This window comes from Cibotium barometz, chromosome 48, assembly GCF_041138505.1.
Source record: "Cibotium barometz isolate CiBa-2024 chromosome 48, ASM4113850v1, whole genome shotgun sequence".
Lineage (NCBI taxonomy): Eukaryota > Viridiplantae > Streptophyta > Polypodiopsida > Cyatheales > Cibotiaceae > Cibotium > Cibotium barometz.
In genome coordinates, this window is record NC_141093.1 from 30656153 (window position 1) to 30728241 (window position 72089).

A 72089-nucleotide genomic window follows, 5' to 3' on the forward strand; every position below is an offset into this window, starting at 1 on the left:
ATTATTTATGCATACAAACTAGTCAATTAATTATACTCTCTAGAAATCAAGTATAATCCATATCTTCTCTCTCTATGTAAATGCCAAATTTTGAATGTAGACTTGAAGTACCTTTGTTAAATTGACTTGGGGATATACATGTCTCCTTCCCTCCTCAAAAGCTCACGCCTAGAAAAAGCTCTTCCCAAGGTGCAATAGTACTGATAGTACTTCACAAATGCAAGGAAAAGTGCTTGTCCAAGCCTAGGATTGGCATCAAGGCTTCATGTAAAAGATATGACACCAAAAACAAGGCGGCTTCTTGCTCTAGAAACATGCGTGGAAATTTAGCTCTCCCCCTTTTCTTATTTCACTTGAAAAGTGACAGTTTGAGAACTCATAATAGCCTTTGGTTATAATAATCCACTTCCATCCCTTTTCTCCTTAATTTTTGACCTTTTTTTTACATACACATGCAAACTACTCCTTTAACCATGCTTTTATCCTTTTCTCATATAATCAGCTTGGATGTGCACAACTCCACACATTTTTTTCATATAAACCACTCTTTTTTTTAAAGCCTATTTAACATTCTAATTTTAATGTGCAACTTAGATGTATAGATTCACAATTTAATTAATTCGTGCACTTAAAACACACGTGCTATTATTTTGCACATAACCCCCTATTGTTTTTCACTCCAATTTTATTATTTTATTTGCTATTTATAATTTTCTATTTTTCTAAAGCGGTAAATCTAACTCACTAACCCAACTTTATGAGAGAAAGATGTGCATAGTACATATGTACACTCTGTGGGGATCCTAATAAATTTTCCAAGGTTTCAGATTGCAAATTCTCTTTGAACTTTTAGCATTACATTATTTTTATTTTTCCTAATATATTATTTTTACACTTCCTAATATTTCTAGGCCTTAGCATATTTTCCCTCCCTAGTTCGCACATCTTTTACACTCTCCCTCTACACATTCTCAAAAAATGACCCTTTCATTTATAATTTTGCATTTACATATCAAAAATAATTAGGAGGAATCTTACACCTATACTGCATCTCTTTGGACATCTCTAATTCATCTTTCCTTCCCATAGAGGTTGATTGACATGGCCATTGCATTCTTGTCCACAATAATAGACATTGCAACAACTCAAACAGCTCGCACACCTACTCAATCTCACAATGCCATTGAAAGAGCGTTCTGAGCATATACTGTACTCCTTCCATACATGACCAAAGTTCTATTACATGCCAAATATAGGTGGCCTTTTTATTCTAGGGGTAAGCTTACATGCAATGTGACCATCACATTTCGTGGTTAACTCAAAAACCGAGCAGAATGACATCCTTTGTGTATCTCTATACGTACATGCATTGGCTTCTATAGAGTCAATGCCAAGGGAGTAGAGCAAGGTACCCCTAGTTGCTTACATAGATTGTAGTCTCTTGGAAAGTCATTCTCACCTCCCTTGCAGAAGCATAACACTCAGTAAAGCCACACACCGGTTGTAGGTAATTGAGTCTACATGGAGTTGGTGTGGGATTGACAAGGCTATGCCTAAGTGCTCCACAAGGTCTTGTCCAAGATGCCCAAAAATATTTGGGACTCACCAGTGCTTCTACAACCATACAACAAAAGCATTCAATCACCTATACTGGACCTTAAAAATCCTTTAGTACAAACACATTCACTTTGGCTGCTTGCCAGCAAAGGTCAGTCTTCCCATGATCCCTGAAGCAAAGGAGAACACACAAGCATCGCGACGCCAATGTCATCACTGCTAAAGCCCTTGGCACTGGCATATAAACAATTGGTTACCGAACGCATCTGCAGTGATTAAATAGACGCATTATTCTTGACATTGGGTACAAACATGATTATAACAATCATGGAGGGGTAAGGGTCGTAATATCACGACATGATCCACCTCCATCTGTCTAACCCCAGTGTGTCAGTGATGTGAGAATTATCAATAGTAAGCAATTGCGTATGCAAAGAATTACTTGCACCAACAATTGTTGGAGACAGACTGATTACGGACAAAATCTGCCCAAGCTTCCAGGAGAGCAGATCTTCAGCATTGGATTTCTGGAAGGGGCAGCCAATCTTGACAGACATGAAAGTCACCCCTCTGAAACTTGCTGACTGAACTACCACTCATGCCCGTAAGAGCCTCGCGCATGGGTGGGCCACATCCATACATGCACATGGGTGATGGGCAGGTAAAAACTTTCCAAAGACAAACACACCACCAACATCAGGAAAGCTGGACCCCAGAATATAAACACAATCACTAAAGCCTCTTATCTCTCGTTAACCCAGAAAGGTTGATCTCCCAAAGAGCCCTTGACCAAAGAAAACATTCACAAGAATTGTGACGTTTGAGTTGTCACTCACACCAGCACTCGCAAAGAAAGAAAGAAACAAAGGGGCACAGTTTACACACCCAACAAAGGCAGTCTTTGATTTGATTGCAAACTAGGCTTCACAAATCAACATCCTTTGATGGAGGAGACACATCCAAGCAGGCCTGGTTGTATTTCCTAAAGGCCCGAACACACAAAGCAAACGCGTCCAAGTAGCATAAATGTGTTCCTAATAGCAAGAAAACTATATGAAACTTGCGACAAAAACCTGCTTTGCTCACACCATGAGACCAATGATTGTGAGGTGCCACTAGGGGCATTTAATCCAAACAATGAATCTAGGAAACACTAAGTTCAAGGAAAAGAGGTCAGATTAAAGAGCCATTGTCTTAAGCAAGTACAAAAATAAAATAAAATTAGTGATAAAAGGAGCAAGCAAAGCATGTGCGCATATAGTTGTCTTATACTGCATTGGGGTACGTGTGTGTGTGTGTGTGCGCGCGCGTGCGCGCGCGTGCGACACAGAGAGAGAGAGAGAGAGATGCCATGTTGTAAGAGGCATGCTCTTCCATACATTACTCATTACTCTATGTATCATAAGAATCCCGTTGCAAGGGTTGCCATTCCATCCTCTCCATTGCTCCGAGGAGCACATTACAGTGATAAAAAGAAGCTGAGTCAAGTCAAAATCAGCTTTGAGAATCATCAGTCAAAAAAATAACTTGGGCTAAACCCTCCTCCTGTTGCTTGTTAACAAGCAGACAATAGCCCAAAAACAGAGAAGAGGAAGAATAGAAGAAAAACTACAGAGACATGGCCCTTCTATTTGATGGAGCCATTGATGATGGAAGACACTGTGCAAACACCAGAAGAGGTAGTAAATGCCACGTCCCTGTAACAGGCAACCAGCTTGCTGTCTGTATGTAAATCCAGTTGAACAGTTTCCCATATTTTCTTCTTTGGGTTTAGCACATCATCAGGCTCTCCATCAAACCCATCGAACTGTACCCTCTCACCTACACGGGCACCCTCAGGAGGTGTGATAAGCTCTACCTGAAAAAAAATTTAAAACAAGCTGTGGACACAAATGACAATGGAGGAATATCTTATGACCAAGCAACTTGAAAAGTGGGTGATCAACAATTTACACTAGTATGCTCAGCATTTGAGGCAGCAAGGACCATTGCTTGGGACTTGATTCCTCGCATAGTAGCTGGCTTCAGATTGCAAAGCACACACACTCTTCGATCCTGCACCACAAACAAAGAAGAAAAAGAAATGGCTCTTGATGTTAGTAAAATCTAAAATTAAAGCCACGAAAGTACACAATGGGTCAACATTGTTAGAAAGTTAGCCAGTTGTGATAAACTATGTGTTCATAAGATTGAAATATATCCAAGCTTCAAACTTGAGAGAATAATTGCACTTTTTAACAAACCAACACAAAGCAAAGAAAACACAAGAAAAGAAAAAGAGAGTGATCATGAAGAGTCCTTTTTTTGGGGGGTTGACCTGAGAAGTCGCGTCTGAGAGGCATCTGAGCTGTCAAAATCAAATGAGATTTGCACCCAGCGTCAACCACACAGGTATTGAACGCAGGTCCACGCACAAGGGCCCAACAGTTCTACCAGTTGGACTACACACCCATCAGCAATCATGATGAGTCTTTTAACATCATAGCCAAGCGAACAGATCACATGATATGACAGCACCAATGTGCGGGGACTGTGACTTGAACCCAGGATCTCTCCATTAGGAGCTTGATGTGTAAGCCGCTACATCAGCACTCCATAGAAAGAGAGAGTCTCTTGTGAACATGCATGCAGGTAGTACCAATGAGGGGATAACAGCTGGATTACATTCAAAGCAATAAATTCCAAGCAGATGGGCAAGCAATTTCCAAGTCTGAACCAGTAAGAAAGATTTATACTGCTGCTATACAGGTCCCAACATGTCACTGAAATCCTTGCTAATAAAGTGGACTTTAAAAGGCATTAAAGACATTAGATTCCAAAAATGCCACCATGGCATTATGTGTGTTACACCCTGAAAAGAGTTGTTTGGTTTTCATGCCCTAGCACCCATAAACACAAGTTACAGGGAGGGCTCGTAAAAAGGGTTAGGAAACCTTACATACATATCTATTCTAAATGTAAACGAGTTTTTAGGACGTTCAACAAAAAAGCTAGGTAGAGAAGTCCCACCTGCATCTCTTCCAGTGGAATGTATTTCACCAAACCACTGACCACAGTTCTGGGAGTGGATTCACCCACATCAATCTCTTCCACGTACAGAGAATCGGCATCGGGATGCTTCTGCACTTTCTTTATCACTCCTACACGGATGTCTAACCTTGCTATATCAAGAGGTGAGTCCTTGGACTCCTTTGCATCAGATTTTTTCTTGGAACCTGATGTTGAGCCTTTCCCAGACTTAACTCCATCGGCCCCTGACAGCACCACAGAATTTCAGCATTGTCCATCATGCAAACCTATAAATTGATATATTCTCAGAATCACAAGTTTTCTTTCTCACCAGTAAGGGTAGTCTCTTTGACTTTTGCTGAGAGGCTAGCTGCCTCTGCAGCCGCTCTGTCTGCGCGATCCGCCTGGCTTCCAGCAAACCTTTGTCTGTATTCTGCTACTTCATCATCTTTCTGTTCCAGGAAAAAAAAGATAGTGTAAGATGAAAACATATTACATGTAAACAGTCTAACAAACGAGACACCATCCTCCCAGTTCACAATACGTGTGCGCATCTAAAAAATGAGAGGCATCCTACCAGTTCAAAGAACAAGGGCTCTGGTCTTCCAATCTTGTGACCACTAGGCACTAATTCATACACCTTACTGATCTTCTGAAGGTCCCCAGCTTCTTCACATAACGAAAGGGTTGATGGAGGCAAATTCAGCTGGGCAAGCACCTGACAGCAGCCATCATAAACAGGAAGCTCTCTGTTAAGCATAGTCTATGCATGGTATACAGTGACGGAAATCATGAGCATGCTACAAAGAATGTACCTTGCGAGAGAAGGAGGGCATGAATGGTTCCAGAAGAATCGCTAGCAGAAGTACAAGCCCAGTAGCAGTTTTCAATACTATGGCACAACTTGCTGCATCCTCTTTGTAGAGCTTCCAAAACTTACTATCCTGTTTCCAGTAGTCCATTACAGTGTCAGTAGAAGATACGTATACCAAAGTGATTGGGAATATATAGGATTCAAGATTCGGGATATATAGGATTCAAGATTGTGTCAGTAGAAGATACATACACCATAGAGATTGGGAATATATAGGATTCAAGATTGTGACCTGCAAGTACAGGTTGCCAAGACTGGAAACATTCATGGCAATTTTGAGCCCTTTCTTTAGGGAAACCTGTGGAACAGAAAAGCTTACTATGAGACACTACTAACCACTTGCAAAGCATATTGAAGCTTCTAGGTCAAACACGGTTTTCATTTGACATGTTTGCTCACCTTTTCCATTGCTTCGATATACTGCAGCACATTTTCCTGTACCTTTGACACCAGTTCTGTTGTTAAGGCATGTTCCTCTGCCCCCTTAGCTTCTGGAATCACTCCATCATAACCCTCGCCTACCAGAGAGAGCAGAAATCCAATTCAAAAATCAACGGTTGCAAGACAACCAGCAACCACACACACACATAATTTCCCCCAAAAATGAGATAAGTTGCCTAGAAACGACAGATCTCAAACCCTTGCCTGCAGGCTTAGCGAGAAACGAAAGAGATCTATGCACAAAATTGCCTAGGTTTTTCAAGAGCTCGTTGTTTTGCTTGGCCTGAAGATCAGACCATGTGAACAAAGTATCAGAAACCTGCACCCAAACAGCCAGTAATAAGTTTCAGCTTCGCATACTGCGATCCACACCCCTCCATTACCAGTCAACTTGATAAAGCCTACCCTCTGAAGTGAGACATCCTTGAACCACAATAATGATTTCCACTACAGGCTCGTATGTCTGTATCAGCATAAGAGCCCTCGGTAGAGGTGTAGAAAAAGTACACAAAGAGCTTTGCCCTGAGGCCATACTAGTTTGAAGCTGCTAACAGTACCTCAGGGCGATTAGTTAGCAGATAGTAGCGCCATACTTCAACTGGAATGCTCGTTGTTTTGGCATCATTTCCAAATATGCCTATACCTTTTGTTTTGGAGAACTTCCCTGCACAATAATCAGCAGGTTTGAAGGAATCAGCTTGACAAACCATCAATTTGCGTTTAAAATCGGAACTCTACCAGCGTCACTATGCTTGACTGCACAAATCAACTTCCGACTATCTCTGCAACTTACACTATGCACGGTCAATGCGGAAGAAAACTGGACAAAAAAAGGAACTCTATAAGTGGCCTGCCTTTGTTGGCTAGACGAAGAGAGATGGTGGAGAGAGAGAGAGAGAGAGAGTGAGAAGAGCAAACCACTTTCTTATTTTTTGTTAATTTTTTGAAAGTGGTTCCTCGGCCAAAAGTACTATCTATCACTTGGAACTGCCTTTTGACAGAGGCAGGCCAGAAAACCCAGATTACTGGCTGTAAGCAAGAGAATGGGAGAAACCTGACTCGTAGTTTAGATACTCTGTCACACTTATAGTTCTCATCAGGATCCACGGGTCACCTGTGCCAAGTAGAGTGCATGGGAATATGACCTGATAAAAAACTCTATTAGTACATGGAAAGACCAACCGAACAGAGCAACACAATTCGTTAGAGTAGGGTTATGAAAACCTCACAGTGTGAAAAGGGACATTGTCCTTCCCCATAAATTGTACGAGCTCTACATTTTCTTCCGGTTGCCACCACTTTGCCCAATCAGTTGTATATGTTGCAGTAATAGATATATAACCAATAGGAGCATCAAACCAGACATAGAACACCTGTATAATTGAGTCACAAATAAGCTGTCAAAGAGAAATTTTCACTTGATCCGAATATGATGAGCAGAACCACCCAAAGAATCAATTACCAAAGGAGTTAGTTAAAAGGCTCAAAACCTTATCCTTGTATTTCTCCAAAGGTACAGGCACACCCCACTTTAAGTCCCTAGTAATACATCTTGGCTTCAGTCCATCTCTGATCCAAGCATTTGTTGTTTGGATAGAGTTTGCACTCCAACCACCAGCTGTGGAAGTCTTATTCACATAATCTTCTAACTGATCTTTGAGTTTCGGAAGATCAAGAAACAAATGTTCAGTTTCTTTGATGCTAGGACTATGACTGCAGATCTGCATGATTGAAAGGTCGATAATAAAACCTCTCTCTCTCTCTCTCTCTCTCTCTCTCTCTCTCTCTACGGGCCCCATATTTATGGCCAGCTGCCCAGGCCCGATTGGAGACAGAGTGCTTTCATCAGAAACAAGAGAACTTTCTTACCCCATTCAGTGGGAAGAGAAGCATGAAGAATGATACAAACGTAGGAGGAAGAGAAACGCCAAGCCCAACTCAGGAAAGAAGTCCAACACAAAGGAAAAAATATCAATGCTTGGAGAAGATAATGAGCCAGTTAGTGGCATGGAACGCAGCTAATCTCACAATATTGGCAAGAATCAAAGTGGATACAAACGTAGGAGGAAGAGAAACGCCAAGCCCAACTCAGGAAAGAAGTCCAACACAAAAGAAAGAATATCAATGCTTGGAGAAGATAATGAGCCAGCTAGTGGCATGGAACGCAGCTAATCTCGCAGTATTGGCAAGTATCAAAGTGGAGCACATAGTAGCCAGGAGTTTCATAAAAAAAGGTTTTTGAAACGCGTTAAGACTTTCACCAAACAGCATGTCAACTTGAACTTAGACTTACAAAATTGTAAATAAAAGCAAGATATTGCAATTTGCATATGTCAAAATGAAGTCTGAGACATGTTAAAACTTAACACCCAAGTTTCACCAGCCCACATAGCACAAATTACAAGTAACCAAAAAGATTGTCTAAAGACTCGAGAGTAGCAATCCATAAAATCACAAATGTGACATGGGCCATGGCCATGGCCATTGGCCAAGGCAACTGACAATCTGGCACGTGACAATACATTTAAAAAAACTGACGGCTATGGGCTAATAGCTACAACAATGTCCAATGTCAACATGTGACATGCCCATAAATGAACCTATAAAAAAACTGAGAATGACTAAGTACTAAGTAGATACTAGAGTCTAGACTCTAGAAGCCTAGTCATCCTCCTCTCCATCATCCAACTCCATAGCCTCATCCTCATCCTCAACATCGGACGCCTCAGAAGTCGTAACCCAGTCGAACGATTCATCCCCATCCTCTGCCCCCGCTGCCTCAGCTGCAACACTCGTGCTAGCACCATCTGTGCCAAGTGCAACACTCGTACTAGCACCATGTGTATGTTAGCAATCATCTCTTCTCTGTACGTTATCTCACAGAGGGCCTTTGTTGTGGGTGTGCCCGCCTTGTGGGGGGGGGTGGGGTTGTTGTTCTAGCCAACAGGAGGATTTTTCCCATTCGTGGACTCCTAGTTGCTGTCGGAGTCTTATGACTTAGCTGATTTCATTATTGTTGGAGTTCCAAGGCCGGAGTTGGAGGACGGGGAGCTGTTACCATCTACTCGGAAAGAACGGGAGGCTCAGGCAAAGTTGTGGGATCGTGTCAATGCCCGTGTGCGTTCTTTCATCTTCCTTAATTGCACACCACATGTGATTAATCATATAAAACATATGACGCTGGCCAAAGGGATTTGGCAACATTTGGCTTCTCTGTATAAGAGGGTATCACCCATGAAGCGGATCTCCTTGGAAGCGCAGATACGGGTGATGGATCCTACAAAGTCTTCGATGATGCGAGAACACATCAACAAGTTGCAAGCTCTTCAACAAGAGGTTCTTCAAGCTGGGAAGGAGATATCTTCAGAGGACATGGCCAACACTTTGCTGTTTCATCTGACCTCTCAGTACTCAGCTTTCTACTCCTCTTTGATCACTAGCGGCAGGCTCAGCACCATCACGTGGGAGGAGCTTGTGCCTATGGTCTTGGACCAAGAAGAGCGTTTTACAAACCCTCCACAGGGCGGAGGTTCTGAGGCCTTAACTGGCCAGCGGTCGAAAGGCCGCAGTATGGGCAAAGGGAGGTCTTCGCAGGCGAAGTCTTCTGAGTAGAAGCCCGACATGGATCATGACGCCTTGAAGGCAAAGAGGACCTGGAACAATTGTGGCGAGAAAGGCCACTATCGGAGAAAATGTCCTAAGCGGAGCACCGAACAAGGTGAAGATTCCTCAGCAGTAACCGTGAAGACTCCAGCTTTTGTGTACTTGGAGATTATGGACGTCGGCGTTTCATCTTCTTCGAGCAGGGAGGCGGTTGGACTCACCACTAGGGACACTCGGAACTAGATTCTAGACAGTGGTGCTTCCAAGCACATGACTCCTTCTCAAGAGTTATTACAGGATCTTCAGAGGCACATCCTTCTTGGTGACGAGTCCACCATCCCTATTCACAGTTAGGGAAGGTTAGAGATCATTCCCGATGGCAGAGGGGGGAAGCATTCCTCCCAGGTTCTTTTTGTCCCATCTCTTGGTTTTCATCTGTTGTAAGTTCATGAGGTTTGCAAGACTGGTGTATGGGTGGAGTTTGAGGAGCATTATGTTGCTCTACGGGACAAAGCAACAAGCCAGGTTGTATGGGAAGGCGGAGAGGAGAATGGGATTTACAAACTCTCAAAACTCTCTCGTACAGGTTCTCAATTAGGTTATGTGTAGCAGTTTCGTCATGACCACTTGCATGTGCATACGTTGCAGTGGCATGCTTTCCGAGACCAGATGGTGGATGGCTTGCCAAATGATGGCAGCAGGCAAGAACATTCCAGTTCTTGCGTTCGTCAGTCAGAGGAGCCTTTACAGGTGAACTATGCTTTGATGTCTCGTATCATTTGAGAAAAAGAGCCTCTTGCAGTTGAGGAAGCTCTTTCCCAGGGGACTTGTAGGAAAGCTAAGCAAGTGGCAGATAGTGACTTGCAGGAGGAGGTGTACGTTGAGCAGCCTCCAGGCTTTGAGGTTTCGGGTTCAGAGGGGGTGGTTTACAGGTTCTAGAAGGCCTTGCGTGGTCTTCAACAGGTTCCCAGGACTTGGCATACAAAGTTACAATTGATGATCCTTGTGAGTAAGTTGATGACTCTTTGTATCAGAAGCAGTTTGGATCATTGATTTGGTTGCTGAACACCAGATTGGACTTGATGGGACTGTTGAGCTCATTTATGCAGACGCCTTTGATGACTAATTGGGACGCAGGATTGCGGATCTTGCAGTATCTACGAAGTATCTTGAACTCTTATATGTTACTAGAGAGGGAACGACACATGGAATCACACTCCACGGTTGGAGTGACTCATATTAGGGAGGAGATCGAAACACGAGGAGATTTACATCAAGCTATGGTTTTACCCTCAACTCAGAAGCTGTAACTTGGTTGAACACAATGCTAATCAATACACTTAAATACACTAAGATTTGATGGACAGACACATGCTCAATACAAGAAGTAATTTGCTCAATTGACAAGAGACACACAATGAGCCAGAACAACCGGCCCCTCCCTCAAATAAATTATATTGATCTTGGGAGAATCAAGTACATAGTGTCATGGGCATTTCTAACTAGATTTCCATACCAATGCATATGAATACAGTGTTGCAAACAAGTGGTTGTCGGGTTGACTTGCAACTCACACTACCCTCTTAAGTGCCCATGTTCCCTACCATCTGCTCTCTATTGTTCCACCAACACATGGTAGCAACAATCTACAAGAGAGCACGTAGGTGAAGAGAACACTACGCAAGGTATGTGATTTTGTAATCCGGTTGCTCCCTTCTACTACTTGCTTCCATATTCAAGCATAAAAGCTTACCAATTGCAAGTAGAGTTGATGACAATGGAAGTGCTTGGAGTGTTGAAATCTTCGATCTGTCACAATTCTTCGCAACAAAAGTCTTCAAGAGGATGAAGGGAACCCTCAGAAAGCTTCCCCTATGGTTCAACTTCAGAAAGGAAGGCTGAAATTAAGGTTTTCAACAAAAAAACCAAAAATTATGGCAAGAAAGAGAGCTGTTTTGCTGAATTTCAATCATTGGGAGTGTGTAGAAGAGTGATTAGCACCCGGAAACACTCTTGGAAGCTTGGAAAACATCTTTGCAAGCTTAGATACGGAGTTGGGAAGGAGAAAGTGCAGAAAATACAGCCCAAATGGCCTCATGAAGGCGGCGCCTTCTTCTAGAGAGAGAGGGAAGAGTGAAGCGGCGAGTTGTCCACTCGGCAGGTGCTTTGTGGAGCAAGCTAGAAAGGACACATGGCTGGTTACTCCCTTTGTAAAAAGGGGATAAGGTCTGGGCGGTGGACATCGGGTTTTGTCCACCTCGAGACATCAATGGTGAACACGAGGCTGGTTATTTATAAGTGAGTTTTGGTCGTCCAAAACTTAATGAAGTGTGTACACACTCACTTATAAATTAGTGTTAACTCCTAAGGCTAGGTTTAGGACCAATCCTTACCACCTGTCACATGCCACATAACCATGTCTGTAACATGCAGCGGAAGTCTTCGTATTGGAGAATCCTGTCACACAAATGCTCACACTGTCTTCTGTATCCTGAGTTTCGCGAGTTTAGCAATCCACTTTAATACTTCAAACTTTAGAGAAATATGAGAGAGAGATATGAGAACTATACACCGTATGGGGTCCCGAATTACCCACTGAAGGGCCCCCTATCCCGTTACCGAGATAGTATCTACTTTATTATCTTTAAAGAGACTGACGGTGTGACTGACGATAAGCCAAACGCAAGACCTCTGAAGACAAAGTGTTGGGCTGAACTGTACACTGCTGTAGAAACACCAAAGATGTCCAATCTCGAGCCTATGCACTCTTCCCAATGGTATGAGGGAGGGATGCAAAGCTAGGGCTGAGAGAGGGGCTGTTTGGGACTGTTCTAGACTGTATATGAATGCTGTAAATGAATGAGAATGTTGCGTTTTACCTTCACCAAGTGGCTGGAGCAAAACGATGAATGAATGAATGCTGAAAACTGCATGGACGCAAAAAACGCAAGGTTTACTGATGGTTGAATGCTGTGAACTGATGGCTGAATGCTGTGAACTGATGGCTGAATGCTGATTGATGCATTTGCTGATGGAGGGCTGAATGCCCAAGCGTTGATGCTCCTCTTGCTGAAGGATGATACGCTTCTCCAAAACGCGTGGATCTGAGGTGGATGCAAGACTGAATGGGATCCACCTGAATGCTCCTTGACTAAATTATGAGATGAATGAATAGATGATTATGCAAAGCCTCTATTTATACTAGTGATGTTGCTAGTCGGTTGGCACTAGATGCTGGCCAACTGCTATATAAACATTAAATGCTTAATGATGATGCATAAATGCTGAAAATGATGGAAAAAATACCATAAAAATCCTAGATAAATACTGGATGATATCTGGGGTTCTGCAATGGTCTAGATGCTATGCATGAATGATGTGCAATATGCAGGATGCTTTCTAATGCAAACCCTAAGGTTTCTACTGACTGTATATGCATGAATGCGTCTCTTTAAGTGGGTTAAGGAACTTAGACTGACTGACTGACTATGGCTGAGAATGACCTACGTAGCTCGTGCCTGACTTATCCTGGACTGAGGATATACAATGGGGTCACGGCATACAACAAATATCATCCTGCTGGGTTCTAATAATGTACAGATGTTGCACTGCTAATGATGAGCTAGTTTGTCACCATGCACTACGGTGCAGAGTGCATGTGACAATGTCAGCAGACAGTTTCACACGCACGGTTCGTGAGCGGGCGTCCCCTTACCCGGAACTACACATTGGTCAAGCAAGCATGAAAACAACATGCAATTTCAATTGCAAGCAAGCACGTAAAGATGCCACGCAATGCAGCATTGGTATGGACAATCTCCGTTCATGAGACTATACCAAAATACACGTGCTTGCTTGCAATTTCAATTGCAAGCAAGCACGTAAAGATGCTATGCAATGCAGCATTGGTATGGACAATCTCCGTTCATGAGACTATACCAAAATACACGTGCTCCATGCAAGTACACAAGGTACATACCCAATGGAACACCAATCCACGAGGCATTTCCAGGCATGTACATAGAGGCACAAGTCCCAACGGAAAGCTAAGTCCACAGTATCACATGAGTGGCATCAATCCCCGGCATATACAACTGCCATGGACACCAATCCAATGTACAAACATGATGAGAAAGCACGGGTGAACCAATTGGGTGGACATCTCTCCTGGCTTCTAAACAGTTGTCCGCAATTGAAAAGCATCCAAATATGTCTGAAGCACATGCGGGCAATCTCTGAAGAACTCTTCATCTACCCATTTAGCATCAATGGAAAGATAGTTCTTAAACTTCACAAAGTAACCTCCGACAACTTTACCTGCAACAAGCTTGCATTCCTTGTGTGTGATACACAATCTGCTCTGGCTGCAAAATCTCCTCAAGTTCATCCACTTCTAGTGGATCTTCAATGATCGTGTCACTGGGCTCCGGCCCGCGGTAATACTTCTCCCAAGAAGACTTCTAATCCACGACATAACATTTCAAGAGATCCAACACAGCTGAATTTGCAGCCTCACTTTGCCCATCCGTTTAAGGGTGTTAAGCTGATGAGAAATCCAATTTTGGTGCCTATGTTATCAAATAAGGCCCGCCAAAAGAGACTTGTAGTCTTGGAATCTCTATCCCCCACAATGGACTTCGGCATTCCATGATGCTTGAACACTTGTGCAAGATATGTTTTAACCATATGCTCAACTTTGATAGTCTTTTTGACTGGCAAGAAGTGGCTTAAGCAAACCTAGTGCCTTTTGGCTATCAAATTTTACCTTTTGACAGGTGATACATGCACGTACATGTGTCTCTATGTCCTTCCACATACCTGGCCAAAAGAAATACCGCTCAATCATGTGCGTAGTAGGCATTATGCCTCTATGACCAGCATATGGAGGAGCATGGCACTCATCCAAAACCTTTTGCCTCATGTCAGACACCACACATAGGCAATTATCTTTCATGAGATAACCCTCTTTGATCCTGTCAAATCCCCAAAGGATCACCTCGTAGAATACTCCTATTACAAGACTCGAAACCTGCAAAACAAACCAAGCAACTTGAAGGGGGTGCAGGCCTGACTCACCTCCCAACCTTGACAACCGTGGGCAAGCCCTCAAGTCTTGGCTGTCCCCACCGAGCCACGAGATGAGCTAACTAGTTGGACGTGCCAACCAATCTCTACCTCGTGACATCCCATACCGCCACGAAGCTACCCTCGCAGGCCTCGAGACTGCTCCCGACCTTGGCTGCATAAAGCAGGTGCACGTCTGCACTAGATCTAGGCTCCTAACCATAGAGCTCTCACAAAGACACGCGAGACTCTATGAACTATTGACTAACCTTGGCCACCCTTTTATAGACTCTTGGTCAGTCACCAGACGTCCACACTTGGACGCCCACCCGTCCATATTTGGGTGCCCGCCCGTTAGTCTATCCCTAGCCCAACTCGCCAATCAACCTACCTAGCTCCAAGCTTCCCCAAGTCTCGAAGCTAGTCGTGTGTGCGTGTAGCACACGGTAGATACACACTGTGCATATGACATACTCCCCTTCCTCTAAGAGCTCACTCCTGAGCTCACTAAAAACCCGGGGTCCCTCTGAAGGGTAGTCAATGTCTCCCATGTAGTGTCCTCCTCAACACGATCCTTCCACTTGATCTTGTATTCCATGAGAAGTATATTACGCAATCATCTTTCATGAAATCCAAGGATCTTTTCTAGTTCGTGTGGAACAAATGTCATATTCTATGATTTCTTAAGTTACTAAATGGTCTGTTCCACCTAATACTTCCTTAAGTCTACTAACATGAAATACGGGATGAACTTTCCCATGAGAAGACAAATCCAAGTTCATATGCAACTGAACCAATCCGTCGTGTAATCCGAAATGATCCACAATATCTAGGAGATAATTTCGGAGATCAACCTGTCCGTAAAGTCTCAGAATCTTTCGGAACTCGCAAATACACCATCATTCCTTCAGACCTTCAGAGAACTCTCTGGGTGAACGATGTCTATTAGAATAAAACCTGTCTCTGTCTTGAGCACTTCTAATAGATTCCTTCGTAACTTGTAACATTTCTTGCATATCTTGCAGAAAATTACGTGCTGCATCATGCTAAAGTCCTGAAAATACCACTGTAACAGGTGATCTAGGTTGTAAACCATACATGAGCATAAAAGGACTAAAACCTGTACTCATATGCTTAGTACTATTATATGCAAATTCTAACATAGGAAGATAATCCTCCCATGAACTCTGTGTTTTGGGGACATATGCTTGAAGCATATCCTCCAAAGTTTGATTCACTCTTTCAGTCTGGCCATCAAATTGAAGATGATCTGAGGAACTCAAATTCAAAGTTGTTTCCAACTTCTCAAAAACAAGCCTCCAAAAGTCACTTGTAAAGAGTCTCTATCACTAACTATGTTCTGCGGTAACCCGTACAGTCTAAACAATTGCTCGATAAACTGTCGTGCTAAGTTCAAGAGGATCCATTTGTCAGAGTTTGCAAGGCAGCAGGGGCACAGTGGTGGATGATATGAGTAGGATCTTCTCTTGTCTGATTGCAAGTGACAGGAGATGAGTGCTAACACCTCCTCTCAGCTCTTGGATGTGGAACCAACCCTAGTGAGCTGGAGTGCTGCTGGAGCATAGCCTGAGGTAGAGACTTCGTGAAGAGGTCCGCTGCATTGTCCTCCGTCGAATAAAACTCTAGCAAGATGTCATGAATAAAAATCTTCTCACGAACAAAGTGACTCTGGATGATCGTGGGCTCCGCCAGTGGAAACCCAATCTTGCCACGTAGCCTCTACAACCGCACCACCTTGCAAGTAGCACCACAAGCAGCTCGGTACTCTGCCTCTGTAGACGACATGCAATAGTTGGTTGCCTCTTGTCGCTCCATGAAATAGTCCCTGTCACCATTTAGCCACCCAATTGGTCTACCCGTGCTTTCTCATCATGTATGTACATTGGACTGGTGTCCATGGCAGTTGTATATGCCGGGGATTGATGCCACTCATGTGATACTGTGGACTTGGCTTTTCGTTGGGACTTGTGTCTCTATGTACTTGCCCGGAAACGCCTGGTGGATTGGTGTTCCATTGGGTATGGTACCTCGTGTACTTGCTTGGAGCACGTCTATTTTGGTATAGTCTCATGAACGGGGATTGTTCATACCAATGCTGCATTGCATAGCATCTTTATGTGCTTGCTTGCAATTGAAATTGCATGCTGTTTTTATGCTTGCTTGACCAATGTGTAGTTTTGAGTAAGGGGACGTCTGCCTGCAAATCGTGTGTGAAACTGTTTGTTGACATGGTTATGTGGCATGTGACAGGTGATAAGTATTGGTCATAAACCTAACCTTAGGAGTTAACACTAATTTATAAGTGAGTGTGTACACACTTCATTAAGTTTTGGGCGACCAAAACTCACTTATAAATTATGACCAGCCTAGTGTTCACACACATTGATGTCCCAAGGTGGACAAAACCCAATGTCCACCACCTAGACCTTATCCCCTTTGTACAAAGAAAGTAACCAGCCATGTGTCCTTTCTAGCTTGCTCCACAAAGCACCTGCGTGCCACCTAGAGTGGACAACTCACCACCTCACTCCTCTCTCTCTAGAAGAAGGCGTCTCCATCATGAGGCCATTTGGGTTGTATTTCTGCACTTTCTCCTTCCCAACTCCATATCCAAGCTTGCTAAGGTGTTTCCCAAGCTTCCAAGAGTGTTTCCGGGTGCTAACCACTCTCCTACATACTCCCAATGATTGAAATTCAGCAAAACAATTCTCTTTCTTGTTGTAATTTCTGGTCTTTTTGTTGAAAACTCTAATTTCAGCCTTCCTTTCTCAAGTTGAATCATAGGGGAAGCTTTCCGAGGGGTTCCTTCATCCACTTGGAGACTTTTGTCGGGAAGAATTGCGACAAATCAAGATTTCAATACTCCAGGCAGTTCCATTGTGAAGATTTCCGCTCTCATCGACTCTACTTGCAATTAGTAAGCTTTTATGCTTAAATATGGAAGCAAGTAGTAGGAGGGAGGAACCGGATTACAAGATCATATACCTTGTCTAGTGTTCTCTTGTCCTACGTGCTCTCTCGTGGATTGTTGCTACGATGTGTTGGTGGAACAATAGAGAGCAGATGGTAGGAAACATGGGCACTTGAGAGGGTGGTGTGAGTTGCAAGTCTACACCGACAACCATTTGTTTGCAATACTGTAGTCATTTGCATTTGTATGGAAATCTCGTTAGAAATGCCCATGACACTATGTACTTAATTCTCCCAAGATCAATATAATTTATTTGAGGGATTAGCATTGTGTTCAACCAAGTCACATTGGTATCAGAGTATGCGGTTCTCTTTTACTTCTATCATGAAAGATGATCACCATGAACACTAGCTATCTTTACACTTAGAACACTATGGACAGCCATACAATGAATGTTGGAGATGCTAACACAAGAGATGGGGACAATGAATTGCATGCCTCCAATGCTTTACAGAAAGAGTAAACTCATGTGGTGCATAATAGGGAACATGAATATGTGGGGCAGCCGTCCCATGGCAAAGAGAAGATGCAGGAAGGAGTCCATAGTCTTGAGGGCTGAACTTACTCGTATGCAGGCTCTTCTCCATGCACAATAAGAAGAATTGAATTTCTACTGCCGTGAGGATCCATTGGTACATGACCGTTTGAAAGCCAAGAAAGCTGAATCTTATATGGATCATGCAATGGCAATGATTGCTGAAGAGTTGCACATGCAACTGAGGGATGCAGCACATGCATACTTGGCTCGTATCGAGGATGCCTATGCAGAAAAGGCAATCATCCCACGTCTTGGAATCCCCACAGGTGCCCGAACAACAACTTATGTCCAAGAGGATGAATCTCCATGCTATGGGAGAGGAACCATCGGCGACTTCACGCCATGTAGGAGTACCTTATGTAGCCCGTGAAAGATACAATGTTCATGGCAGAGGTCAAAATGTATGTCAAATGCCATTCCCGGTCGAAAATGTGTATGCACAACACATGCAACACGGGCTGTAATTTTTTGTTGGTGCGGGTATTCCGCGTATCTCTCATGCCACTCATGTCTTGGAGTGTGCGTGTGAGGGAGAAGCTATGGCTGAAAATGCACCAATGCATGTTGAGGGGCAGCCATGCCTCATGCTTACAGGGCACATGTATCTATGCCTTATGCATCACCTTTTGCTCCTAAAATCATGCCAGTCACAAGGGCTTTCCCAATGGACAAACATGGGGAAAAACATGTTGAGATGCAGGCACATGCATCAAACTCTTGTGACTTCAAAGTCAAAGACAAATCTGTGAAGTTTGATGAATATCATGGGAAATATGATGCATCAAAGGCAATTGCTTTTATTGCCTAGTTTGATATTGCTTTCATTGATGAGGATTTCACTCAGAAATCCATGATCCGGCATGTAAGCATGTTCATGAAAGACATTGTTGCCCATTGGTGGCTCACGGAGAAGCTCTCACCGAATCCTGCTAGATTATGGGAAGAGTTCAAGGAGAGGTTTTATGCCCAATTCTTGCCTCCCAATGCATCGAATGAGATAACAATGAAGTGGGATTGGGTGAATCAAAACGAGGGAAAAACAATGAATGCATATGTACAAAAGTTTTAGAAAGTACTTTTGGAGGTGTCTCCATTTATGCATGTCACCGAGGCGGAAAGGAAGAGAAGGTTTCAATTGGATTGCAGCCCGTGTACAAAGTGGGACTACATATGTATCCTGGTCACACCTTACACCAACTAATCACACCCGCCATCGCCGCTGAGCAATTGGAACTCAAATTGAGTCGATCCAACAACAAGGCTAAACACTCATTTCAAGGGAAAGAGAGGGCTATCCAAAACCTGCAAAATAATGGACAGCTATCTAAACAGGACCAAAACCAAGATAAAAATGGTCCAAAGGTTGAAAATAACACTACCAAGAAGCGTCTCTTCAAAGTGAGAGACTATGGTCTCACTTCGGAGCAGAAAAAGCAATATATGAGCGAGGGGAAATGCTTTACTTGTGGTAGCACCGAGCATATTGAAAGTGCATGCCCAAACAAGAAGTGTGATAATGTAAATGCATCAAAGTCCAATGTACATATGGTCCCAGATGTGCAGGGCAACACTTCACATAATGGCAAAGACAGGGTTGTATGTAAAGCTTGGGGACAGCTTAAGGATTTTCGCTTTGTTCATGTTTGATGATTGTCCAATTGAGAAATTCATATCTACACAGATGGTAGTTGCTTTGGATATTGAAGTGGAGGACGTGTGACCGCTTCCTTACAGGAGGCCTACAGATCGAAAGACAATATACACATTAAGAACACTTAATTTAACTGTTATTAAACAATGGAAACAACATCAACAACACAAATACTGGAAATATTGAAAATACAAATGACACCAGCATTGGGGCCGGAAAGGGCTGGCCCCCCCCGCCCCCCCTCCCCCTTAATACTTTTTGTATTTCTTGGAGTATTTAAACTTGTACAAGTGTCACGGGCTTGACAAGCCAGATTTCTCCACAAGGGAGTGAAAACAACCAAATAAAATTGGTTCAAGTCGATGCAGAGGTGTTGGTCGGAGTAGCCCCAAATCACAGGCTCATTCCCACCTTCACTGGGTGGACACCTGCCTTTCATTGGTCTTCTGGGACCGTGCACCAACAGGCACGCCCGTACTAATGCAGGCCAAGGAGTACACCGCGGGAGGGAACGTGGCTTGGTTCTCCCCAATGAGCTTTGCTCCCGAATTCCTTGGTGAGTCTAACCTTCACTGGCTCTGAGAGCGCGGTTAACAACACCACACAGGGAAATATACTAGCCACACCAGGAAGAATTTCCTGAACATGGTTAGCATATACATGCCATGCTCTTGCACTACACAACTTAAAGCATTCTTTGAATTTAAATTAGCAAATTTCAGATTTATACAAATGAGAAAAATATGAGAGCACCTGGTACAATGAGTACAATTTTGGTACAACAGGTACAATTTGTAGCAAGTACAATCAAGCATTTCAGGTACTTCACACGTGTGCAGGTACAACCAGCCAGGTAGTATTCAGATTCTGTACTTGCAGCAGGTACATATGGGCAGCCAGCAGGAACATGTGGGCAGGTACAGTACTTGGGTAGCAGTTGCAGGCGAGTTCAGCAGGTACAGCACACGAGTACAGCAGGCATGGGCAGCAGTCGGGTACAACAGCCAGGTACATGGCAGGTACAGGCGGGTACAACAGGCATGTACAGGGCAGGTACAGCCAGCAGCAAGGAGGCGGGTACAGCCAGCAGCAAGGAGGCGATGGAGAAAGAGGCGATGCAGAGAGAAAATCCACCAACCCACCACTCATGGGGAATTTTCCAATAATGTTCCATGCAGAAGCCTTATCAAAGGTTATAAAACCTTAATACATATAACACTTATGGGCACCATCCAAAAGAAAATGTCCAGCCCCTTTTTAAATGTCTGTGAACACATTAGCTTATAAACATTAAAGTTAACCATAGTTTATGAATTTTACATTTTAAAAGGGCCAAAATGGTAATACTTACCACCTGTTCACACGCCACACCACCATGTCAGCAAATAGCATTCCATGGTACACTGGGGGCATCCCCGTCCAATGTACTGGCACGACATAACAAGCAGACACGCAAAGTCATGCAAAAACAAATTTATGCATGCAGGCATAAATGCATGTGTACAAATAGTGGACGAAATCTCCCTTTCATGAAACTTGTACAGGAGGTTCCTGTCGGGCACAAAACTGGCACGACAAATATAAATAAATATGTTCTGGTCTTCCTATGGAGTGACAGTCCCATAGGTAAGACACCATCCTGACTATACACAGGTGGCACCAGCATGTTCCCGTCCATACAGCACGAAGCAAATCACACACGGGTGACACGAAACTGGTTCCCGTCCATGTGATGCAGCATTGGTCGCACACGGGTGGCATTGATCTGGCTCTCGTCCATGTGACACCATAAAACTGGCCCTTTCACATGGGACACTGGCCTGCCCCCATGTGAACATGGCACAAATTTGGCCACTCCATGGAGTGACAGTCCCATAGAAGTGGCTCGAGAAATGGAGATGGACCAAATGGTGACATCCCTCCGGGCTTCTAAACAGTTGACCTCAATTGAAAAGCCTCAAGATATGCTTGCAGAAGCCGAGGGTAGTCAGCAAAATAATCCTCATCTACCCACTTTGCATCAACTAGTAAATAATTTTTGAATTTCACAAGGTATCTCCTGGAAAGCTTTCCATGTGGTAACTTTCTCTCCTTGTGAAATACAATCTGTTCTGGCTGAAGGATCTCCTCAAGCTCATCAACTTCTGGCGGATCTTATGTGACAGGCTCCTCTGGATCTGGCCCCACATACTCACATGAAAAACATTGTGAATGTTCCAATGGCTGGGTAAAGCAAGCCTGAAGGACACTTCATTGATCTTGTCAATCACTTGAAGGGTCCATTATATCGAGTAGAAAGCTTTGGATATGATCCCGCTCGTCCTGGCCTCTTCCGAAGCCTAGCTTTCTCAAATTTCAGCAATACCCAATCACCTTCCTTGACTTGCATGTCTCTCCTATGCTTGTCAAGACCCCTTTTATGCTTATCTTGTGACCTTGCAATGGCTGTCCGCACCTGAGCAAAGGCTACATCCAGGTCACGCACATACTCATCAGCTGCAAAAATCTCATCCTTTGTACGAAGGATGGGTGGCAAGACCACTCTGCCATAAATAATCTCAAACGGGGCCTTTCCAATGGAGGCATGAACTGTGTTATTGTAGGCAAACTCTACAAGTGGAAGATACTTCTCCCATGCAGTCTTTTGATCTGCCACATAACACTTCAACAAATCCAACACGGCTGAATTTGCAGCTTCACTTTGGTCATCCGTTTGGGGATGATAAGCTGATGAAAGCTCAAGTTTAGTGCCCATGTTATCAAATAAAGCTCTCCAGAAGAGGCTCGTAGTCCTGGGATCTCTATCCCCAACAATGGACTTAGGCATACCATGATGCTTGAACATGTTAGCAAGAAAAAGCTTCACCATATGATCAACTTTAATGGTTTTCTTGACGGGCAAGAAGTGAGCTTGCTTGCTAAACCTGTCCACAATGGTCCAAATAGCATTATTCCCATGCTGGGAGCTAGGCAAGTCCATAATAAAGTCCATAGTAATACTTTCCCATGGCGGCGAGGGAATAGGCAATGGCTAAAGCAAACCTGGAGGCTTTTGCCTGTCAAATTTCACCTTTTGGCAAGTAAGACATGCACGTACATATGCCTCAATGTCTTTACGCATGCTTGGCCGAAAGAAATATCTTTCAATCATGCGTGTAGTAGGCATGATACCTCTATGACCAGCATAAGGTGGAGCGTGACATTTTTCCATAACCTTTGGACGCATATCCTTCACCACACATAAGCAGTTATCCTTCATAAGATAACCCTCTTTGATCACATAAGAGGCATGTGAGTGACCAGCTATCAAATCAGTCCATATATGGCAAAAATCAGCATCCAAATGATACAAATCTCGCATGGCAGATAAGTCCCCATGAGAGACCAGTGAAACTGCAGCCACTTAAGGCCTCCTGGATAATGCATCTGTCACCACATTTTTCTTTCCCGGAGTATGTACAATCTGAAAATGAAACATGAAAAGAAAGTTTGCCATTCTCATCTGCTTCTCCGAAAGCTTTGTTTGAGATAGAAAGTATCTCAAGCTTTGATGATCTGTCTTGACTACAAATTCAGCTCCAAGAAGATAATGTTTCCATATCTTTAAGGCATGAATTACAGCCAAGAGCTCTTTCTCATAGATATCCATATGAAGCTTGGCATCATGCAATCGACGGTCTCATAAGCAACTGCATGACCTTTTTGATTTAGGACAGCTCCTATACAATCGCCACAAGCATCACATTCCACTATAAATGACCTTTGCAAGTCGAGAACAATCAATACGGGTCCACATATGATAGCATTCTTGAGTTGCAAGAAGGCATCTTGCTCCTTTGGGGTCTATTTAAAAGTGGCTTTCTTCTTCGTGAGATTATGTAGAGGGATGGCAATCATAGCAAAATGCCTTATGAAGCGCCTGTAATATTAATATAACCCCAGAAAACTACGTACTTGATGTACATTTTGTAACTCAGGCCAATTCCGAATGGTTTCTATCTTGGCAGGATCCATTCTTACACCATCCTTGGATACAATGTGACCCAAATAGTGTATCTCTGAAAGAAAGAACTCACTTTTCTTGGCATTAATGAAGAGTTTATGCTTCCGCAACTCTTCAAACACTGTGGCCAAATGAGTCCTATGCTCCTGCTCATTCTTGGAGAAAATCAAGATGTCATCAAAGAATACACTTGTGAATTTTCGATGGGGTCGGAATATCCTATCCATCATACGATTGAATGTGGCTGGGGCATTGGTGAGACCAAAAGGCATCACCAAAAATTCATACAATCCAAAAGTTGTCCTGAATGCAGTTTTGTGGACATCCTGTGGCACCACTCGTATCTGGTGATAACTACTCTTCAAATCAATACGGTTGAAACAAGCCGAGCTATCAAGCTTATCCAAAATGTCATCAATACGCGGGATTGGAAATCTATTCTTGATGGTGAGCTTATTTAGAGCTCTATAATCCACACACATGCGGAATGATCCATCTTTCTTTTGAACAAGAAGCACGGGAGAGCAATAAGGTGAGGAACTTGGTTGAACCAAACCTTTCTCCAAAAGCTCATTAACCTGCTTCATGATCTCTTCTTCTTGTGCGGCACTCACACGATATGTAGGTTTGTTAGGTGGAGAACTACCTGGCACAAGATCTATGCGATGATCCTCGGGCCTTTGAGGAGGTAGTTCACCAGGCAATGCATTAGCAAAACAATCTTTATATGCATGAAGAAAATTCAGCCTATCCTGAGTCAAAACATCCACATTTTGATGACTTGGTTTAATGCTATCACGAATAAAAACCAAGTACGCAGAAAGACTCTTTTTCATTGCTTTATTAATCTGGATGTGAGATACAAGTGGGATAGAATCTCCTTCCTTACCAGCATCAATAACATGCATGCGGTCTCTATGCATAAAGGAAATCCTGTTTGTCTTGTACTCTTTGCGGGGCTCAAGCCTATGATGCCATGGCTTGCCAAGCAATACATCGCATCCATTAAGTGGTGCAACCAAGAAATGCTCATGATCAAGGTAACCCTGGATATGTATGCGCAACTTCTCAATAAGTGGGGTAACCTGCACCTCTTTATCAACAAAGGCAGCTTCTGCTTCAATTTGAGGCCCCATGTTCTCAACCTCAATACCCAAGGTGGCTGCCATCTGAATAGAGATGAAGTTATCTGTTGCACAATCATCAAACATAAATAGAGCGGGTTGATCCTTGATTTGATCCCATGCTTTGCATACCATCCTCTCTTTTCCATCATGCTTCGTGTTTCCCTGCACATCGGGAACTACATACACATTTGCCTTGGTTTGCTTGTCCTCATGCTTTGGTTTGGGGTTGGGGCATTGTCTAAACATATGCTCTTTGCTGCCACAAGAAAAGCATTTCCCTTCCTTTGCATATTGCTCCCTTTGCTCGGGGGTCGAGCCAAATTTGTTCTTCTTTGGCCCATGATCCTTGAATGAGGTATTTTCAGCTTTACCTCCCTTCTGGACATCCTGGAAGCTCTTTTTAGGTGGTTGTCCACCTTTTTGCAGGTTTGGGACAGCCTTCTCTTTGCCCTTAGAACCCCCTTGATCTTGCTTAATTTTGAGCACCAATTGCTCCGTAGCAAGAGCAGAGGCTATAAGCTGTTGTAGAGTGTGTTTCAGGTGCAATTCAATGCTCGAACGATAAGCTGGTTGCAGAGCGTGTTTCGGGTGCAATTCAATGCTCGAATGATAAGCTGGTTGTAATCCGGGGTGAAACTTCCTCTTTCTTTCATCCTCGGAGATTTGCATAAAGAGAGTTACCTCAAGCAACACTTTCCAAAACTTATTGACATACTACTGCACACTTTCATTATCTTTTTACTCAAGTCTATCCCACTTTTGGGTGAGAGTTTGCTCCGCATTAGGAGGCAAGAATTGGGCATAAAATCTGTCCTTAATTTCTTTCCAAGTGCAAATGGGGTCTTTGGTGGTCTTTTCAGTGATCCACCAATGGGCAGCTGTCCCCTTCAAGAACATGCTTGCATGACGAATTTTGGACTTCTCAGTGAAGTCCTCATCACTAAAAGCAATATCAAACTGTGCCACAAAAGCTAGCACCTTAGAGGCATCATACTCTCCATGAAAGGCATCAAATTTCACGGACTTGTTCCCTGCCTTGAACTCCTTGAGCTTCTTGGGACGTGGTACATATTCTTCTCTTTTTCTCTTTCCCTTATCAAACGGGGCAACTCTCTCTACATGAGCTTCATGGGCAATGATAGGTGTTCCACTAGCCAAAGTGACATGGGTCTTTGATTCTTGTGGCCCCAATGCATGTGATCTCGCTGATAGAGGCCTTGTCTCGCCACGAGACAACTCAATAGGCAAGGTCTTTTGGCTTGCATGCCGACCACTGTCCCCATGATGTACATACCTAGAATCCAAATGGCCTTGAGCATGCATAAATCTGTTTCCTCCTGTGCCTTGAGGAGTGGATGCATAGCGGGAGGTGACCGAAACTTCTTCTTTATGCAAGTATGATCTAAACCTTTGAGAGGCTGGGTCTCCCTGCTGCAAATGGGGTGGATTCTTGAGCATAAGCTGTCCATCCTCTCCCTCTTTAAGGTCACCCTTGTGGATAAGATAAGAGAGTGCCAGCTCCCTTGGCTTCTTGCCCACTTCTCGAGCCATAGACTCAAAAGTCACGTCCACCATAGCATCAGCTTTCTTGGCTTCTATGACACTTTGTACATGGGGGTCCTCATGCAAGAATTTCAGCTCTTGCTCTTTTGCCTGCAAAAGCCTCTTCATGTGCTCTAACTCAGCCCTCGATGCATTGGGCTCTTCCTCGTGCATGGGTTCTTTACCACGTGATGGTTGTCCCATGTATGCACTGTCATAGACTCTCTCAAGAGGCTTATGCCTTCCATGCAATGCATCGGAATCTCGTGAAGCACTTGATTGGCCCCTCGAATTCGGCACTTCCAATGGGTTGCCTGGCTGTCCATTGAATTAAGTGTTCGTGCTTGCTTCCGATCTCAAAACTCCGTGTCTCCTCTTGAGAAAGAGAGACGATCGGGCTCTGATACTAATGTGACCGCTCCCGACAGGAGGCCTACAGCTCGGAAGACAATATACACATATTTAGAACACTTAATTTAATTGTTATTAAACAATGGAAGCAACATCAGCAACACAAATCCTGGAAATACTAAAAATACAAATGACACCAGCACTGGGGCCGGAAAAGCCCCCCCCCCCCCCCAAATACTTTTTGTATTTCTTGGAGTATTTATATTTGTACAGTGTCACGGGCCTGACAGGCTAGATTTCTCCACAAGGGAGTGAAAACAACCAAATAAAACTGGTTCAAGTTGATGCAGAGGTGTTGGTCGGAGTAGCGCTAAATCACAGGCTCATTTCCACCTTCACTGGGTGGACACCTGGCTTTCACTGGTCTTCTGGGACCGTGCACCAATAGGCACGCCCGTACTAACGCAAGCCAAGGAGCACACTGCGGAGGGATGTGGCTTGGTTCTCCCCAATGAGCTTTGCTCCCAGATTCCCTGGTGAGTCTAACTTTCACTGGCTCTCAGAAGCTCTGAGAGCACGGTTAACAACACCACACAGGGAAATATACTAGCCACACCAGGAAGAATTTCCAGAACATGGTCAGCATAAACATGCCATGCTCCTGCACTACACAACTGAAAGCATTCTCTGAATTTAAATTAGCAAATTTCAGATTTATACAAATGAGAAAAATATGAGAGCACTTGATACAATGAGTACAATTCCAGTACAACAGGTACAATTTGCAGCAAGTACAATCAAGCATTTCAGGTACTTCACACGTGTGCAGGTACAACCAGCCAGGTAGTATTTAGATTCTGTACTTGCAGCAGGTAAAGCAGGTACATATGGGCAGCCAGCAGGTACACGTGGGCAGGTACAATACTTGGGCAGCAGCTGCTGCAGGCGAGTTCAGCAGGTACAGCACACGAGTACAGCAGACGTGGGCAGCAATCGGGTACAGCAGCCAGGTACAGGGCAGGTACAGTCAGGTACAGCAGCCAGGTACAGGTGGGTACTGTCAGAATATGCAGCGGAAATGATAACCAAACTTGGGTAGACAAGAGCAAGTAGACTGCAGAAAATAAACAGCACAAGAAACACAGAGAGAGAGGTGTGTAAACTCTTCTCTATACACAAGATCCCGGAAAAACTGAATGAGAAAGTGGTGGGGGCTGAGGGGCTATATATACATCTCCTAGAGGGCAGTCGGCCAGCAGCAAGAGTGCCCACGACTGGAGAAAATAATCCCATGACTGAATAAATGCAGGCGGCCAGCATTCTGATGCCCACGACTGATCAAAACCAGTCGGCCAGCAGCCCTGAAGCCCACGACTGATGAAGATCCAGTCGGCCAGCAATGGGGTGCTCCTGGCATCATTTGGCAGCCCTCCCACCACTAGGAAAAATGGGAAAAAATAGGAAAAAAATACGGGGAGTGTGGAAAAATGATATACGGGCGGGCACACCCACAACAGAGGCCCTGGTGTATACAAATAGACAGGAGATGACTTCTAACACCCCCTCTCAGCTCCTGGCTGTGAAACCAACCCAAGGGAGCTGGAGTGCCGCCTGAGCGTAGCTTGAGGTAGAGACTTCGTGAAGAGGTCCGTCGCATTGTCCTCCGTCGAACAATAAAGTAGCAAGATGTCACCCGCCAAGATCTTCTCGCGTACAAAGTGATACTGTATCTCTATATGCTTGGTCCGGGCATGGAAAACCAGGTTCCGAGCAATAGCTATACAACTCTGGTTATCGCACTGGATGACTGTGGGCTCCCTCTGTGGAAACCTAATCTCGCCTAGCAGCCTCCGCAGCCATACAACCTCACAAGCAGCACCACAAGCAGCCCGATACTCTGCCTCTGTCGAAGAAAGGGCAATAGTTGGCTGCCTCTTGCTGCTCCAAGAAACTGCTCCTGAGCCGAGGGTAAAAGTGTATCCTGAAGTAGATCTCCTCGTGTCTGGATCTCCTCCCCAATCTGAGTCACTCGAACCTTGGAGCTTGACTCCATTCCCTCCTGTGTGTAAGAGTCCCAGATCCTTCGTACTCTGTAGATACTGCAAGATTCGAAATCCTGCGTCCCAATGAGTCTTCAATGGCGTCTGCATAAAAGAGCTCAACAGTCCCACGGAGAAGCTCAAGTCCAATCTGGTGTTCAGCAACCAGATCAATGAACCAACCAACTTCCGGTACTGCGAGGCATCAACTGGCTCACAAGGATCTGTAACAGTTAACTTTGTGTTCGGGTCCATCGGCGAAGTAATAGGCTTGCAGTTCTCCATCCCAAAGGCCTCAAGCAACTCATGAACATACCGATGCTGAGAGATGAAAAACCCCCTCTGGGTCTGCCAGATCTCCAATCCTAAGAAGAAGTGGAGTAAGCCTAAGTCGGTCATCTCAAACTCCTTTGACAAGGCAGCCTTCGTCACTCCAATGTGCTCCACATGATCGCCGGTGAGAATGAGATCATCCACATAAAGGATGATAAGTGTGACCATGCCGCGTTCCCGAAAGAGAGACAGGTTTGGATCTGCAACCGATCTTTGAAATCCAGTCCGAATAAAGAAGGAATCAATCTTCTGATTCCAAGCCCTGGGAGCCTGCTTAAGACCATACAAGGCCTTACGTAACTTGTAAACCATCCCTTCCGATCTTGGAACAATAAAGCCTGGAGGCTGCTCAACGTACACCTCCTCCTACAAGTCACCATTACGGAACGCAGATTTCACATCCATCTGGTACACGGGCCACCTCTGAGAAGAAGCAAGGGCAAGAACGGTCCGAATCGTGGTCATCCGCGCTGTCGGTGCAAAGGTATTCTCGTAGTCGATGCCTGGCCGCTGAGCATAACCTTTAGCCACAAGCCTGGCTTTGTGTTTGTCCACCGACCCATCAGACGCGTACTTGGTCTTAAAGACCCATTTGACACCAATGACTGACCGCTTCGACGGTCTCGGTACCAACTCCCAAGTGTTGTTCTTCTCGATGCCATCAAGTTCCACCTGCATGGCTTCCCTCCAAGTATCCTGTGAAAGGGCTTCCTTTACGGAAGTGGGCTCTTTGTCCCGCATGATACGAGACATCAAAGCATAGTTCACCTGAAGATGCTCCGCCGTGTTGCTTTTATCTTGGACTCGATGTGATCTTTGAGGGCCGTCCTCTGTGGTCCACTCGGAGGGTAACTCCGTGACACCTGACTCCCGAAGGGTGTCTAACAACCACCTAGGTACTCGAACAGATCGTGGAGCCTCCTGTGATCGCGGGGGCTCAACTCCAGCTGCGGGCCCAACCTCCTGTGATGACTGAGGTGGATCAATTGGAGTGATAGACTGGGAATCATCATCAGACTCCTCTGGATCTCCAAGAAGTGGCGGCTCCTCGACAGTGGATGCTGGAACATGCTCGTCAAAGACCACATCCCGGCTGACAACAATCTCGTTCCTGTCTGGATCATACAACCTGTATCCCTTGGAAAGAGAGTTATACCCCACAAATACCAGCTTGTGGGACTTGGAGTCAAGCTTCCCCCTCTGCTTCTTCGAATATGTACATACGCGTCACTCCCAAAGACATGGAAATGCGAGACATCGGGTTTCCTGCCAAAATATGCCTCAAATGGAGTCATATGGGGTACAGAAGTCGTCGGAGAGCGGTTAATGGTATGGATAGCTGTTGCCACAGCCTCACCCCAAAGTGGACGAGGAAGATCACGATGCTCGAGCATGGTCCTCGCCATCTCCACCACAGTCCTGTTCTTACGTTCAACAACTCCATTCTCCGAAGGCGATCCAGTATTGGCCAATTCCCTCTTGATGCCATGATCTGCACAAAACCGGAAAAATACAGTCGAGGAGAATTCACCTCCTTTGTCAGCCCTGAGAGTCTTGACCTGAAATCCAGACTCTTTCTCCACCATCACGTGCCAATCCTTGAACCGAGCAAAAGCCTGGTCCTTTTGGGAAAGAGAGTAGACCCACGTGAATCTGGTACAGTCATCAACAAGCAGCATGAAGTAGAGAGATCCTCCCAAGGATGGTATTTGCTGTGGTCCACACAAGTCAGTGTGAATCAACTCCAATGGTTTCGAAGCCCGCTTGGAAGCCTGCTTCGGAAAGGATTCCCTGTGCTGCTTACCACGTATTCAAGAACTGCAGCGACCTTGCCTATTACCAACATCTGGCAAGCCAACCACCATCTGGTCCCGGAAGGCGCGCCGCAAAGCATCCACATTTAAGTGGCCAAAACGAAAGTGTCACAAATCTCCGACCTGAGAGCCTGTCAATGAGGAGAGTGCAGAGAGCTTGTAGATGCCATTCTCCGCACCGCCTTCCCAAACAACTTTGCCTGTCTCACGGTCCCTTAGAGCAACTGAATGCTCCTCAAATTCCACCCGAAAGCCAGTCTTGCATACCTCATGCATTGACAGAAGATGAAAACCCAGAGCAGGGACATAAAGAACACGGGAAGCATGCTTGCCCCCCTTGCCGTCGGGAATAATCTCCATCCGGCCCTCACTATGTATCGGAATAGTGGAGTTATTGCCAATAAAGATACGACCTGAGTGCTGTTTCAGATCCAGAAAGAAGTCACGGGATGGAGTCATGTGCCTGGAAGCACCACTGTCGAGAATCCATTCCCGGGTATCCTTCGCGGTGAAGCCAACTGCCTCCTCGCTCGAAGATGATGAAGCATCGGAGTCCACCATCTCTAAGTGCACAAATGCCGGAGTCTTCGCAGCTGAGGCTGAGGAATCAACACTCTTCCCTGTCCGCTTAGGGCACTTCCTCCAGTAGTGGCCTTTCTCGCCACAATCATTACAAGATCTTTCGGCCTTCAGCTTCTCTCGTTTTGGATGAGGCTTCTTCTCAGAAGACTTCTCCGGTGAAGCCTTCCCTTTGCCCTTGTTGGTATTACGGCCTTTCGACCGTTGGCCAGTTAAGGCCTCCGAACCTCCGCCGTGAGGAGGGTTCGTGAAACGTTCCTCTTGGTCCAAGACCATTGGCACAAGCTCCTCCCAAGTAATGGTGTTGAGCCTGCCACTCGTGATCAACGAAGAATAGAAAGCAGAATACTGACCAGGCAAGTGGGAAAGTAACGTGATGGCCATATCTTCGGATGATATCTCTTTCCCAGCTTGAAGTACTTCCTGCTGAAGGGCCTGCAGCTTGTTAATGTGTTCCCGCATCGTCGAAGACTTTGCAGGGTTCATAACCCGCATCTGCACTTCCAAGGATATCCGCTTCATGGGTGACACCCTGTTATACAAAGAAGCCAAGTGCTCCCATATGCCTCTCGCCAGCGTCATGTGCTTCACATGGTTGATCACCTGTGGTGTGCAATTGAGGAAAATAAACGACCGGACCCTGGCGTTGACACGATCCCACATGTGTGCCTGTGCCTCTCGGTCCTTCCTCGGCGATAATAACTCCCCTTCCTCAGCTTCCGGCCGTGGCACCCCTATGATAATAAAATCAGCAAGGTCATATGACTCCAGAACTGACTCCATCATGACCTTCCAGATGCCGTAATTGGACCCGTCCAATTGACGATCCACTGGGAACGTGGGGAGAGTTGGAATCTTCACGTGCTTCTCAGCCATCTCTAGTAAATCTGCCATCGCGGAGAGTAACCTGAAAGGGTGGGTGGGTGGGAAAAAAAATCTGAAAATCTGCAAGTGGCTGTCCAGCACCTTTGCCCGCCTTCCTCTTGCACCTTCTCTTCCCGTTCAGCCTGAAACAGTCCACCAATCAGCAACCTGTTGCTCCCCCTCTTGCTCAGAAAAACGCCCAAGATCTCCTAGAGCCTAGGGCTCTGATACCATGTCAGAATATGCAGCGGAAATGATAACCAAACTTGGGTAGACAACAGCAAGTAGACTGCAGAAAATAAACAGCACAAGAAACACAGAGAGATAGGTGTGTAAACTCTTCTCTATACACAAGATCCCGGAAAAACTGAATGAGAAAGTGGTGGGGGCTGAGGGGCTATATATACATCTCCTAGAGGGCAGTCGGCCAGCAGTAAGAGTGCCCACGACTGGAGAAAATAATCCCACGACTGAATAAATGCAGTCGGCCAGCATTCTGATGCCCACGACTGATCAAAACCAGTCGGCCAGCAGCCCTGAAGCCCACGACTGATGAAGATCCAGTCGGCCAGCAATGGGGTGCTCCTGGCATCATCTGGCAGCCCTCCCACCACTAGGAAAAATGGGAAAAAATAGGGAAAAAATACGGGGAGTGTGGAAAAATGATATACGGGCGGGCACACCCACAACAGAGGCCCTGGTGTATACAAATAGACAGGAGATGACTTCTAACAGGTACAACAGGCATGTACAGGGCAGGTACAGGCGGGTACAGGCGGGTACAAGCGGGTACAACAGCAGCAAGGAGGCGGGTACAGCCAACAGCAAGGAGGCGATGCAAAGAGAAAATCCACCAACCCACCACACGTGGGGAATTTTCCAATAATGTTCCATGCAAAAGCCTTATCAAAGGTTATAAAACCTTAATACATAATTAACACTTATGGGCACCATCGAAAAGAAAATGTCCAGCTCCTTTTTAAATGTGTGAACACATTAGCTTATAAACATTAAAGTTCACCATAGTTTATGGATTTTACATTTTAAAAGGGCCAAAATTGTAATACTTAACACCTGTTCACACGCCACACCACCAAGTCAGCAAACAGCATCCCACGATACATGGGGGCGTCCCCGTCCAGTGTACTGGCACGACATAACAGGCAAACACACACAAACAAGTCATGCGAAAATAAATTTATGCATGATGCAGGCATAAATGCATGTGCACAAATAGTGGATGAAATCTCTCTTTCATGGATTCTTGTTGGGCACAAAACTGACACGACAAATATAAATAAATATGTCCTGGTCTTCCTATGGAGTGACAGTCCCATAGGTAAGACACCATCCTGGCTATACACGGGTGGCACCAACAGGCTCCTGTCCATAAAGCACGAAGCAAATCACACATGGGTGAAACGAAACTGGTTCCCGTCCATGTGACGCAGCACTGGTCGCACACGGGTGGCACTGATCTGGCTCCCATCCATGTGACACCATAAAACTGGCCCTTTCATGTGGGACACTGGCCTGGTCCCATGTGAACATGTCACAAATCTGGCCGCTCTATGGAGTGACAATCCCATAGAAGTGGCTCCAAAAATGGAGATGGACCAAATGGTGACAACATGGGTCCTCAAATTGAAGCAAGGACTGTCTTTGTTGGTAGAGAAGTGCAGGTCATGCCTATTATTGGCAAGTTGTGCATACACATTCAAGGCTATGTGGATCATGAGGATTTTTTTGTGGCGCCTTTGAATGGTTGTGATGTATTGCTTGGAAGCCATGGCATACACATATTGATCCGTGCAAGGCTTAAAAGACCAACAGGATCACGTTCATGCATAAAGGCCGAGAGCATGTAATTGATGTTGGTGAAGAGGGTGATATCATTCCCCTTGTATCTCATGTACAAATTAAGAAAGTAATGAAAGAGTGTTTTTGCGTACTTGATTTTTTTACGGGATCATGTTGAGAAAAATAATGTACATGTAAACACTCTTAGTAATGATAGGCTGAAATTCTTGCAAGAGTACAATGATTGTTTTGCTGATGAGTTACTAAATGAGTTGCCACCCGTACGACCGGAAGATCATCGCATTGATCTTGTGTCGGGTAGCTCACCACCTAATAGGCCAGCCTATCGTGTTAGTGCATCCCAAAAAGAAGAGATCATGAAGTAAGTAAATGAGCTTCTTGAGAAGGGTTTGGTTCAGCCAAGCTCTTCTCCATATTGTTCACCCGTCCTCTTGGTTCAAAAGAAGGATGGATCTTTTCGTATGTGTGGATTATAGAGCTTTGAATAAGCTTACTATCAAGAATCGGTTCTCGATTCCACGCATAGATGACATCCTTGACAAGTTGGATGGATCACCATGCTTTAGCCGAATTGATCTCAAGAGTGGGTATCGTCAAGTGCGTGTAGTGCCTGAGGATGTACACAAAATTGCTTTCAAGATGACATTTGGGCTTTATGAGTATCTTGTTATGCCTTTTGGTCTTACAAATGCCTTGGCTACATTCAAAGAATGATGGATCGTATATTTCGTGGACACAAGAAATTTATAGGTGTCTTCTTTGATGACATCCTAGTTGTCATGTGCACAGTGTGTATCTACCGTGTGCTACACGCACGCAAGACTAGTTTCGAGGCTTGGGGAAGCTTGGAACTAGGCAGGCTGATTGACGAGCTGAGTTAGGGAAATACTAACGGGCGGGCACCCAAGTATGGACGGGCGGGCACCCAAGTGTGGACGCCCGATGACCGGCCAAGAGCCTATAAAACGGTGGCCAAGGTTAGTTATTGTATTATAGAGAGTCTCGCGAGTTTGTGAGAGCTCTATGGTCTTGGAGCCTGGATATAGTGCAGACGTGCACCTGCTTTATGCAGCCGAGGCCGACAGTAGTCTCGAGGCCCGTGAGGGCAGCTTCGTGGCGGTATGGGACGTCGCGAGGAGATTGGCCGGTACGTCATCCTAGTTAGCTCAGCTCGTGGCTCGGTGGGGACAGTCAAGACTGTGGGCTTGCCCATGGCTGTCATGGTTGGGAGGTGAGTCAGGCCTGTAGCAGCTACATGCGGCCAGGCCTGTCAGGCATGCGGCCAGCCCTGCGCAGCCAGCCTAGGCAGCGCCTACGCCAGGCGGGCAGCGCCCAGGTCAGCCCAGGCCTACGCAGGCACCCCAGCCAAGCCCTGTAGGCAGCCAGCTTTATGTTGGCAGGCGGGTCAACGCTGCCATGATGCGCAGGCTACACACAGGCGACGACAGCACCACAGCTGACGACAGCATCCGCCGGAATGAAAGCATGCGCCGGCTCCTAATCCAGGAGCCGGCAGTTAATCCTGGAGGAAAAAAAAAAGGTGAAAGCACACGTTTTTTTTTTGGGCTTTCTCTTTTTTGAGTTTAATTTTTTTTAAAAAGTTTTAAAAGAACCCTCCAAGGTTTCCAAGGTGTTTTATTTTTTTTAAGAAAATAGAATATATATATATATATATATGAATATATATATATTTATTCAAAAAAAAAAAGACAAAAGCAAAGAAAAAGCCAAGCATAGCTTTTGGGCTTTTAGTTTTTTTGGGAAACCTTTATAAAACCTCAAGTGGGCTTCTTGCCATATCTCTCTCAAGTTTTCAAGCTCTCAAGCTCTCAAGTTCGTTCGCACTTTTGTTGTGCAAAGATAGAATTTTCTCTCCACGTACTCTCTTCACGATGTCGACCCAAGAATCAGAGTTGGAGCTCCTTGTGGAACACGAAGGCTTGCCGGCTACGGAAGGTACCGATGCCGATCTTTTTGACGATTTTGTGTCAAAATCAGATTTCCAAGAGTTCAAAGTAGCTCTCGAAGCTTCTTCGACGGAACGTCAGGCACAAATCGCAGCCCAGATGCAAGCTTTGCAGAACTCCAGTGCTCTATTGACCACTACCCTCTCTACTTTCTCGGGTATGGATACCTTGGCTTCAGCTTTAGGCCCCAACATTACTCCGGAACCGTTCGGGGGCGAGCAAAAGCAGCGCACCGAGGAGATCGTGGACACTTGGCTACATAAGTGGCAAGTTCACTTTCAGTTTCATCCATATGATGATGGAAAGAAGATCCAGTTAGCAGCAGGTTTCCTGTCCGGCAAAGCTTTGCTTTGGTGGAAGGAACTCAACCCTAAGCCAACGACTTGGACACAATTTGAAGACGTTTTCAAGAAAGAATTCCTCAAGAAAGAGGATGATTACGATGTTGTTTCCCGGTTTTCAGCTTTGACCATGACCTCGCAGCACCTCACTTATGAGGTCTACCTCCAGAAGTTTCGTGACTTGCAGATGAAAGCTACAAAGATGGATCCCACTACTCTTTTGGGGTTTTTCGTAGCTGGTTTACTAGACTCGTACATACAAATGTAAAACATTGGACGAGGCTATTTATTCACCTCGTATCTATGATGATACGATGGGCTCTTCCAAGTCGAAACCCGTTACCGAGCAAGGGAACAAGCATAAAAGAAAGTTCTCCGCACCTATGGCTAACACGACAGTAGGAAAGTCTTCGAACCAACCTTCGAAGAATTCCAGTTCGACACCAGCGAAGAAGAAACGACTCCTTAGGGCTTTAAAGCTCAAGAAGGAAGGACGTTGTTTTATTTGCGAAGAAAAAGGACACATGCGTAATGAGTGTCCGAAGCAAAAGAGTACCAAGTCAAATGCAGGACCCAAGCCAAAGGCAGCTAACCAGTTGTCTTTGACAGGTAAGTCAATTACTGTACTTTCTCGCCCTAGTACTTGTTCTGATTGTCTGTTCAATTCTAAAGTATTTGGCTTGCTTGATCTTCTCCGAGTTTATGGAGAAGTGAATGGCCATAAGATTCACATTCTTTTAGACCCTGGCAGTTCGCATAACTTTGTTAACTATACAAACTTGTGCAGAAATTGAGTCTTGATACGACACTTAGCGACCATATCTATGAGGTACATCTACCTGCGGGAAGGCAAGTTTGGGATCGCAAGGTGGAGATGCTTCCAATCCAGATTCAGGACTACAAAGAACGACACTCAATCTCGTTGGCCAACCCTTGAGAAGGAGCTTTATGTTGTGATTCATGCTCTCAAGGTTTGGAGACATTATTTATATGGCTCCAAGTTTGTGGTATTGACTGATTATCAGTCAATCAAGTATGTGTGTGATGCGGATGATTTGAGAGGAAGGAAAGCTCGTTGGGTAGAGTTAATGCAAGATTTTGATTTTGAGATCCGTTATCGGAAAGGGTTCATGAATAGTATTGCAGATGCGCTTAGTCGAATTCGAGAGGTGAATACTTTGTCGTTCACCTAGATTTCTACTGACTTATTTCAGTCATTGAGAGGGCTTTGTAGGACTGATAGTTATTTTGGTCCATTTTGGCAAAAGATCCAGCTTGGAGCTCATTGATTGACCAAGACTCGATGACTGAGCAGTCTACCATTCAGGCTGCAAGAGGCCAGTGGATGATTCGGAATGGTTTGCTATTCCGTAATGACAAAAATTGTGTACCACAAATCCTGGACATTCGGTCCAAGAATCTTAAGGAGTGTTACGACGCCCCTTCTGCTGGACACCCTAGGGTACACAAGACACTATCGTTAGTGAAACACACTTTTTATTGGCCAAAGATGAAAGGGTATGTAGAAGATTATGTTCTCAAGTGTCAAATTTGTCAGGCAAATAAAGCTGAACGTTTTAGACAGGCTGGGTTGTTGCATCCTTTGCAAATCCCAGGTAATAAATGGGAAAGTATTTTCATGGATTTTATTACCGGATTGCCAATAACACATCAAGGCCACGATTCTATTTGGGTTGTGGTAGATCGCTTGACAAAAATGGCTAGATTTTTACCGACCCGGAAGACTATTACAGCTACGCAATTAGCACGGCAGTTTATCGAGCAATTGTTTAGACTGTACGGGTTACCGCAGGACATAGTCAGTGATAGGGACTCTAAGTTTACGAGTGATTTTTGAAAACTTGTTTTTGAGAAGTTGGAAACAACTTTGAATTTGAGTTCCTCTGATCATCCTCAATCTAATGGCCAGACTGAAAGAGTGAATCAGATTTTGGAGGATATGCTTCGGGTATATGTATCCAAAAGACAGAGTTCATGGGAGGATTATCTTCCTATGTTAGAATTTGCATATAACAGTACTAAGCATACGAGTACAGGTTTTAGTCCTTTCATGCTTATGTATGGTTTTCAACCTAGATCATCTGTTACAGTAGGATTCTCAGGACTTCAGCATGATGCAGCACGTAATTTTTTGCAAGATATGCAGGAAATGTTACAAGTTGCGAAGGAATCTATTAGAAGTGCTCAAGACCGAGACAGGTTTTATTCTAATAGACATCGTTCACCCAGAGAGTTCTCTGAAAGAACGATGGTGTATTTGCGAGTTCCGAAAGATTCCGAGACTTTACGGACAGGTAGATCTCCGAAATCATCTCCTAGATATTGTGGACCATTTCGTGTTACACGATGGATTGGTTCAGTTGCATATGAATTGGATTTGCCTTCTCATGTGAAAGTTCATCCTGTATTTCATATCAGTAGACTTAAGGAAGTACTGGGTGGAGCAGATCAGTTAGTTACTTCTCAAGAAATTATAGATGTCGAGGACATGACAGTTGTTCCGCACGAACGTGAAAAGATTCTTGGATTTCGTGAACGAAGATTGCGTAATACGTTTATCACGGAATACAAGATCAAGTGGAAGGATCGTGTTGAGGAGGACGCTACATGGGAGACATTGACTACTCTTCAGAGAGATTACCCTGGCTTTTTAGTGAGCTCAAGAGTGAGCTCTTAAAGGAAGGGGAGTATGTCATGTGCACAGTGTGCATCTACCGTGTGCTACACGCACGCAAGACTAGTTTCGAGGCTTGGGGAAGCTTGGAACTAGGCAGGCTGATTGACGAGCTGAGTTAGGAAAATACTAACGGTCGGGCACCCAAGTATGGACGGACGGGCGCCCAAGTGTGGACGCCCGATGACCGGCCAAGAGCCTATAAAATGGTGGCCAAGGTTAGTTATTGTATTATAGAGAGTCTCGTGAGTTTGTGAGAGCTCTATGGTCTTGGAGCCTGGATCTAGTGCAGACGTGTACCTGCTTTATGCAGCCGAGGCCGACAGCAGTCTCGAGGCCCGTGAGGGCAGCTTTGTGGCGGTATGGGACGTCGCGAGAAGGGGATTGGTCGGTACGTCATCCTAGTTAGCTAGCTCGTGGCTCGGTGGGGACAACCAAGACTGTGGGCTCGCCCATGGCTGTCATGGTTGGGAGGTGAGTCAGGCCTGCACTCCCTTGTTGTTTGTTTGTTCGTCTGTTTGCAGGTTTTGAGTTTCGAACCAAGATCGATCACGAGGAGATCCGTGGGGATTTGACACTAGTCTTCTCGAACTCATTTGGCTATTGTTTTTGAAGAACTCCGTAAGCATAAACTCTTCATAAATGCAAAGAAGAGTGAGTTCTTCTTGTCAGAGATACATTATCTTGGGCATATTGTATCCAAAGATGGGATCCTGCAAAGATTGATGCAATTCGGAATTGGCCTGAATTGAGTTCAGTGCATGAGATCTGTAGTTTTCTTGGATTATGCTCTTACTACGGCAGGTTCATTCGGCACTTTGCATGGATTGCTTCTCCTTTTTGCATGATTTAACAAAGAAGAAGGCCACATTCAGATGGACTATTGTAGAGAGGGATGCATTCCTCAAATTGAAAGATGCAACTATTGTAGAGAGGGATGCATTCCTCAACTACTCATGGTCTAGTGTTGATCATTCCGGATTTGCAAAAGCCTTTGTGTGGAATGTGATGCATCTGGAAATTGCATAGGAGCTGTCCTAAATCAAGAGGGACAAGCCGTGGCTTATGAGAGCTGTAGATTGCATGATGCAGAGCTATCTCTTGGTATTTATGAGAAAGAGCTCTTGGTTGTAATTCATGTACTTACCATATGAAAACATTATCTTCTTGGGACTGATTTCACTGTGAAAACAGATCACCAAAGTTTGAGGTGTTTTCTTACCCAAACTATATTGTCAGAGAAGCATATGAGGATGGCCAATTTTCTCTCTATGTTTCATTTTCAGATCTTGCATACCCCAAGACAGAAGAATGTAGTGGCAGATGCATTGTCACGAAAGCCGTATATAGCAGCTTTCTCGGTTGCCTCTCATGGGGACTTGTCTACCATGCGTGATTTGTATCATACGGAGTTGATTTTGCCACTATTTGGGTTGTTTTGATGGCTGGTCATGCACATGCCTCTTATGTGATCTGTCATGTGCACAGTGTGTATCTACCGTGTGCTACACGCACACAAGACTAGCTTCGAGGCTTGGGGAAGCTTGGAGCTAGGCAGGTTGATTGGCGAGCTGGGCTAGGGATAGACTAACGGGCGGGTATCCAAATATGGACGGGCGGGCGTCCAAGTGTGGATGTCCGGTGACCGGCCAAGAGTCTATAAAAGGGTGGCCAAGGTTAGTCAATAGTTCATAGAGTCTCGCGTGTCTTTGTGAGAGCTCTATGGTCAAGAGCCTGGATCTAATGCAGACGTGCACCTGCTTTATGCAGCCAAGGCTGGCAAACAGTATCGAGGCCCGCGAGGGTAGCTTCGTGGCGGTATGGGATGTCACGAGGTAGAGATTGGTCGACACGTCCAACTAGTTAGCTCAGCTCGTGGCTCGGTGGGGACAGCCAAGACTTGAGGGCTTGCCCACGGCTGTCAAGGTTGGGAGATTAATTGAGGATGGGTCAGATCCGTCCAAGTAAATCACCTTGGGGTGCACTTGTGTTACTCAGGAGAAAGGACAACACCTGGAGAATGTGTATAGATTACAAGAGAGTGAACAAGCTGACAATCAAGAACCGTTATCCTCTCCCTAGATCAAATGACCTGATTGACCGGTTAGCCGGAGCGAAGTATTTCACAAAGATAGATTTACGTACTGGCTATCACCAGATACGTATTCATGAAAGGCATATCGAAAGAACCGCCTTTCGGACTAGGTATGGTCATTACGAGTTTCTCGTATCACCTTTTGGGTTAATCAATGCTCCAGTCACTTTCTAATAAATGATGAACGATCTTTTTCGTGAACATTTGGAAAAATTTGTGGTTGTGTTCTTGGATGATATTTTAATATATAGTCGTAATCTTGAGGATCACGTTAAACACCTCACGATTGTCTTAACTATTTTAAGACAGAATCGGCTATATGCTAAATTAAGTAAATGTGAGTTTTTTATGACAGAAATCATTTACTTGGGAAACAAGATCACTAGAAACGGGTTGAGCATTGATTATGACCGACTTAAAAGATTCTGGCTTGGCCTATACCACAGACTGTGAAACAACTTTGTTCTTTTCTCGGTTTTGTTGTTTTTCTTTGGAAGTCTGTGTGGGAGTACTCTCAGCTCACACTACCGATGACTGACTTGTTGAAAGGTCGTGGACGTAAGTTGAATCAGCCTATCACTTGGAATAACGTTCTAGATATGGCCTTCAGACTTTTGAAAGATAAAGTCAAGGAAGCACCTATCTTGGCACTATCCGATCCTAGCAGGCCTTATGTTCTTGAGACTGATGCCAGTCACTATGCAATCGTGACTTTCCTATTTCAAGATGGTAGACTGGTTGCTTTCGAGAGTAAAAAGCTAGACGACACTCAATCTCGTTGGCCAACCCTTGAGAAGGAGCTTTATGCCGTCATTCATGCTCTCAAGGTTTGGAGATATTATTTATATGGTTCCTGTTAGAAGTCATCTCCTGTCTATATCTATACACCAGGGCCTTTGTTGTGGGTGTGCCCGCCCTTATTAGGTGTTTTCTCATTTTTCCCCACTCTCCGTATTTTTCCCCCATTTTTTCCATTTTTTCTTAGCATGGGTGGCTGCCCTGTGATGGCAGGAGGACCCAGTTGCTGGCCGATTGCATCAGCATGTTTATGTTCTCATTTTGGAGCTGGCCGACTGGACTGGACAGGTCGTGGACTTTCTATGCTGGCCGACTGTTGTTTGCAAGTCGTGGGTGTCCTGTCGGCTGCCCTACAGCAGGCCGACTGCTGTTGGGGGTCGCATATAAAATGGCCCCCAGCTCCCTTGTCATTGTCGTATCATTCCCGGGATCTTCTTGTGTATATAGAGCAGAGTTACACGCCTCTACCATTCTCTCTCGTGCTGTTATTTTTTTCTGCATTGCGTTTTGCTCTTGTGTTCTCAGATCTGGTCATCATCTCCGTTGCGTATTCTGACATGGTATCAGAGCCTAGGCTCTAGATAGTTCTTGGGATTTGTGTGAGCATGAGGGGGACTTTTGTGTTGCTGATTGGTGGACTGTTCGGGACTGTTCGGGAAGTGGAGAAGCAAGAGGACGGCGGGTTGATTTGCTGGACAGCCACTTGCATGTGTTAGTTCTTCTTTGTTTCCACCCACCCACCCTTTTCAGAGTACATCCCCGCAATGGCAGATTTGTTTGAGATGGCCGAGAGACATGTGAAGATCCCGACACTCCCCACGTTCCCGGTGGACCGTCAGTTGGATGGGAACAACTACGGCATATGGAAGGTTATGATGGAATCTGTTGTGGAGTCTTACGACCTCGCTGATTTCGTCGTTGTTGGGGTTCCACGGCCGGAAGTAGAGGAAGGGGAGTTAAAGTCGATCCGAAAGAACCGGGAGACTCAGACACAGATGTGGGATCGTGTCAACGCCAGGGTCTGTTCGTTTATCTTTCTCAACTGCAAACCGCAGGTAATCAATCATGTAAAGCACATGACGCAGGCCAGAGGTATATGGCAGCATTTGGCCTCTCTTTACAACAGGGTATCGCCCATGAAGAGGATTTCCTTGGAAGTATAGATGCGGGTTATGAGCCCTGTAAAGTCGTCGATGATACGGGAGCATTTTAACAAGCTGCAGGCTCTTCAGCAGGAAGTTCTTCAGGCTAGGAAGGAGATATCGTTAGAGGACATGGCCATAACGTTGCTGTCACACTTGCCCTCTCAGTACTCAGCATTTTACTCGTCTTTGATTACCAGTGGCAGGCTCAGCACCATCACGTGGGAGGAGCTTGTGTCCATGGTCTTGGACCAGGAGGAACAATTCACGAACCCTCCTCAGGGTGGAGGTTCGGAGGCCTTAACTGGCCAATGGTCTAAAGGCCGTAACACGGGCAAAGGGAAGGCTTCAACAGAGAAGTCTTTTGAGAAGAAGTCTGTTACTGACCGCGAGAAACTAAAGGCAGAGAGGACATGTAATGATTGTGGTGAGAAAGACCACTATCGGAGGTAGTGTCCCAAGCGGAAGACCGAGAAGGGTGAAGACTTAGCAGCAATCATGAAGACTCCGGCTTTTGTGTACCTGGAGGTGGTGGACACCGATGTTTCATTTTCTTCAGGCATGGAGGAGATTGGAGGACTCTCCACAATGGATACTCGGGAGTGGATTCTAGACAGTGGTGCTTCCAGGCACATGACTCCTCCTCGTTTTGATTTACAGGATCTCTGCAAGTGTTCTGGTCACATTCTTACTGGGGATATGTCCACTATCCCAGTTCACAGTGAGGGCAGGATGGAGATAGTTCTCGATGGCAGAGGGGGAAGCATTCCTCCCAGGTGTTGTATGTTCCGTCACTTGGTTTTCATCTGTTGTGAGTGCATCAGGTTTGCAAGACTGGCGCATGGGTGGAGTTTGATGAGCATTTTGTTGCTCTCCGGGACAAAGCAACAGGCCAGGTGGTTTGGGAAGGCGGAGTGGAGAATGGAGTTTACAAGCTTTCAGCACTCTCTCTGCCAGGTCCTCAGGTTTGTGATGAATGGCAGTTTGGTAATGGCCACTTAAGTGTGGACACGCTGCTCGTGCAGGCTTTTCGGGACCAGATGGTGGATAGCTTGTCAGTTGATGGCAGCAGTTGGCAGGAACTTTCCAGTACTAATGTTGGTAGTTCTTGTGTTCGTCAGTCAGAGTAAACTGAACAGGTAACTTATGCTCTGATGTCTCGTAGTATTTGGGACAAAGAAACTCCTATAGATGAGGATGTTCTTTCCACGGGGACCTTTTGGAAAGCCAGGTAGGTGGCAGTTGATTACTTGTAGAAGGAGTTGGTTTCTCCAGGCTTTGTGGTTCTGGATTCACAGGGGGTAGTTGACAGGTTTCAGAAGGCTTTGCGTGGTCTTCAGCAGGTTTCCAGGACTTGGTTTTGCACCGTAACAGGTGTTGATCCTTGTGAGCAGTGTGGTGCCTCTTTGACTCAGAAGCAGAATGGTTCATTGATCTGGTTGATGGACACCAGTTTGGACGGGAGCTTTTTGATGAGGCAGTTGAGCTCATGGTTGCAGATGACTCTTTGGGAGACAGGATTGCGTTTGCTGTGGTTTTTGCGGCATGCGAAGGATCATGGACTCTTGTACACAGGAGGGGGATTGATTGATGGAGTCCGACTCCACGGTTGGAATGACTCAGTTTGGGGAGGAGATTCGGACACGAGGAGATCTACTTCAACCCTAGGAGCTGTTTTTTGGAGCAGTGAGAGGTAGTCATCTTTTGCCTTGTCGGCGACAGAGGCAGATTACCGGGCTGCTTGTGATGCTGCTTGTGAGGTGGTGAGGATGCAGAGGTTGCATTGCAGGTTTGGGCTTCCACTGAAGGAACCCATGGTCATCCAGAGGCACTTTGTTCGTGAACAGATCGTTGCTGATGACATCTTGCTAGAGTTCTGTTCGACGGAGGACAGTACGGTGGACCTCTTGACGAAATCGCTATCTCAGGATTTGCTCAGGCGGCACCCCAGCTCCCTGTGGTTGGTCTCACAGCCAGGAGCTGAGAGGGGGTGTTAGAAGTCATCTCCTGTGTATACCTATACACCAAGGCCTTTGTTGTGGGTGTGCTTGCCCTTATTAGGTGTTTTCTCATTTTTCCCAACTCTCCGTATTTTTTTTCCATTTTTTTCATTTTTTCTTGGCATGGGTGGCTGCCTTGTGATGGCAGGAGGACCCAGTTGCTGGCCGACTGCATCAGCATGTTTATGTTCTCATTTTGGAGCTGGCCAACTGGACTGGACAGGTCGTGGACTTTCTATGCTGGCCGACTGCTGTTTGCAAGTCGTGGGTGTCCTGTCAGCTGTCCTACAGCAGGCCGACTGTTGTTGGGGCCCCCAGCCCTCTTGTCATTGTTGTATCATTCCCGGGATCTTCTTCTGTATGTAGAGCAGAGTTACACACCTCTACCATTCTCTCTCTTGTGCTGTTATTTTTTTTTGCATTGCGTTTTGCTCGTGTTCTCAGATCTGGTCATCGTCTCCGTTGGGTATTCTGACAGCTCCAAGTTTGTGGTATTGATTGATCATCAGTCAATCAAGTATGTGTGTGATGCCGATGATTTGAGAGGAAGGAAAGCTCGTTGGCTGAGTTAATGCAAGATTTTGATTTTGAGATTCGTTATCGAAAGGGGTCCATGAATAGTGTCGTAGATGTGCTTAGTCGGATTAGAGAGGTGAATACTTTGTCGTTCACCGAGATTTCTACTGACTTATTTCAGTCATTGAGAGGGCTTTGCAAGACTGATAGTTATTTTGGTTCATTTTGACAGAAGATTCAGGATGGGAGCTCATTGATTGACCAAGAATCAATGACTGAGCAGCCTACCATTCAGGCTACAGGAGGTCAGTGGATGATTCGGAATGGTTTACTATTCCGTAATGACAAAATTTGTGTACCACAGATCCCGGACATTAGGTCCAAGATTCTTAAGGAGTGTCACGACGCTCCTTCTGCTGGACACCTTGGGGTACATAGGACATTAGCTTTAGTGAAACACACTTTCTATTGGCCAAAGATGAAAGGGTATGTAGAAGATTATGTCCTCAAGTGTCGAGTTTGTCAAGCAAATAAAGCTGAACGCTTTAGACAGGTTGGGCTGTTGCATCCTTTGCAAATCCCAGGTAATAAATGGGAAAGTATTTCCATGGATTTTATTACTGGATTACCAAGAACACGTCAAGACCACGATTCTATTTGGGTTGTGATGGATCGCTTGACAAAAATGGCTAGGTTTTTACCGACACGGAAGACCATTATAGCTACGCATTCTAATGAGTGCTTAATGATCCTATTTATAGGAAAAAGGAATGAATTCGTAATCAAGTCGGCTTTGCCTATTTTTTCACAAAACATTGTCCAAAAAGTCATATTTTGTGTCCACACTATGCCCAAAAGGTGTCCCAACCATTGGGCTATGTCTTAGGCACTTCCAGGAGCCTGTAGGGCTGCAAAATCTGCTCTAAATCTGCCCATATATTTGCTAATGAGAATATACATGTCTATGAGAATTGGGATGAACGGATGCACATGACACCATGCAACCACACGGAACTAGAAGTTGATTTACAAAGCATAATTGTTGAGTAGTTGTTCCTAACAATAGCCTCTGAAGCTAAGATCAGAAAATCTGGTTTATCATTTTGTACTTGAGATACATTCATCCTGACCTTTTCTTGTACATAAATACAATGGGTGTAGGTCTGCTTGTCATGTGCTTGCATTTGAGTTCTGTTGCTCTTTCTCTATGTGATGAACTCTTGCACGTAGCACGAGAGAGAGAGAGAGAAAGAGTTCTATAAACATTTGCGGAAGGCCAAAATGGCCTATCAGACCCAATACATGAGATAAACACCATAATGGTCTAAGCCAAATTTGCAATCCAAAACATTTAACCAAACTAAAGAGAGAAGAAAAATCCTAGAGATCATCATCTGTTATGCCCCTATGAGATGACGTAGTTGCAGTAGATGTCAAATCTGCTGCTGATGAGGTTTCATCGGTAGCTGCTACAAGTTGTGAAAAACGACTGGTTTTGGCAAGCGAAACTTCTAGATGAGAGCTTTTCCGTTGTGAAAAATGGCCCATTTGGCTTCTTGATGTGTTGTTTTAACTTTGTGCTGAGGTCAGCTTGTTAGCAATCCATACTTTGGTGCCCTTCAGATTCTCTCTCTCTCTCTCTCTCTCTCTCTCTCTCTCTCTCTCTCTCTCCACTGGTCCAAGAAGATGCTCCCAATAGCTTAAAATCCAAGACATCCTCAAGACATATAGGCAATGGATATAGAGCTGTTGTTTTTTCTTTTCACTCTAGTTGGGGCTTTTCTTATTATTTACCATGATTCAATCACTTCTTGAACATATTGTAACACTTTTGATCTCATAGACCCTTTGGTCTTTTGTAGACGATCATAGAACTTTTCTCTCTCTCTCTCTCTCTCTCTCTCTCTCTCTCTCTCTCTCTCTCTCTCTCTCTCTCTCTCTATATATATATATATATATATATATATATGTACATATGTGCGTACACTCTCTCTCTCTCTCTCTCTCTCTCTCACACACACACATGCGTACGTGTGTGTGCCATATGTTTGTATCCCTGGGGTCCACCATTTGATCTTGCTACTCTATGTTGAAGGGCAATCCTCACTGTAATGTCATGCATGGGCCCTGCCCTCTGAGTACAAAATAGAAACAATGCATCTTCCTTTCTTTTCTCAATCTACATGTTTTGAGCAGGTGCACACTCAAAAGTGAAAGCATGGAATGATTCGATTTGCTGAAAGGGCAGTTTTAGTACCTTGCATTTGGGATCGATGAGCTCTGTAGGATTCAAGAGTTTGCCACAATGCTCACACTGATCACCTCTTGCATTATCATACGAGCAACTTGGGCATAAACCCACCACAAATCTGTCTGCTAAAAACCGTTTACATTGGTCGCAGTAAAGCTGCACAATAGGATTGCTTTGAGTTACCTTAATGGAACTGTAGAAACTCATAGAAGTCTCATCATAAGACCCTGAAAGGGCAATGCACTAAATCCTTCTTAGAGCTGTTGCAACCAGAAAAATCTTACTTGCTCCATTTTGTCTTCGATCAGTTGTCCTTGTTCCAGCAGTCTTGAAAAAATTTGCTGACAAATTTCAGTCTGCTCACTGGTGGAGGTTCTACCAAACTTATCAAACTGGATGTCAAACCATTCATAGATTTCCTTGTGGATTGCATGATATCTGTGAGTAAAAGATGCTCAGGACTTAGGTGTACACAGATGTTACACAAGATAGAAGTGCATAATGATCCAAACATAACTAACCCTTCAGCAAAATGGAAACGTAGTACACGAACATCTGGTAGAGGTGCAAAACATAGCCCTACAAACTTGACAAAGATGGGTACATCACCGCGCATGCTTTCTTTGTGTCATTCACCTCTACTCCTAAACCTTACAACTCTTCTAATTTTTATTATGTAGAAGTTCAAACCTGATTAGCATTCCTTGGTAAACAGCATTTTTTCACTGACTGCATGAGGTTATTTAATTGGCCCCAACCCTTTTCGAGGGTTTTTGGATGCAGTCTTAACTGCCCTTTGATTGGTCAAATCCTGATATTGAATGTGACCATTGAATCTTAAGATCGAGCTATTGTGCTAGGAAATGTGACTATTATGCAACTCGGTTCATGCATGTGAAAGCTTCAATGCTTCGATGCAGTAATACAAATTTTATCTTGCTCAAAAAAAGCTGAAACAATGATCACAACATGTATTTACGAGCTTAGATGAAGTGATATGGTATTCTTTTTTGTTTCAAGGCAATAAATGATCACATATTTGTCAAAAGTCACACACGTGTTTTGCTGCAGTAATATGTAGATTAAAAAATAATTACATACTTGTCACAAATTTCTCTGGGTGTAAGCTTCTCCTCCATGGCCTTAGTCTCTGTAGCTGTGCCATACTCATCTGTGCCACACATGTAGATGACATTGTAGTCACGCAGACGGCAATAACGGACATAAGTGTCTGCACTCAAAACGCCTGCACAAGGAGAGGGGGGGGGGGGGGGGGGGGGGGAAGCTATTTTATTAAGTATCTACAAATTGAAAAAAAAAAACCCAATTCATAATCACTACATTAGACCCAAAAACCCACTTCAGCGATCCCTGCAATAGAACAAAACAAAGGAAATATAGCCCATGCTAATTCTGCATTAGAGCGAGATTTAAAGAGAACCCTTTTCATAATATGTGCAGTAAAACAAAACCCATCAGTTGGATTTTTTTGATCTTACAGCCGATGATGTTGCCCAGATGGGGCACGTTGTTGACGTATGGCAGCGCCGATGTGACCAGCACGTTTCGTTTTCCCGATCGCGGAGACTTATAATCGCTGCCTGTCATCGCAAATGCCGATTAAGAGCGCTCAAAAAAGAAGAGGATGATGAAGAAGCAGAAGACGATGATGAAGAAGAGCCTGCAAAATCCAACACGCAGGGTCGATGGGCTACTCCCAACAACTGAGAAGAGAGAAGGAACTTGACGGAATCGACTTTACTCCTAAACTGATTTCGACTTTACTGCTATCTGACCTAAACTGATTATTACTTGCACAATTAACACAACTCTTGTAACATTTTACACATGACGCCCATATGACAAAAATTGAAGCTAAGGTAATGAAAAACAAAGTGTAGTGAAGCTAAGGTAGCCAAAACCAAAGTGTAGTGAACATTAGCCCAATATATATCGTAATATATACGGGTGCCAAATTTCTTTGTCCATTCATTAATTAATGGTAAAGAATAGAACCTAAAGTCGATTTTCTTTTTTTTCTGTAAGGTTTAAGTGAAGGCTTGGAAGAGTCTGGAAGCTGATTTGTCTAGAGACTTCAGATGCGGCTATAAAAGTATCTTGCGTTGCATTCCCGACTGGGCAATAGCCCCGAGACAGAGTGAGAGAGAGAGAGAGAGAGATGTCTGGGCAATAGCCTCATGCGCGCGCGAGAGAGAGAGAGAGAGATAGAGATCTATGTCTAAGAGACGAATGATGGCAAAGAGAGAGAAGGGAACGATGGCACCTCAGGATGGAGAGAGAGAGAGAGACAAAAACGAGTGAAAATGACGCTGGAGATAAAAATAATAATTGGTTTTTTGGAGTGAATTGAATTTTTAAGTATAGAGCTTAAACCTTAATGTATTCATTAGGTAGTGCCCGCTTTTGTGGGCACTAATTAATGAATATGGGGAGCCTGAATATGGGGAGTAGCATGTAATACATAAAAATAGCACAAAGGAGCACTTAGTCTTGTGGAAATATTTCTTCATCTTCATCGTTGTTGCTCTAATTGTAAATTAAATTAAATTGGAAAAGTGATTCCTTATCTTCATCGTTGTTGCTCTAATTTAAATAAAATTAGAAAAGTGATCCCTTATCTTAATCGTTGTTGCTCTAAATTAGAGCAACATCGATGGAGAGAGAGAGAGAGAGAGAGAGAGAGAGAGAGAGAGAGGCTAGAGGCTAGAGGTGTTACATGTAGAGGATGTGTGCACAGAAAGTGACAGGTCATCGATAAAATTGGAGAGCTTTGACAAATTGGAGTTCATTTGCAGGTAGACAAAGCATAGTCAATTCAACCAATCCTAAGCTGTCACCTGGTTCAATGTAGGGACAATCTTTTTTCAGTGTTTCTATGCTACCCAAGTAACAGGATAAGAGGTTTGTCCATGACCTTGATTGTTTTTGCGTAGCCAATCAAAACACACAAAATCCACCCTTACATAGAAAAAGGCCGACTCCATCAACTTGTTAACATGGATGTCACGTAGTGCCCTTCATATGGAAAAAAAGACCAATTCTAATGTAAGTGCCTATGAAGAGATAAAAACTTGGGAAGGCAAGACATAGGATATGCAAGCTCAAAAGAACCAATTACCACAAACCTCAACCCTATAGAGTTGACATATGTGCTACTACTGTGACTTAAGGGTCCCACTCTTTACATGAATGCAATCGCTTATGTGTAAAAATGGCCTCATCAAGTTATAAACTTAGAGTACTTCTAAATAATAACATGCACCAAAGAATGGAGATGGCTAAGTATAACTAACTTCCCAACTCAACTTTGTAGAAAATTAAGTAAGACACGGTCCAAGGCATATGTTAACCACTCCACAAGTTAACGTGGTTTCACTCGCCTGACCTACCGTGTAAGCGCTTTGCCATCTTACCCACTCGAATGGACACTTATCTTTGGTAATCGGCATTGAAACATATAAAGCAGTCTTACCATGTGCTTAATGTCAAATAGGGAAAGTCTACTTACTCCACTCTCACAACTAAATCATGATGGATAAATATGGGTGAAACTAGTTCTATGTATTTGGAGAACTCATTGGATTACTAGAGGTAGCTCACATGTAGGCATAATGGGGTTGTCAAGATGGCCTATCAATATGAAGTTACTAAAGAAATAAGGGCTTAAGAAGTCCTTTATTGTTGCAAGATTCAAATGAACTCTAATGTGTCAAGAAAGGCCTTGATATAATGTATCATCAAATAAATGTATTATTATACTCTAATTTTCAAAAGAGTAGTGTTCATATACACAAAGATAGTCTCCTTACCATTCTTCATAAGAGCTAATATTATGGGTAACACTTCCACTTCATGAGATCTAATATCATTGATAACACTTCCACTTCATGAGAACTTACCATTCTTCATGAGAGCTAATATTATCGGTAACACTTCCACTTCATGAGAGCTACTATTATTGGTAACACTTCCACTTCAAGTCAAAAAAGCTTACAACTTATTAGACAATTATATTGAGCAATCTATTAATTTGAAACTAAATTACATGATGACAACAATGGTACATTAGGGAAAATTCGAGCTCCAAATGGGCCCTTTTGGAGCCCATTAAAAAAATATAAGGCCAGTCAATGAGAGCGCAATATTCATTGAAAACTAGTCTAGAGTTTTACTTTCTCCACAATTTGAACTTTATTCTCTTCCTTTCTCATCTCTCTTACAACGTCACTTATTTTTGCCATATCTACTTCATCTCTTCTTCTTCTTCTTCTCTTAGCCTCTTTTTTCTTCCATCATAATATTATGGTAAACTCTGTTAATTTATGTTTGCTAATCATTTTTTTGTGATTTTATTTTGTTTATTATCTTCATTAACTTTACTGACCATGATGTCATTTATGAAAACTACATGGTTATTTGTTAACTAAACTCTACAAGGAAAATGGAGTGCAAGGTTTACAACATTTTTTAAAGTTTTAATTTCGTTATTTATATTGTTGAGCCCACAGAAATGGTAATAATTTTATGTTCTCCCTTTGTATATGAGCTCTAGGAGAAAACAGAGCATTAAAAGTGTGGAGATTTTCAACAGGAAGGATGTTGATGGGGTAGTTGGACTAGATCACAATGAGACCCAGCACTCAAGGTAAAACAAAAAGACATTAGTGATCCTAACAAGCGGGCAAATGGTGTAATAGAGGTCCTTGTGCAACATGTTTCTATGCACACAGACATAATGCTACATCACCACGATGAAAGTACAAGATCTAAGACAAACAGTAAGATTCAATAAGTAGTCTTTATTTTTTTTGTTCAATACCTAATTGTTTTGTGCTCTATAGATAAGTATGAAAATTCTCGTGCAACTTTATATTCATTGAATGTACATGAGTAGCAAAACGTAGAGTGCATCCGTGGAAGAATCAATGTCTTCCATATAAAGATAGGCACATTGCTATATGACCAACCCACCCAGCCATTTAGCAGCACAGGGAATCTTCTTTTATAATTCCATGTATATTTTAGCTAATGCAAACGATAATATTGGTAGACTAGAGTCTATCCCACTACCACCATTGTCTAGCCAAGAATGGATTTGTTCTTGCATAGACATCATTGCAGCATGCAAGAATAAGATAAGAATAGATATACATGTAGCAATGAAACCATTAGGTTCTAAGGACATCCATTTGAGTTGGTTTATACCATTTAGTGCCTTTGCATAGATGTTTGCATCATGTGAGGGTGTCAAGAAAACAAATTTAACATATCAAGTGAGGTCACTTGATAATGATTGGATGAACCAGTTTTTGGAGGAGGCACAGGATGTAAAGAGGACCTCTGTAGAAGACGCCATTAAATGCAAAGTAACAATGCCAAATGTTACATTTAAGTGAAATCAAAACATGATATTTGTTTGTGTTTGTGGAAAATTATGTTAGGCTGACGGCTGTTGATTTTTAGCATTGGTTGTTTCTATGACCAAGTACTTCATTGGGAGGTAAACATTATGCATGCAATTTCGTTACAGAAGATGGCGACTATGGAGATGCATCTGGCAAAGCATGGATCAAGATATATGCGATAGAGTTCACTCTTCTATCATTGATGTTGTAATCCAATCACAAGGTCGAGACTCGTTAGTGGTGGTCAATCTAGAAAGCCATTGGCCATTGACCTTTCTTGGACAAGAGATCCAATTGATGTGTAGCGATGCAATGGGGGATTTCTATTTTAAGTTAGATGGTATGAAAATTGGAAGCAAGAGCGTTTTTCTAAAATTTGCTATGTTTGTATCGAACCACATATCCTAGAGGTTGTGGAATCACTTTGTGATTGTAACCTTTCCATCTATATTAAAATTTCAAGAGTTATCTTTGGTCTATATATTGTGTAAATGTTACTTCTTTATTCTTTTTGCATTTTAGCTCAGCTCTCTTCTTGCATCAGCTTTTTCCTTCTATTTGCTTCAATGGCAACCACACGTCCTAGGCATCCTTGCTTCTCTACCTTGAAAACGTCTAGATTTCAACATTGAGCCATAATAGGCTATTACTTACATACATTACTTTGAATTCTACATATAGGTACCGTGGAGAATTAAAGGACCATTTCATGTAAAGACATTACCATGAAGCAAGTTTTCTTAGTGCTACCAACTATATCATACACATTATCATTACAACATGGAGATACAAAAATGCCTTATTAACATTCGGCATTATAAAATTGTGTACATGCCGAGAGTAGTTAATACAAAGATCGATGCCTTCTTACATTGTCGAATATATTGAATTTACACATTACATTAGAGTTGAATTCCTAATATGTGAATTCTAGTTAACCAGGGTCATGTAGAATGTCATTGGGTAGGGGAAGCTTGCTCTTGCTGTGAAGGAGGGTAAGCTTGCTCTTGATGTTGGGGAGAGTCATGAGTATGCACTTGATGTGCTTACTCCCATCAAGGGGATGGCGAATCTCGAAGGTGGATCCACTCCCTATCGGTTGGCATTTGCGGATACTACCATGACAGTGACATTGGTCATGGCCATTGTGGAGGGGCCACAAACACATATAGCACATTAGGCTCTTGTTGCCCAATATTGTTGTTTAGATTTTTAATTATTATGGCCCTGAATAGTCGTACATCCAAATTTGTATATTCCGCCAATCATGGATTCTACACATATGAAAATTTACATATGTGCTATCAGTGAATGTACAAGGAAATTGAGATATCATTAAAAGAAGAAGTGCATGCTTACTTTTGCTAAGAGTAGTCCTAACATTGAGTGCAGTAGCAACATGGCGTTGTAGCACGCTCTCCAACCACAGCTAAAGCCATCCAGTTTTGCTGCGGGAATCTTCATCTAATGATCTCCGTTGTAGCTAAAATCTCTCCTTGGGTAAGGACCTCAATACTAGCTATTAACTATCTAATAGATCTGCACACCATTTTTCAATTGTTAATACTAAGAGCTCTCTCTCTCTCTCTCTCTCTCTCTCTCTCTCTCTCTCTCTCTCTCTCAATTATATAAAAAACGATCATGTGGACTTACTGCCTCATGTTGCCATGAAATCTTGTAGTTGAATTGGCAAGATAATATCACTTTGACTCAGTATCTATAGCAATCAAACTCCATTATGCACTACAAAAGTCAATAAACAGTATAAGATGGTACATTTAGTATCTACATCAGAATAACAAAAGTATAATTTAGGTCGCATGACACTTACTTTTCATGGTAGGCCATTACAAAGATATGGGCTTGGTCCAAAACTACATGCCTAAACCATGGACATACATCCACGTAGGAAGTCTTCTCTTAAAACAAAAGTGAGGATATAAGAGGGTCCAAAATATATACCTTGTGCTGAGCTTCCCATGGGAGATTTAGGCTACACAGATAAGTCACATTGTATTACTTTGAGAAAGCATAACACTTTAAATTAAAGTTTATAAAATGGACATAGCAAACCTTAAAATAGCCTGCATAACTCATTGACCTCCTTGTGCATTCTGGATAATATATCAATCTCATCCACGTCAAAAGGGAAGTATTTAGGAGTGTTTCACACCAGAAGCCTCACAACAAAGGAGGGGGCCAAATACCTCAAAGCTTCGAACTTAGCATTATGCAATTCTAGATAGGCAACTTCTTTCCTCGCCCTTTCAATACTCTCCCTATTTATGGCTTTGTTATTGGTCCTTTGTGCATTGAGCCGTGTGTCATGTGAATGTTTGACCTTTGTGCATTGAGTCGTGTGTTATATGAATGTTTGACCTTTGTCTCTTTAGTGATAGTAACTCTTTCCCTGAAGGGAGGGATTTCCAGGATACTCATCTTTGTGTCAGTGAGGTTAACTAGCTCTAGAGAACCTAAGAAGCCGAAGGGAGTACATGTCCTTTGACATCACTGTCACTTTGTGTGCATGGGCAGCCATGTTAAAAACATGGATCGAGCTCTCCTAAGTACACATCCTAATCACACACTAATCTGGTCTAATGACATGGCTAATCTAAGGTGGATAAAAATGAAGGAGACTCATTGTGATGAGTGTGTGCTAATCTGGTCTAATGACATGGCTAATCTAAGGTGGATAAAAATGAAGGAGACTCATTGTGATGAGTGTGTGCTAATTAAGTTTACTATTCTTTTGGCTAAATTAATGTAGCAACTGCTCCATGAGTAAGAATCCATACTCATGCACTGGAGAAAATTTGCACCAATGCCTCAACATCAACTACTTCCAGGTACATCTCTGGATGGGGGGGCCACGGTGGGTGGAAGCTTAGTCAATGGTACAACCCATCACCTAGAATTTTTCTTGAAATTACAAACATCTCCAAATGACACCACCATCTTTACAAATCAATGATCTTCAATCCATAGTGAAGATATCTATATAAGCCTCACAAGTCGATGTAATTCTTTCAATCCTCACCAACAATTGGCTACTTCAACACACAGAGCAGTTCAATAAGAGTCTATATGACTCAATTCTTGGACTTCATAAAAATTTGCTTCTAAGAGCACTTAAATATATATAAAAACATAAAAAGCACATGGGAAGAAGAAGACAGGATCAGGTCCTACTCAACAAAATTTGACAAGAATCCTGCCACACAAAGGGACATCATCACAAGCTATTACCTTCAAATGATGAATGTCGCTTCAATGAACCAAATGAGGAACTAAGAATTTCCATCTCGTTCTGATGATTAAGTCTACGTTCCTCTGCAGATCCTTCTCTCTCTTCTCTCCCATTATGAACACCTCTTAGTGTCCCCACTAACAAAAATCACATGTAACCTTGCCGATGATTGCCAAAAACAAAGTGAGCCAAAAAATAAAAACGCTCACACAAATATAAAAATGCAATCATTCGTAAAAATCTTCCACCCTGTTTAGGAATTCCCAACACACTACTAACCTCTTCATTCATTAACTAGCTTTTCTTATTCCTTCCGGAGGAACAAAGACCATTGAACATCAATCATTAAAGCCATCAACAAAGCTTGTTCATTCTCCCCACCACAAAGGTCTTCAACACGATCACGAGAGGACGTGATCATCATCTCAAGAAGGGGGGGATGTTAATCCCATTCTAGGATTAACAAGAGCTACCGCCATTATCTTACATCAAGGAGTCACAGTAGATACACCAAAGGGTCATACATTCAAGATATGAAGCAATGGTGTCCAAAGCTACAACTTGGACGAGCGCCCGTAATGGTGTGACGAAGTATTTATGGCAATTCCCATTTCAAGAGCATGTGGTAGTAAGTTAGGATGAAGTACGAAGTGATGTACTTCATGGATATATTATGAGAGTAGTCATTGTAATAGCATTAGGCCTATTATGAGCCTAAAGTGCCTGGCCGGCCATAGTTTAAGTGAGTGTGAACACTTATGGCCATGTATATAAGTAAATTTCTCTCATAATACAACATACTCTCCCATTGTGCAAATGAGTCTTACTCTTGCTAATCCTCTTGCTAATCTCTCTCCCTAATGCATGCTAGTGAGTGTGTGTGAGTGAAGTGAGGTGAGAGGAGGGATGAGGACCTGTAGTGCAATGCGGCGGTGTGACAACGCTCGCACGAAAAACGCGGTGGAATTGCTTTCTCAAGGAGTTATAGAACTTGGAGACCTCGAGGGTTACGAGCTCGGCCATTGGAAAGATCCTCACATGACAGTTGCGGTTCACTAGGTAAGCTGGTTTTGGATGTGTTTCAAGGAGGTTTAGGGTGAGCCTTAACAATTTGGGTGTATGGGGATCGACCAAGATTGTAACAATTTATAGTTCCTATGTTATATTCATTGATCACACTAGGAAAGTGTGGGTTTATTTCATGAAGGAGAAAAGTGAGGTGTTTGCTTACTTTCAAAGATTTAAAGCCTTGGTCAAGAAGGAAAAAGGCATGAAAATAAAATGCCTGAGATCAGATGATGGGGCAGAGTATTTCTCCAATGAGTTCAGTGATTTCTTGAGAAAGCAAGGAATCAAGAGTTAGTTCACATGTAGGTACACTCCACACCAGAATGGTAGTGCAAAAAGGAAAAATAGGCACATTATAGAAGAGGTTCTCAAGAAACAATTGGATTTCCTAAAAGAAACCTCAAACCTTGGAGAGATGTGATATATAGCAATGTTATTGTGTTTCAATGAAAAATTCTATAAGGTGGACACATTTCACTTTTGGAATATAACGATTCAAATACATACATATGGTAATAGGAGAGTAAAAATGCATTATTGTAAATGCCATGGTTATGTTATGGAGAAATAGATTAAGACATGAGTCATCTATATTATAAAAATGCATTATTATAAATACCATGGTTATGGTATAGAGAAATAGATTTAAAAATGGCATGGTATAATCCAGATGGAACAGCCTCTCTTTTTAATTTCCTTTGACACTTGAAGAAAGCTTATGCTAAAAGAGTAATGAATGCCTCTAGTACTTAAAAATTATTTATACAAAAGTCTTATTATAAGGTGTAAGAAATTTCATAAGAAAAATGAGTGCTTAGCACTTAGAAAATTACTTATGCAAAAGTTACATAAAAATATAACAAGTGCTTGATACTTAAAAAATACTTATGAAAATACCTTCTTTTGTGAGGTGTCAAAAGTAGCACAAAAGCACTGAGTACTTGGAATTTAAAAATACCTTATGCAAAAAATAAAATAAAATAATCAAATAACAACGTATGAAATTAATTAAAATAAGCCAAAATTATCATATGAAAGAAAATGAAAGTTGACCAAGGAAGTCCGGATACCAACCTATGTGGAGTTTCCTTCAATAAAGAATAACTCCATGCAATATACAAAAGGGGCCCAATGAGGTTGAGCCTCAATAAAGAATAACCCCCTCTCCATCTATAAATAGAACCCTCTTCTCCTTGTTTGAAAAAAGACACACAAGTAGAAGCAAAATGTTGTTGCTTTTCTAAATTCTACTTGAGAGAAGCTTGGTTTAATTCAAAGAATATTTTTACCTTTAAAATCTCTCATAAATCTTTCCTTTTACTCTCTTTTGGATAATGATTAGCTTAGCAACAATAATCATAATCTCTTTTTAATTTCTTTAAGCATATTTAATTAATTTCTTAATCATATTAATTAGTTACTTAAATATTATTTAAGCATGTTTAGGACTCCTCTCTCCTTAGTGAGGGATTCTTTAGTGAAAATTCTTTATTTTATTTTGAAATAATTATAGAAAAGTAATCAGGTTCTATCAAAATTCTTTCTTTTATTTTGAAATAATTATAGAAAAGTAATCAGGTTCTATCAAAATTTTGCAAGATAGTGGGTTGCCTAAATGGAGAGCTTACTTTATCGCTTTTCCATGAGATTAGGCATTCCTCTTTTAGTATACATTAGTCATTAATGTTAAAAGATTAATCATAAATGATTTTGAAATAAGCATATAGATTTTATACCTCTTCTTTTTAGGGGTGCGAGTAAAAAATGGAAACTTATCTTTCCTTTGAATCATTACTACATAGATTCACTATAAGTTTCTTAACTTATTATTAATTTTGGGCCAATCAACTCCTTGATCACCCCTGACTAGTCTAAAAGGGAGACCATTCTCTCATATAACCAAACTTGAATAAAGTACTCTCCCTCAAGTACCTATCAAGGGTACCCATGGCATAGCTAACTTTTTTTTTATAAAAATTAATAATTTACATGTTAGCAAGGCCATCTAAAGAAAGATTGACCAAATTAACCAAGAATCATCTTCCCAAGCTTAGGGAAAAAACTCTCAAGGGGATGGACCCATATATAGTCAGCCGCTTTCGAGACTAAATACTTTTCCAATGTCATAAGAGCTGAAGGACTTTAAGCTTATGTAGCCACAACCCTCCGTTGTATGAAAGTAAATAGAATAAAGAGATGTTTTGGTTTGTCAAAAACCTTGGACTATTAATAGGAAATCAAATAATGTCTCCTATAAAATTCTAGGATTTGTGGACGACGACTGAGAACAACGATAATCATAACGAAAAACCTTGAGGAGGAGATATCAAAAGAAATAGAGTGGTGCCTAACTATTCTATGTATATGTGCCCTCACGAGGAAGAACTCTTTAAAGGCCATGAATGGTCATGATAGTACCACCTTTAGGGTAAGCAATATAGCTCTTATTTGATTGAAAGAGATACTAAGAAGATGAAGCCTTATATTAAAATAACGACTTAGGGTTCATCTTGAATTATGTGGTTACTCTACAAAATAAAAAAAGAGAGCTGATGGAGTGTTTGAAGCAGGGGACATGGGTTTTCTTTGTGCATGACCCAAAAGGAGTTCATTACCCTTAGGGAAGTACAAAAAGTTGTCTCTAAGATACTATGCCTTACATGATTACAAAGAAAGTAGGAGATCAAGCTAACAAACTCTATCTACCCCCGTATTTGAAGGTACATAATTTATTTTATATTAGGCATATGTGATCACAAAGAAAGTAGGAGATCAGGCTTATAAACTCTAACTACCCCCGTATTTAAAGTTATACAATGTATTTCATATCAATCTACCTAAAAAATAGGTGCTAATCTCTAACCATATTCTAGATGATAAACAAGTCGCCTTCCTAGTTCAAGGACAGTTGAAACCCCAACCTTAGGAAATTTTAGATGTTTGAGAAAAGGCCCTTAGGAATAGAGTTTTGAGAGAGTGTCTTGCCACTTGGAAGTTTTATCCAATGGAAGATGCCACTTGGGAAAGAGGAGGATTTACTCTTAGATTATCCCTAGCTCCCAAGATCAATATATCTTGAGTTTTGAGTGGGGGAGGATGTAAGATCCCTCCCCAAGGCTAAAGGAAATTCTTGAATTTTTGTCAGCTAAAATCCAGAAAGAGAAAATTACTCTAGACAAGAATAACAAGTTTTGAAAATATGTTTAAATGGGGTTCTTTCTTTTGATCTTGAGAACTCAGATGTTCAGCTAGAATTCAAAATTGAAGTCAAACTGGCAAGGAAACTTAAGAATAAGGATTCACATAAAAACACCCTTATTGCATGATCATAGATTTTGGAAAAAAATTAACTTAGGTTAGATTGGGGGTTTTCCTAAGGTATTCATACAATAATTACATTTCTCAGAAGAAGCTTCATAAACCTTGGAAAGATGTGATATATAGTAATGGTATTGTGTTTTGATGAAAAATTCTATAAGATAGATACATCTCACTTTTGGAATAATGATTAAAATACATACATATGGTAATGGGAGAGTAAAAAATGATTATTGTAAATTCTATGGTTATGGTATGGAAAAATAGATAAAGACATGACTCATCTACATGAAATGGGTGTTGCTCCCATACATCTGTTAAAAAAATGGCATGGTACAATCTATGTAGAATAGCTTTTCTTTTTAAATTCCTTGATACTTAAAGAGAATGCTTATGCTGAAAAGATATTCCTTGATACTTAAAGAGAATGCTTATGCTAAAAAAGTAATGAGTGCCTTAGGTACTTAAAAATTGTTTGTGCAAGTCTTCTTATAAGGTGTAAGAAGTGTCATAAGAATAATGAGTGCTTAGCACTTAGAAGATTACTTATGCAAAAGTTACATTAAAAAAAGCAATGAGTGCTTAGTATTTAAAGAATGGTTTATGCAAAATTCACGAGTTGATTAGCACTTAAAAAATACTTATGAAAATATCTTCTCTAATGGGTACTTGGGATTTAAAAATACATCAAGCAAAAAATAAAATATCTTCTCTAATGGGTACTTGGGATTTAAAAATACCTCAAGCAAAAAATAAAATAAATAATGTATGGAATTGATTAAAATAAGCCAAAATTATCATATGAAAGGACTTGACAATTGACCAAGGTATCAACCTATGTGGAATTTACTTCAATAAAGAATAGCTCCATGTGATATGAAAAAGGAGCCTAATGAGCTTGAGCATTTCAAATTATACCTCGCTACATGTGATATGAAAAAGGAGCCTAATGAGCTCGAGCATTTCAAATTATACCTCGCTATAATTCAAAGGCTTGGAACCATTGTTCCATTGGTGTGACTCTCTCAATCATGAATGTAAACTGCCTTTCCATAAGGAATACTTTGAGCAAGAGCTCCACCACTTTGTTGATAAAATGTTTATACCATGATCACTCACGGGAAACCAAAATGGGTAATCACATTCTCATAAAGGAGCTTGGCGGTAGATCTTGTATCAACTTTCTATGTAGCTTTGGCCTTAGCCCACTTTATGAAGTAATCAGTGGTGCCTATGATTTGATGTAGAACACCTAGATTCCCTTAGTAGGGGCTAGGACTAATGGGAGCCACAAAGTCTAAGCCCCATTTTTAAATATTTTTTCTCAAAATTATTTGGGTTAAGAGTATATCTTTTGGACCATAGTGAACCTTTGATATTCATCGTAGTGTTTAGCAAATTTAGCTATGTCTCCAAAGTGTAGGCCACCATAGTTCATGGCATGGAGAACCTTGCGAGTTGTTGTGTCCTGTCCTTTGAAAACAAAGTCATCTTTATGAATGCATTTTCTCATGATATCATCTTGACTCTTCTTGTAAAATATTCCCTTTATTCAATTGTTAGAGGGCCACCCTCTTGATGAGGTGGCTCTATCTTTCTAAATAGGATAGTTCATTGGGAATCCAGTGGCCTAGAAGTACTTGAATTTCATTCTTAGAGAGGATTAGGGTGTGTAGAAATGGATTACAATAAACATTTTGACATAATAAGAATGACATAACAAGATGCAAGAATGTGATCAGGGAAAATGACAAAAACTATGGCATAGTAACAAGATAAGAGATTTAACAAAAAAACCTTCTATGATTCCATTAGATATAGGCCTTTATATAGGCTTGAGTACATCTCCATTAGCCCCCACTAATTTTGACTCATAAACTTGATAAGCCATCCCTATTCTTGCCTAAATTTGAGGACCACCTCCCTTGAAGTGAGTACCCACTTGGGACCTCATCTCCCCTAATTCTAGGCACCTTCTTTTGGGCACCCTTTGGGCTAGACATTCAATATTGTCCTTCACATTTGTACCTCTTTTGGGCCCTTTAGCCTTAGTCATATAATGTGTAGATTTGTTCTTCATTTGAGTGTCACATAACACTCCTCCTTGCTCCTAACATTCACCCAACATGACACTATTTTTAAACTCCTCTTTAACAAGTATATTTGTTCTTCATTTGAGGGTCACATAACACTCCTCCTTGCTCCTAAAATTTACCCAACATGGCCTTTTAACCTTAGTCATATGACGTGTAGATTTGCTCTTCATTTGAGGGTCACACACTCCTCCTTGCACCTAACATTCACTCAACACATGACACTATTTTTAACACTCCCATTTAACAAGTGATGAGCTCCTACCACCATACATAAATTGAATCTACACTTTTAGGCATTTACTAATAGAGTGAACTATCACAAGTTCATCTTGGGCTATAATGTTGGCTTAGGGCTTAAATTTTTACACAAGGATAGGTAAATAATACTAAACACAGGGTGGGAGAGGTGCACTCTTCCATCATTTAGAAGAGATACTCCAATGATTGGCCTCCATATTGAGAAACCACTTCCATTGTTTCTTCTCTTTCTTTAATTATTATGTTTGCTTGAGTGTTCTTTTTCTCTATGTGGCCTAGTTTGCCACAAAAGTTACACTTTACTTTGGCTCTTAGTCCTTTGCTGAAGAATTCTTTCTCCTCATGTGATGAAGGTTCACCTACTTGGACTTTGAGTTTTTTCTCCTCTTTAAATGCTGCTTCAATGCCGGTGAAGACAGGGTTGGGTAGATTTTTCAAGGTAGCCACCAATGGGTGTTGAATACTTCCATGTCCACCTCTAGAGATGGATTTTTGGCATCCTTCTCCTCCTATAGAACTCCAACGCATGCAAGCTTCACACTTTTCATTTTGTTTAAGTTGTTGGAATTGAATCTATTTTTTTTAATGTCAATCCAAAAAAACTAAAATTTCAAACTAATTTTTAAGTTCTTTTGTTTGGCACCAAACAATTTTTCTAGTTCATTCCCCACATGCTCCTTTTGAATTTTCTTTGTATGCAATATGATGGATGACACTATCTCCTAGCCCTAATGCAATGATGGCCAGGAGTCTCTCATATCTTCTAAGCCAAAAAAATTTATCTTCTCCTTCCAATCGAGGACACTTTTCTCTTTCACTCACAATCCCCCAAAGTCCATCCTTCATGAGGAAAAATTTAAGCTTGCCATGTATTAAAGCCATCACCATTAAATTTTAACTACGAGTGCCAACTTTGAAGAGACTTAATTGACTGGATGAATGGGAACCTAAGAGCCCATATAGCTAAGAATTGAAACTTGAAGAGGAGGAGGATGAGCCATGCACCCCAATAAGCACCCTCTCTCCATAGCCAAAATAAAAGGATAGCCAAAGGTGCCCATGAATAAGCTAGGGTACTATTTTAGGATCGATGAAATGAATGGAATATTATTTGTCATTTATAAAAGGAACATCAGCCTCCACAATCTTGGATGGTGGTGTTGGTGTCAGAATAATCATCAAGGGTTGCTGAAAGACGTAGGGAAATATCCACCACTTGTGGGCACAAGCCTTGTGTGGTCAAAGCTTGCCGATAGGAACATAACCAAACCCTAAGGCATCTTGCAAGATGCGAAGATAAAGACCTTTGGAATAAGTTTCCACCACACATTCATGGTGATAGATTTTTAGATAAGAGGATCATACTCGATTATCCTAAGAAGGTTGTACACGAGGGAAGCAAGGATGGTTCTGATTTTGGGAGACCAATCATATTTATATATGTAAAGGCAATAACCAATCCTTGAAGATAAACTTGAAGACATGGGTTAAGGCATTCTTGCCAATGAGTTGCGATACTACTATCCACACTGTTTTGGTTACATGTGTAAATGTTGTACCAAGTTGTTGAATAATGAAGATTTGAACTAGGACTATGAGCCTCTTCAAAGCTTGGCGGCTCTAAGGATTGGGCTCATGTCTTGGAAACCATGGACACTCTTCCACAAAAGCTTGGAACAAGATTTGTAAGGCTAGATGGAATGGAGATAACCTCCTTGCTTTAGTGCAACATCTTTTTTGGGAGCCAACAATGACTTTAAACCAAGAGTAGTTAGTAATTTTTGTTAGCGAGGACTCCTCCACAACAAAAGGAGTAATTTTTGTGATACCCACCACGACCAAGAAGGTGAAAATCACATAAAAAGCCAAAGAAGTATCTTCTCCCCATAGAGATAAATCTTCATTAGCTTCACTATGTTAAGGCCCCAGATTCACATAAGACCTATTCTAGACAGTGGGACACTGACCTAAACAAGAGCACCCTTTAGGCTACCAAGACAGTGGCCAATAAAGGTGACAAGGAGCCCACAAGCTTTGAGTAAGCCAAGCTCTACCAAGACATAGCACCATGCAAGCTCAAAAAACTCAAGGCTAAGGTAAAGAAGGAAGCAAAGCTAAGAAAAGTCAAGGCTAAGGCAGAGAAGGAAGAAAAACACACAGTTTACCGAAGACTTGGAAGAGAGGGAACCCACGATGACATTGGCATCGACATCGCATTTTACCGGTACACTCGCGAAATCTGGTAATCTGGCACTTGTGCTCATTTTTGTATCGTTCTTTTGCATGGTTTATCCTTTTTACTCATGGCATGAGTGATCGCCTAGCCTCGACCTCAAGGGGTGTTTCCATGGTCTCGTCACCTTTCTCCGTCGCCTTGACACAAGCCGAGCTTGCTTGTATGTGTTAAGAAATACATGCATGTAAGATTGAGGCCATTCGTCCTCCGCTGACAACCTAACTTGGCATGCATGAGGCTGATAGTTCTCATGGTGCGACCCAGACCTTACCATTGTCCTTTGACGACCCCATAGATTAGTCTATAGTAGTGGTTGAATATGACCCACATTTGGGAGCAGACGATGTAGATCTAAACACTACCCAAATGAACTTAGACATGAATGAGGACCTCTTAGACATTGAGGAAACAGGATGCCATAGATGCACAACCCGATGAGGTTCTCGCATAAGAGGTTTCGCACGAAACCCTCTCGGAGTTGTTTAAAGGAACCCAGACTTTAGAGCAAAACCAACGAGATATCTTGAAAGTCATTTGGGACATACATCTCTGTTTGGGGCACTAGTCAGTAGCCCCACCGTTTCCTATTGAGTTCAATCGACGATGCACGTAAGGCTAATAAAGAGAAAGAACTTGAAAGATTCCTCAAAAGGAAACCATGATGGGCACCAAAAAGAAGCTCTGCAGGCTAATGAGGCACACTTTTTTTATAATAGTTTTGGAAAAAAGGGAAGACCCAGGAGCTAAAACCAAACCCTAGCCATGAGCGATCCCAAAGCCACCCCACCCAGAACGCTTCACTATAATTCATCGCCCTAACCTAGAGAGTCTCCCCCAACTCAACCACCTCACCAAAAACTCTCAAAACTTGAACTATATTCCTTGAGCATTCAACTTTACCAACAAAGAAGGTGGAAACATCTACTTCTATGAACCACACCCTCAACCTCACCTAAGAATAAGATGTTGCTACCATGCATCAAAGTCTTATTGTCACCACCAAGACTAACAATGGTGGATCCCCACCAAAACCATTTTCCATGCCCAAGGCTGCTCCAAGTAAAGTACTGGACTCTTGATCCTAAGGGAAGTACTTCCCTTTGGACTCTTGATCCCAAGGGGTACTCAACTCTTGGTCCCAAGGGAAGTACTCCAAGATAAGTACTTGAATCTTGATCCCAAAGAAACCCATGGAGGAAGCTTGATTACAATATATAGGGAGTCCACAAGAATCTAAGCCCAAAAATTCAAGGAACACAAGCACCTCTCTCAACCATCACTGAGTTATTTTTACACATCCCCCTTGTTGTCATGGCCCATTTTGAATCTGTGTAGAACTCTCTTTCATTCACTACAAAGAGAAAAAATAAGTAAGAATTGTTGTGGGGAAATTAACTTGCCTCCAAGCTCATGTCTCTTGAAGCCATCCAAAATCGACTCTAGTGGTTTTCCACCTCCTCTCCTTTGAGCTCTCTCTTCCAAGTTGTCACACCAAGGAAGCTACTGCACCTTCTGTAATGACTCACTCTCCTCATACTATTCTTACACACAAAGCATATGCAGGAACATGTACTAAGAATTAATCTCTCTCACACACAAACAAGTGTAAAGAGCAAGTAGCTAACTTAGAGAGAACTCAATTAGAATAAAGAGGGATTGTCTCCATTCATTATGAGATAACTCCTTATATAACCGATCCTTAGAGAACTCAATTAGAATAAAGAGGGATTGTCTCCATTCATTATGAGATAACTCCTTATATAACCGATCCATATTCACACGGGTGCCCAAAACTCATAAACTAACTAAATGAGCTTGGTCATCTTTCGGTGAGCTAATTCCAACATGCTGCTTCCCCTTCTGACCTCACACCTGCCAATTTATTAGCGTGCTTCCAGTAAGTTTGCACATACCTCTACAGACAATTGAAGTACTTTGACTCCCTTGCAGGTAATCCCTGTGTTAGATACACTTCAGTTTGTATATTCCTTTACTATGCAACATGTCCAGAAACACTAATGAATTATTTTACATGCTGTCCATTGAGGACAAGTTGGATGGAACCAACTATCCCATGTGGGTATATATGATGTGTCATGTTGTGGTGGCAAAGAACCTATGTGGGTATATGTATCTAGTGTTGACACTGGCTTGCTGGGCTTGCATTTACTGTCAGCATGTCCTTTAGATCTGCTATTGGAACTAGTGGATCTGGTTCTAGTGGCAGTGTATAGACTGCACATATTCCTCTGACACTAGAACAACTTAGATGGGATGCCAAAGATGCACATGCGTATGCCCTTATTGCTCTCTCCTGCAAGTCAATAATAAGTTATCCCTCACATCCAATCATGTTCCTTTGTTGCTAAGAGTGTATGGGATGTCCTTGCCTCTCTATATCAGATCCGCAATGAAGCATGAGTTGTCTATCTTTGGAAAAAGCTTGACTTGGAGAATTTGATAGAGGGTAAATCTATGGATGCATTTCTGACCATGTCAAGGATCTACAGGAACATCTAATCAATATTATGACGAGGTTATTTCGGCTAGTTCTATTATCTCTACCATCCTCAATGGCCTACCTGAAACATATTAAGGATTTGCTACCACACTCCGCCTCCTGATGATAAAGAGAAATTCAAAAATTGTATACTTTTGATGAGTCGGTGGTTCTCCTGCTTCTTCAGGAAGAGCAATCTCGTTCCAATCAGAATAATATGCTTTCTTCTGACCAGGCATTTGATGCCTCCCATTGTGGCAAAGGAAAATCTAGGGCTCCACCTCATGCTAAGCCCAAGGGCAAAGCACTAGCCTAGTCAAATAACACTAAGCCCAAAGAGGAGAAAGCTGAGAAGAAGAAGAGATGCAACTACTACCGAAAAACTGCTCATGTTTTAGAGGACTATCGGAAATGGAAAGAGAGTGAGAAGAAGAAGAAGAAGCAACAAGGACATGCTACCACTATAAGTGACAATGCAGAGGAAGAAAATTTTGCACATGATGATGGCTATGCATTGACAGTAACATGTAGTAATCCACTTGCCTCTTGTCTGTCCTTATCAAAACTGGTACTTTGATTCCAGTACCATTAAGCACATTACTTCATGCAAGTAAATGTTTTCTACCTTGAGAGAGGCTTCATCAAGTGGAACAATTTTGTGTGCTAACAATGCATCATATGCCATCAAAGATTGGCAATGTGGAATTGACTTCATGCTTTGGGGATCCTTATACTCTTGCTAAACACATTGTATCTACCCGGAATATGCAAGAATCTCATTTCTGTCTCAGCACTTGGCCAAAGATAGCTTGAAGATATAGTTTTCTAATCATTGTTGTTCCATTCTCATGATAGGATTGATTCTAATGTGCTTCTTTTGTTTGGTACATTGGCAATGGTCTATACCGGCTTGACACGTATGACAGGAGTATTGATCCTCATGCAGATGTAGGAGTATTGATCCTCATGCAGACGCCTTGACTGTTTCCACGCCATAGATGTAGCATGACATTGAGCTTTGGCATGCTCAACTTGGTCACTTGAATTTTCCATCTCTTTTGGCGGGTTAGCATCAAGCTATGGTTCATGAGCTACTGCCTATATAACTCTCCCACAAGCATGTATGCGAGGGGTATATACTGGGAAAGATGCATTGTCAGGCCTTTCCAAAAGATGGCAATGACCATGCTATTCACCTAGTGCAGCTAGTGCACAATGATCTTTGTGGTCCTATGTGGGCTCCCTCTTTTGGTGGACATCTCTGCTTAATGACTACACATGCTTCTTCTAGATGTATGGTCTAAAAGTCAAGCTAGATGCCTTCTTAGCTTTTTGTCAGTTTCTTCCTCTTGCTAAAAATTATTGTAATCATAAGCCATTAACATTGTGTACCGACAAAGGGGGGGGAATATTTGTCAAATGAGTTTGCTACTTTCATATTCTCATGGCATTCTTCATGAGAGTGTACTACTCCTTATACACCACAACAGAATGGTGTAGCTTAACGTCCGAATTGAACACTCATAGAAATGGCCAAGTTGCTCAAAAGCAAGGATTTGCCTTCTAGATTTTGGCTTAAAGTGAGCATGTGTGCCAATTATGTGTGCTAATTATGTACTAAACCGCTGTCCAATTAAAGCCTTGAAATCTATGACATCTAATGAAGCTTGGAATGGCATAATTCCAGCCATTACTTATATGTGTGTATTTGGCTATCTGGCTTATGTGCATGTACTAGCACATCTCACAGACATAAGCTTGAAGCAAAGGCTTTGAAATGTATCTTTGTGGGTATGTTATGGCTCACCCTGAAACACATCCAAAAAGAGATTGCCTGGTGAATTGCAACTTTTGCGAGGATCTTTCCAATGGCTGAGCTCGTAACCCTTAAGGTCTCCAAGCTATATAACTCCTTGAGAAGCAATTCCACTGCATCCTTTGGGAAAGCGTTGTCACACTGTCACGTTGCACTATGGGTACTCATCCCTCCTCTCACCTCACTTCACTCACACACTCACTAGCATGCATTAAGGAGATAGATTAGCAAGAGGGTTATAAAGAGCAAGACTCAATTGCATAATGGGAGAGTATGTTGTATTATGAGAGAAATTCACTTATATACCTGGCCATAAGTGTTCACACTCACTTAAACTATGGACGGCTGGGCACTTTAGGCTCATAAGAGGCCTAATGCTATTACAATGACTACTCTCATAATATATGCATGAAGTATATCACTTAGGACTTCATCCTAACTTGCTACCACACGCTCTTGAAGTGGGAATAGCCATAAATACTTCGTCACACCATTACGAGCGCCTGTCCAAGTTGTAGCTTTGGACACTATTGCTTCATATCTTGAATGTATGACCCTTTGGTGTACCTATCGTGACTCCTTGATGTAAGATAATGGTGGTAGCTCTTGTTAACCATAGAATTGGGTTAATAACCTCCCTTCTTGATGGTGGCGATCACGTCCTCCTGATCGCGTTGAAGACCTTTGTGTGGGGAGAATGAACGAGCTTTATCGATGGCTTTGATGTTGAGTGACGTTCAATGGTCTTTGTTCCTCCGGAAGGAATAAGAAAAGCTAGTTAATGAATGAAGAGGTTAGTGGTGTATTGGGAATTCCTAACGGGGTGGGGTGAGAATGATTGCATTTTTATATTTGTGTGAGCCCCTTGTGTGAGCCCCTTGTTTTATTTTTTGGCTCAATTTGTGTAAGCCCCTTGTTTATGTGAGCCCCTTGTTTTATTTTTTGGCTCAATTTGTTTTGGACAATCATCGGCAAGGTTACATGTGATTTTTGTTACTGGGGACATAAGAGATATTAATAATGGGAGAGAAGAGAGGGAAGAATCCGGAGGAACATAGAGTTAATCATTAGAACGAGATGGTGATTCTCAGTTCCTCATTTGATATATTGAAGTGACATTCATTATTTGAAGTAATTGGCTTTTTGTTACTGGGGACATAAGAGATATTAATAATGGGAGAGAAGAGAGGAAAGAATCCAGAGGAACATAGAGTTAATCATCAGAACGAGATGGTGATTCTCAGTTCCTCATTTGATATATTGAAGTGACATTCATCATTTGAAGTAATTGGCTTTTGATGATGTCCCTTTGTGTGGTAGGATTCTTGTCAAATGTTGAGTAGGACTTGTTCCTGTCTTTTTCTGCCCATGTGCTTTTTATGTTTTTATGTATATTTAAGTGCTCTTATGAAGTAGATTTACATGAAGTACAACAGTTGAGCCATTAGACTTTTATTAAATTGCTCTGTGTTGAATTAGCCACTTGTTGTGGTGAGGATTGAAAGAATTACGTTGACTTGCAAGGCTAATATAGATATCTTCACAAAGGATTGAAGATCATTGATTTATGAAGATGGTAGCATCGTTTGGAGAGGTTTGTAATTTGAAGGAAAATTCCAGGCGATGGGTTGTACCATTGACCAGGCTTTCGGCCACCATGGCTCCCTCATCGAGAGATGTACCTAGAAGTTGTCTATGGTAAGACTTTGGTGTAAATGTTCTCTCATGTGTGAGTATGGAAATGTACTAATGGAGCAGCTACTACATTACTTTAGCCATAAGAATAGTAAGCAATAAGCTTATATAATGGCTATTGAAAATCGTTGGGAAAGTGTTAGTGCGTGAGATGGCTTAATCGGTGATGTGGATTAAATCGTGAATGTGCAAGTTCTTAAGCCGTGAGACTGTAATTCATGAGAAACCTGAACTCGTGAGATTGCATTTTTTTTTTGGCTGTGAAGGGTTATTCCGTGAGATGGCCTAATCCCATAAAACGATGTTTTTGTGAAAGTGTAGGCCATGAAATGGAATTCCGTAAAGTGTAGTTTTGTGTGATGGAATTCCGTGAGTTTTTTTTTTTTTTTGGGGCCGTGAATTTATTTCATGAAATTGCT

General features: G+C 42.6%; 1 protein-coding gene across 1 annotated transcript; it reads right to left on the reverse strand.

Annotated features, from left to right (window-relative positions):
- Positions 1-2913: 2913 nt before the first annotated feature.
- Positions 2914-49889, reverse strand: LOC147611065 (methionine-tRNA ligase, putative / methionyl-tRNA synthetase, putative / MetRS). Its single transcript, XM_086785712.1, has 17 exons — positions 49507-49889; positions 49109-49253; positions 48292-48445; positions 48014-48163; positions 7372-7602; positions 7111-7254; positions 6936-7026; positions 6439-6545; positions 6086-6200; positions 5840-5958; positions 5673-5738; positions 5382-5510; positions 5144-5284; positions 4898-5018; positions 4567-4811; positions 3511-3612; positions 2914-3415 (listed from the first exon to the last, which is right to left on the reverse strand). Exons 1-17 carry the CDS (start codon positions 49613-49615, stop codon positions 3185-3187), a joined length of 2400 nt encoding a protein of 799 aa, XP_086641838.1. The 5' UTR covers positions 49616-49889; the 3' UTR covers positions 2914-3184.
- Between the last annotated feature and the right edge of the window lie 22200 nt (positions 49890-72089).

Bases quoted from the DNA above. Each gene is read 5' to 3' on its own strand.
- LOC147611065 (XM_086785712.1), bottom strand. From the start codon at position 49,615: ATGACAGGCAGCGATTATAAGTCTCCGCGATCGGGAAAACGAAACGTG. The intron at 7,603-48,013 runs GTACTAAAACTG...TCAATCATGCAG, and splicing joins TCATCGATCCCAAATGCAAG to ATCTGCAGTCATAGTCCTAG. The intron at 6,546-6,935 runs GTTTCTCCCATT...ATTATTGTGCAG, and splicing joins GTATCTAAACTACGAGTCAG to GGAAGTTCTCCAAAACAAAA.